At 43.1% G+C, this 71,769-nt stretch overlaps 1 protein-coding gene across 4 annotated transcripts; it reads left to right on the top strand.

The window, feature by feature from the left end:
- Window positions 1-17,605: 17,605 nt before the first annotated feature.
- Window positions 17,606-44,691, top strand: MAP3K8 (mitogen-activated protein kinase kinase kinase 8). 4 transcript variants are annotated; one of them, XM_077946158.1, is made up of 9 exons: window positions 17,812-18,351; window positions 18,610-18,721; window positions 22,970-23,328; window positions 31,162-31,329; window positions 32,933-33,194; window positions 34,323-34,429; window positions 40,943-41,095; window positions 42,106-42,352; window positions 43,522-44,691. In XM_077946158.1, the coding sequence occupies exons 3-9, from the start codon at window positions 22,993-22,995 to the stop codon at window positions 43,650-43,652; spliced, it is 1,404 nt and encodes a 467-aa protein (XP_077802284.1). In that variant the 5' UTR covers window positions 17,812-18,351; window positions 18,610-18,721; window positions 22,970-22,992; the 3' UTR covers window positions 43,653-44,691. The 4 variants fall into 4 exon arrangements, with proteins under 4 accessions (XP_015002206.1, XP_077802284.1, XP_015002205.1 ...); XM_077946159.1 differs by lacking the exons at window positions 17,812-18,351; window positions 18,610-18,721 and adding exons at window positions 21,288-21,464; window positions 21,627-21,680; XM_015146720.3 differs by lacking the exon at window positions 18,610-18,721 and having other exon boundaries at window positions 17,606-18,351.
- The last annotated feature ends 27,078 nt before the right edge of the window (window positions 44,692-71,769 follow it).

Below are 71,769 nucleotides of genomic sequence, written 5' to 3' on the forward strand. Positions count from 1 at the left end.
TTATAGGCATGATCCACCACGCCCACTCTTTGTATTTAATTTTCTGATAAGGATGTGGTTTTCTTTTTTCATTTTATTTCATGTATTATTTTATTTTTATAGAGACAAGGTCTACCTATGTTGCCCAGGCTGGTCTCAAACTCCTGGGCTCAAGGGACCCTTCTGCCTCAGCCTCCCAACGTGCTAAAATTACAAGTATGAGCCACAACACATAGCCCAGTGTTTTACCACATGAAAAACATCTCATCAAATCCAGTTATTGCTAGAGTTAAGCACTTTTCTCCATGCAGACCAAGCAAATGTTTTTTTTCTATGTTTGCTTCATATTAATTTTTGACTTAGACTACAGAGAGTTTTGTTAATTTACTTACATGTGATTTTCAACTGTGATCCCCTCTTTAATAATGAGTTCTATGAACTTAGACCGCAATAATTCCATGAGTTCAGATGCACAGTCACCTGTACAAGTACAGCATTACTCATTTCTATTCTTTGTTTTTTTGTTTTATTTTGTTTTGTTTTTTTGAGATGGGGTCTGGCTCTGTTGCCCAGGCTGGAGTGCAGGGCAGTCTGGAACTCCCAGGCTTAAGCGATCCCCTCATCTCAGCCTCCAGAGTAGTTGGCACTACAGGTGGGCGCCACCGTGCCCAGCTAATTTTATTTATTTATTTATTTATTTATTTATTTATTTATTTTTGTAGATACAGCATCTCCCTATGTTGCCCAGGCTGGTCTTGAACTCCTGGGCTCAAGCAATCCTCCCCTCTTGGCCTCTCAAAGTGCTGGGACTACAGGAGTGAGCCACCGCGCCTGGCCCACAATTCCTGCCACATTTGATACTAACTCATGTCTTCTTTTCTTCAAAATAAGAAAGGAAGAAAGAAAGTGTCATTGGAAGAGACAATAGAGGAGAGAGATTGCTGTCCCATGTTTCTTTCCTCTGCAGGCTGTTGTACCATGTCAGAGCCATCTGTCCCTGGCTCCCTTAGGAAGTGTTACTGCTGCCAGATTGTCTTGTGGGCAGAAGTGCCTGTACCTGCCAGTGGTTGCAAGGCAGAGGAAACGGCCTCTAGTTGGATGGGGACCAGCATCTGGGAAATACTCTGACTCCACTCCTGGGGATAGAACCCATGTTTTCTTCCTGGGTCAAGAGACTTCTCCTTGGTCTATGGCAATCCAGCTGGGTTAGGAAAAGAAAAGCCCGCCTGGGCAGCTGCATAGCTATAAGGCTCAGGACATTCAATACTAGGCTTGCTCTTCTTTGTCCCAGTGTATTAAAAAACAAACACTCCGTGTAATTCCCTGAGACACAAAAACAGGCCTTTAAACTGACCTTTCTTTTTTTTTTTTTTTTTTTTGAGACGAGTCTCGCTCTGCCGCCCAGGCTGGAGTGCAGTGGCCGGATCTCAGCTCACTGCAAGCTCCGCCTCCCGGGTTCACGCCATTCTCCTGCCTCAGCGTCCCGAGTAGTTGGGACTACAGGCGCCCGCCACCGCGCCCGGCTAGTTTTTTGTACAGTGGCTCACACCTGTAATCCCAGCACTTTGGGAGGCCGAGGCAGGCAGATACTAGAGGTCAGGAGTCCAAGACCAACCTGTTCAACGTGGTGAAACCCCATCTCTACTAAAAAAAAAAAAAAAATAGTGGGGCGTGGTGGCGGGTGCCTGTAATCCCAGCCACTTGGGAGCCTGAAGCAGGAGAATTGCTTGAACCCAGGAGGTACAGGTTGCAGTGAGCTGAGATCATGTCACTGCACTCCAGCCTGGGTGACAGAGCTAAACTCCATCTCAAAAAAAAAAAAAAAAAGAAAAAGGAAAGGAAAGGAAAGGAAGGAAGAAAGAAGGAAAGAAACTGTTGCCCAGGGAGGTGACTCACACCTGTAATCCCAGCACTTTGGGAGACCAAGGCTGGCAGATCACCTGAGGTAGGGAGTTTGAGATCAGCCTGACCAATATGGTGAAACCCTGTCTCTACTAAAAATACAAGAATTAGCCAGGCTGTGGTGCACACACCGGTAATTCCAGCTACTCAGGAGGCTGAGGTGGGAGAATCGCTTGAACCCTGGAGCCAGAGGTTGCAGTGACCCGAGGTCATGCCACTACACTCCAGCCTCGGTGACAGAGGGAGACCCTGTCTCAAAACAAAAAAAAAAAGAGCCTGTTAAGATCTCCCTAAAGTCTCTGCAAACTCTGTCAAACATTCAATTGTTCCTTAGTTGGGTATTTTCTTAAAATTTTCCTGTTTCTTATCAATGCTAGATATTTTTCCAAGAACTCAAGGGAGATTTGCAGTGGGATAATCCAGTTCACATGGTAAAAGTGAAACCACTACCACATAGCTTGTGATGCAATAAAGTAAGTGAAATAAAAGAGGCACAAAAGGAAACCGGAAGTTTCCATATCTTAAAAAGAAAAACCACAGTGATAAGGCTTCAACCTGCTGAGTCGGTTACCCAGGTTTCTCCAGGAACTGGAGAAACCTCCATGTGGGGTTTCTGCTACTAACAGAGCGCTATTGAGTTGAAAGAAAAATCCAACCACCACCCAGCGCTACTCTATTTCTCCAGCATCAAGGAGGTTAATTTTTTTCACTCTGTTTATGCCTTTTATTTTTTTCCCATAATCAAGGAAAGTAAAGCTCAAAGGGATTAAATAGCTTTTCTAAATCAACAGCTAGTATCAGGCCAAAAAAGAAAAAAATTGGCATCTGGATGTTATATAACACTAAAGCTCATGTTTTTTTCTTTTACCTCAGACTTTCCACCAGGGACTAAAACAGGTTCAAATACTGTGTAATTGATTATATTTGATTATGGCGTATTTATGGGGACTATGTAAAGCAACATTTCTTTACAATATTCTTTTCTTTTCCTTTTTTCTTGAGACCAAGTCTTGCTCTGTTGCCCAGGCTGAAATGCAGTGGCAAGATCTATCCATATCAATTAATAAGAAAATTGAAACATGGACTTAAGTGACAAATGTTTATTCACCCACAGTGACTTTTGACTTATACCAGGTTGCTATAATCTAGAGCATTATGTTTATGTGAGTGTCACAGTCTCAGAAATATTCTCCCTGACCTAAGTAAGTTCTAGTCCAAAAGTATGTCTCCCCATCCCGTTCACTTCCTTCACTTTGTTCATTTCCTTCTTGAAACGTGTCATAAATTGTGCACTTATGTGTGTTTATTTATTTGTCCAGTGTCTCTCTCTTTCTCTCCCTGACTAAACTCTAGACTCCACAAAGGCCATCGAGTTTTGTGCACTGCTGCTCCCCAGCACCTGTAACTGTGGCTGGCATATGCTACACACTCAAGTATTTGTTGAATGAACGGATGAAGTAGCAGAATTCTCTTTTAAATGATGTAGTGGTTATTCTTTTCTTCTCACTTGCAAAGCTGATTTTAGAAGCAGATACCAGAGATAAACGTTATAAAATCTTAATATCTGTGCTTTACAAAATCAGAACTATGTTCACTAAAATGTTGACGGCAATTATCGTTGATCTGAGTGTCGGGATTGGTGGGTAAATTTCATTATCCCTATTTTCTAGCAAGTCTTTAGTAAACAGGAATTGTTTTGAAATCAGATTTAAGCTTTTAAAAAGTATAAACTCTTGGTACGCTCTCTAATTTGCTGTTCTTCTGAGAGCAGTTAGAGCTCTAATCTGTGCATCAGGATGGGGAGCATCTGAAGTTTCCTCAAATGTAACTAACTAGAGCAGAGAAGATACATGTCAATATTCCAGTACCTCCTTCTGCCAGGAGGTCTCTGCACCCAGCCTTTGCTCTGTGAATCTTGGATCTGACGGATAAAACTGGGGGATCCGACTGGGCAGCAGTTTACTCAGCTAGAACCACTTATGGTGGTGGGTTTCAAGCAAACAAGGATGTGGGAGGCAACCTGGTGTCAACTCAGGGCTGCATGCAGAAGTGAGGAGGGCTGGCCAGTGGCTTCATGGGTGACAGCAGCCCATGAGTAATGTGGGCTGTATCTCCAGTACCTATAGCAATCCCTGGAGTCCACCGATATGCGTAAGTGTCTCTTGAATGAGTGGGTGACTCAGCACCTGCTAAGTCCAAGAATATAATAATCCAATGGCTATATAATTTTGAAGGCAATATATTTGAGTTAGAATTTTGGCCATGTGTATTATCTGAGTGATCTTGGACAAGTTACTAATCTCCAAATTTCAGATTCCTCAAATACAAAACAAGCCTTGTAACAGCAACTTTCAGGGTCACTGCATCAGGGATATTAACTGAGTAAATAAGTATGCTTTTCAAAAGCATTTTAGTACAGTATAAATACATGCAATACACGATTTCACTTTTCTCCTATGGTCAGAGCTATAGGTTAAGAGGTTTTGATATTATGAAAAGTAAAATGAAAACGAGATAACTTTTCTTTTTTCTGTTATATAATAAAGAAACCAAAGCTCTCCGAGTTTAAGTGACTTGCCTAAGGTCACATGGACAGAAAATGGGGAAGCAGAGATTTGAATTTAAAAAGTGTTCTTTTCACTTGGTGAGTATTTCCCAGGAACATTCCCCTCTTGCTTTCTGAAGTTCAGATTTGAGGGGCCTAAGCCTACCCCTACTGAATGAGAATTTCCTAGGTGATACTTATGAGGCAAATGGGAATCACTGATCCTAAAACCAAGCCATCATCAGCATGGAGTTAAGATTCTGAGTGAATGCGTCCCCTTCACTGCCCCCCGTGACAGGCTGGCCATGCCCATGAAGGGCTATCATAAGGCGACAGCCTGCCCCTCAGGACAGGTGACAGATAATCTCCTCTTCCCTTGATTATGTTGTTGGAATAAGGATGGAGCTACAGTAACGCCTCGACTAACGAATTGAGGCCACAGTCACCATTTATTGCCTGTGATTTTGCTACTCAGATAGAAGTAAGATAGACAGATGTGGTATTATACATTAGAAAAGGGCTAGGCGGCTGGGCACGGTGGCTCACGCCTGTAATCCCAGCACTTCTGGAGGACAAGGCGGGTGGATCACCTGAGGTCAGGAATAGGAGACCAGCCTGGCCAACATGGTGAAACTCCGTCCCTACTGAAAATACAAAAATTAACCAGGCGAGGTGGCTCATGCCTATAATCCCAGCACTTTGTGAGGCCGAGGTGGGTGGATCACGAGGTCAGGAGTTCGAGATCAGCCTGGCCAACATGGTGAAACCCCATCTCTACTAGAAAAAAAAAAATACAAAAATTAGCAGGGCATGGCAGCGGGAGCCTGTAATCCCAGCTACTTGGGATGCTGAGGCAGGAGAATTGCTTGAACCCAGGAGGCAGAGGTTGCAGCGAGCCAAGATTGTGCCACTACACTCCAGCCTGGGTGACAGAGCAAGACTCTGTCTCAAAAAATAAAATAAAATAAAATAAAATAAATAAACAAACATTAGCTGGATGTGGTGGCGGGCTCCTGTAATTCCAGCTACTTGGGAGGCTGAGGCAGGAGAATTGCTTGAACCCAGAAGGCGGAGGTTGCTGTGAGCCGAGATCATGCCTTTTCTTCTGTCTAAAAAAAAAAGCCACATTTTGGGAGACAGGAGGATCACTTGAGGCCAGGAATTTGAGACAAGACTGGGCAATGGAGTGAGATCCTCTTCTCTAAAAAAACAACTGTAAAAAAAAAAAAAAAAACAAACATTAGCGGGGCATGGTGGTACATGCCAGTAGTCCTAGCTGTTCAGGAGGTTGAAGACGGTGGATTGCTTAAGCCCAGGAGTTTGAGGCTGCAGTGAGCTGTGATCACCACTGCACTCCAGTCTGGGTGACAGAGTGAGGCCTTGTCTTAAATAAATAAATAAATATTAGAAAACCTAAAGTAGGTCAGAAGTACCAGAAAATACAAACTCTGCCCATTGGCAGTGGTGTGCTAGTAAATATTTAAGAATCAGCTTTCTGAAAGCCCTGCCCTGATGTGTAGTATTTGCTGGTCTCTGTGATGTAAATTCACCCACCACGACGTATTTCAAGTTACCAATGTGAGGCCACAGAATGTAATGTTGGAAAGAGAGGTACATCAGTATGCAGTGTTTCCACCACACAGATATGATAGACCTAAGTAACCCGGAGAGCCTCAAGAAGGGACAAATGTATCACAATTATCAGAAGTGGTGAGTTTTTGTATTTATTATCTTTGTCTTTAATATATACTTTACTTTCTTGGAATTTTTAAATTTTATTTTATTTATTTTTGAGACGGGTTCTTACTATGTTGCCCATGCTGGAGTGCAGTGGTGCGATCTCAGCTTACTGCAACCTCTGCCTCCTGGGCTTAAGCGATCCTTTTACCTTAGCCTTCCAAGTAGCTGGGACCACAGGCATGAACCACCACGCCTGGCTAATTTTTGTATTTTTTCTAAAGATGGGCTTTCACCATGTTGCCCAGGCTGGTCTCAAACTCCTGAGCTCAAGTGATCCCCCCGCCTTGGCCTCCCAAAGTGCACCCAGCCAGGAATTTCATTTTTGATAATGGCTATGTTTAACAACTCGTTCTCACAGATCCCTGAAAAGTTTAATGCTGGCTTTGGTTAAGGCCTTAACAAGGGATTGCAGCAGGCCACTGCCTTTAGGAGTCTCTGGGCAGGGAACCATTGTTGTAGGGAAAGTGTTGGCCTGAAGACTGGGATTTGTGCTAGAGCTGGCTGGGCAAATGGGGAGATGCCTCCGTCTCCCTCAAGCATTCTTGGGAATACTGTAGAAACAGGCCTGAAGCCCCAGCAATACCTCCTCCCACCTCCTATTGTCCCATCCAGAACTTCCTCAGCATCTCTGGGTGAGAGGAGGCAGCATGTCTCTGTGTTCCTGCAAACCTGGAGAAATTAAGGCAGGACTACTTTAAGGGTAAGCAAAACTAGTGTTCTATTTCGAAGGTGTCCTGAGCTCAGCCCTCTCTCACATCCTTAGTCCCAGGAAATAGCTGAAATTCCTTGACAGCCCCTTCCCTGAGTTAGAGATCAAAGATGAAAACATTAGATCTGCAAACTGCCTGAAATTCATTGACGTCTTCAGCCTGCAGCCTGCGTAGGAAAAGAAGCTGGGCTGGGAGAGCAGGCTGAGGCATTTCACAACCGGTGCATGGCAACCCTGTTATCCTCCAATGGGCAGCAACAAACACCAGCTGCATACAGAGTTGCCTTTGCTGCAGGAAGCAGAGCCCCTGCCTGTAGATGCAGGAAGTTGTTTATTTGAGTTCAGAGTCAGTCAGACATGGATTAGAATCGGGTTTCCCTGGACACTTAACCTCTTTAAACTCACGTAAATCCTACGGGTAAGTGGAGAGAATAGGACCCACCTCAGGACTGTCGTGACAGTCAAAGGAGATAATCCATTTACAGGGCTTAGCAGAGTCCCGGGAACATAGTACATGCTCAAAATGCAGCTGCTATTAATGTTTTTCCAAAAAATTTTATTTATTTATTTATTTTTTAGATGGAGTCTCGCTCTTGTTGACCAGGCTGAAGTGCAATGATGCAATCTCGGTTCACTATAACCTCTGCCTTCTGGGTTCAAGCTATTCTCTTGCCTCCGCCTCCTGAGTAGCTGGGATTACAGGCGCCCGCCACCACACACGGCTAACTTTCGTATTTTTAGTAGAGACGGGGTTTCACCATGTTAGCCAGGCTGGCCTCAAACTCTTGACCTCAGGGGATCCGCTCACCTCGGCCTCCCAAAGTGCTGGGATTACAGACATGAGCCACCATGTCCGGACTTAATAGCATCTCTAACACCGTCAGAGTGTATGATGATGCTTCATTATTATGAAATTGATCAATCAAAGCATCTAAGTATTAAGGAAAAAATCCTTCTGGGCTGGGTGCGGGGTGGCTCATGCCTGAAATCTCAGTATTTTGGGAGGCCAAGCAGGAGGACTGCCAGAGGCTGGGAGTTCCAGACCAGCCTAGCCAATATAGTGAGACCCCTGTCTTTAAAAAAATAAATAAATATTTAAAATATTGTTTTAAAAAGGAAAAAAGTTCTGATGGGCATTAATCCATAGATTTAATTAAGAAAGGCAAGCAATCTCCCCTGCCCACACTAAAGAAATTGAATTTGTTAGCAATTGCTTTTAGTACTGCAGCATAACTGCTATGGCTTGGATATGTCCCCTCCAAGATTCAGGTGTTGCCAATGTGATAGTGTTGCTGGAAAGAGGTCCCAGTCCAGACCCCAAAAGAGGGTTCTTGGATCTCATGTAAGAATGAGTTTGGGGCAAGTTCATAGAGTAAAGCGAAAGCAAGTTTATTAAGAAAAGAGGCAGTCGCGGTGGTTCACGTCTGTAATCCCAGCACTTTGGGAGGCCGAGGTGGACGGATCACCTGAGGTCAGGAGTTCAAGACCAGCCTGGCCAACAAGGTGAAACCTGTCTCTACTAAAAATACAAAAATTAGCTTGGCATGATGATGCACGCCTGTAATCCCAGTTACTCTGGAGGCTGAAGCAGGAGAATCGCTTGAACCTGGGAGGCAGAGGTTGCAGTGAATCGAGATCGTGTCACTGAACCTCAGCCTGGAGGATGAGACTCTGTCTCAAAAAAAAAAAAAAAAAAGTAAAGGAATAAAGAATGGCTACTCCATAGGCAGGGCAGGGGCTCTACTAAGGATACTTATAGTTATTTCTTGATTATATGGTAACAAAGGGTGGATTATTCATGAGTTTTCGGGGAAAGGGGTGGGCAATTCCATAACTGAGGGTTCCTCTGCCTTTTAGACCATATAGGGTAACTTCCTGCCATTGCCATGGCATCTGTAAACTGTCACGGTGCTCGTGGGAGGGTCTCTTAACATGTGAATGCATTGTAATTTGCATATAATAAGCGGTGAGGATGACTAGAGGTCACTTTTGTCACCATCTTGGTTTTGGTGGATTTTGGCTGGCTTCTTTATTGCAACCTATTTTATCAGCAAGGTCTTTGTGACCCATATCTTGTGCCGACCTCCTATCTCATCCTGGAACTTAGAATGCCTAACCTGTGAATGCAGCCCAGTAGGTCTCAGCATTATTTTACCCAGCTGTATTCAAGATGGATCGTTCTGGTTCAAAAGCTTCTGACAACAGGATTAAGAGGTGGCATCTTTAAGAGGTGATTAAGCCAAGAGGGCTCTTTCTTTGGGAATGGGATTAAAGCCCTTATAAAAGAGGCTTCAGGGAGCAGTGGCTCCATTGTCCTTTGACATTCCATCATGCAACAAGGCACCATCATGGAAGGGGAGAGCAGCCCTCACCAGACAACCAAATATGCCCCACCTACCAGTGCCCTGATCTTGTACTTCCCTGCCTCTAGAACTGTTCTTTATATATTCTCCTCATTATAAATTACCTAGTCTCAGGTATTTTGTTATAGCAGCACAAAAAGGGACTAAGAAAGGAAAAGCCAAGGAACAAAATGTGTTTAACTCAGCTTAAAACAAAGTCTCACATGAAGATAAGAATGCCACATCCTTTTAAATCCACTTCCCAAACCGTTGCATGGGAAAAACACCATTTCAAAAAGACAAATTATTTTTGAAGAGTATAATATTCTAGTTCTCTTTCATTCGTTTTTTTTTTTTTTTTGAGATGTGTCAAAAAAAAAATTCTGTCACCCAGACTGGAGTGCAGTGGTATAATCTTGGCTCACTACAACTTCTGCCTCCCAGGTTCAAGCAACTCTCCTGCCTCAGCCTCCCAAGCAGCTGGGATTACAGGCATGCGCCCCCACACCAAGCTAATTTTTATATTTTTAGTAGAGACAGGTTTTCACCGTGTTGGTCAGGCTGGTCTTGAACTCCTGACCTCAAGTGATCTGCCCGCCTTAGTCTCCCAAAGTGCTGGGATTACAGGCATGAAGGCATGAGCCACTGCACCTGGTCACGCATGTTTTTTGTTTATTTGTTTGTTTGTTTTTTAAGATAGGGTCCTGCTCTGTCACCCAAGCTGGAGTACAGTGGCCTGATCACAGCTTGCTGCAGTCTTGACCTCCTGGGCTCAATCGATCCTCTCACCTCAACCTCTTGATTATATGGGACTACAGGGACCCCCACCACATGGGCTAATTAAAAAAAAAAAAAAATCTTTTTTTTAGAGATGGGGTCTCTAAAAAAAGAGGCTGGGAGTTCCAGACCAGTCTAGCCAATATAGTGAGACCCCTGTCTTTAAAAAAAATAAATAACTATTTAAAATATTGTTTTAAAAAGGAAAAAAGTTCTGATGGGCTTTAATCCACAGATTTAATTAAGAAAGGCAAGCAATATCCCCTCCCCCACACTAAAGAAATTGAATTTGTTGGCAATTGCTTGTAGTACTATGCTGCCCAGGCTGGTCTCCTGGGCTCAGGTGATTTTCCCAGCTCAGCCTCTCAAACTGTGGGATTACAGGGTGAGCCACCATGCCCAGCCCTTTTTTTCTTTGTTTATGCATTTACACTTGCATGTACAGGATGGGGATCAGATTGTACATATATTTTTTTAACTAGTTCCTCCCCCTGCCCAAACAATATGTTGACAGCAGTTCCCTCCCATCACAGGCAGAGCCTTCGCTGTGCAGTATTTTCAGGCCCTGCATTGTACTGGGGGGAGAGAGGACTGTGAGGTTAATATGTAAAGGAGTGAGAGGAGGCGCTTAAGACGGCATATGGGAAATCTCCACCAACTCAACTGGGGCTACACTTTAGCATTTAGCCCTAGGCAGTTTAGAGAGACACGGAGTTGGAGGGAGCATGATTGCTGAGTCTTTCTCCCCCTTTAAAAGTTTAGCAAGTGAGGCAGGGTGCTGTGGCTCATGCCTGTAATCCCAGCACTTTGGGAGGCCGAGGCAGGTGGATCACTTGAGGACAGGAGTTCGAGACCAACCTGGCCAACCTGGTGAAACCCTATCTCTACTAAAAATACAAAAAATTAGCCAGGTGTGGTGGCACATGCCTGTAATCTCAGGTAATCGGGAGGCTGAGGCAGGAGAATGGCTTGAACCTTGTGGGGCAGAGGTTGCAGTGAGCTGAGATCACACCACTGCACTCCAGCCTGGATGACAGAGCAAGACTCTCTCTCCAAAAAAAAAAAAAAAAAAAAAAAAAAGGGTGGCAAGTGAAAGCTACTGCATGTGCATGAGGACAGAACCTTGCACAGTTCCTGGGTGCCAGCAGTCCTATGCCTTGTGGTCATTTCGGAAGGCCATGACCAAGAAACGCTGCACAAGGAGTTTCCATTTGGGAGGCGGAACAGAGGAGCACAGACCAATAGTTTCTGTTTTTAAAGTGCCACTCAAGAACCTCAAATTTGGGGAAGCCACAACACTAAGTAATACAATTCTTAACACTTAGCATACAGAATAGTGCTTTTTAGGCCCTTCGAGAGACCTACATTTTAGTTTTCCGCACATGAGAACAGATGGTCTTGGTTCATACACAGGCCCAGTTTACACCCAGCTTTCAAGATAAACAACAGCCACAGCTGAGTGATTTTAGGAACTCCCCTTCCCTTCCCAGGGTTACCGGGGACTTCTCTCCCCTTACCCCACGGGAGGACCTCATCTCTGCCTGGGGCCCCATTTCCCTTGCTCAGTTGCTGTTTTCACTTTACACAGTAAAGGCAAAAGCTGGTGTGCACAGAAATGCTCCCAAAGGGAAGGAGAAGGCAAAAGGAAGGAGGAGGATGGAGAAGACTGTCCCTTTCAACCTTGTCTGCATTCCTCCCCCATAGTCCTAAGGTGGATGGGAAGGGAAGAGGGTTGTAAGAGCTGAGGGCATAGCCTTGCCCATTGCTGTACCATGAATGCGTTATACATACTCATCTCTATTCTTTAAGGCAGGCAGGTGGGCCTGTGGCTCCAGGGCCTGGTGTCTTTGCAATCTCACCTGGGTTGTCTTAGAGGGTTGCTGGGGGCGGCAGAATCTAATGAAGCACCCTTGTGGTCCCCAGAGGTCTGATGGATGGCTCTGCTCCACCTCATGATGCTAAGTGAGGCTGAACAGGTTCTCATGACTGCGTGGTCATGAACAGAGGGCCCAGTCTGTGCTAGAGGAAGGAGTTTATGTTTTAGGTATTGGAGCAGATGGCCATAGTCCAAGGAGCAGTCAGTGGCAGGGATGGGGCATGGGGTGGAGCTATCGGTTCCCACAGTGGAAAAGGCAACCCTAAATCTCTGCCTCCATTGGATACTTCATTCTTTGGGCCGACGTGCCTTTTCAGTGGTATCCAAGCTAACTGCTCTAAGGATGCATGCATTTTCTGCATGTTACTTTGTCAATTTGAAAATCCCGCCCCTCCTTTTTTTTTTTTTTTTTTTGGTCACTTAAGCTGCAGCACAGTGACATGATCATAGCTCACTGCAGCCTCAACATCCTGGGCTCAAGCAATCCCCCTTCCTCTGTTGCAGGAAACTGAGGACCAGAGAGACCGATATGGAGAACAGGAGGATTGTTTATTTTAGGTACGCACCGGCTCAGTGGATTCACATCCAAAAAGCTGAGCATTGAACAAAGACTGAGCAGGGTTTTTATAAGCAAACTTACAAAAGCCAAACAAAAGCAATTAATCATACAGTGACAGGTCACGTAATCTACAGCACAACTGTTGACTTAGCATAACTTGTGGCATTGCATAGCAGGTGACCTTGTAGCTGCGTCAAAAGAAAAACAAGAAGTGGCTAAATACAGACTTTTGTAAAACATAATCATGCTTAAGAAACCAGGGAAAGGAGTAACAGTAAAATAATTTATCTTTTTCTTCTTTTTTTTTTTCCTTCAATCTTGCTCTGGAGGGGGGTGTTGTCTGGAGCCCATTCCCTTGGCCTTGGTTTTCTGGACAGCATTATCTTATAATTGTCCTTGAAGTGAGCTTGCTAGGCAGAGAAAAACTTAAAACTTGTTCTTTTCTTTTTAACCCTTGCCTTGTCTGTTACTTTTCTTATTTATTTATTTATTTATTTATTTATTTATTTATTTATTTTTCGAGACAGAGTCTCTATCTGTCGCCCAGGCTGGTGTGCAGTGGTGCAATCTCCACTCACCGCAACCTCTGCCTCCCGGGTTCACTCCATTCTCCTGCCGAGTCGCTGGGACTACAGGCGCCCGCCACAATGCCCGGCTAATACTTGTTACTTTTCTTACAGTGAATGAATGCATATTTATTTTTATGCCTCACCTCAGCCTCCCCAGTGGCTTGGACTACAGGTGCGTGCCACTGTGCCTGGCTAATTTATTTATTTATTTATTTTGTAGAGAGAGGATTTTGCCATGTTGCCCAACCTGGTCTTGAACTCCTGGGCTCAAGAAATCCTCCCCTGGCCTCCCAAAGTGCTGGGATTACAGGTGGGAGCCACCATGTCCCGCTTGAAACTCTTAATATGAAAAAATTCGCTGGGTGTGGTGGCTCACACCTGTAATCTCAGCACTTTGGGAGGCTGAGGTGGGTGGATCACTTAAGGTCAGGAGTTTGAGACCAGCCCAGCCAACACGCAAAACCCCATCTCTACTAAAAATACAAAAATTAGCCTGGCGTGGTGACATGTACCTGTAATCTCAGCTCCTCAGGAGGCTGAGGCAGAAGAATTGCTTGAACCTGGGAGGCGGATCTTGCAATGAGCCGAGATCGTGCCACTGCACTCCAGCCTGGGCGATAGAATAAGACTGTGTCTGGAAAAAAAAAAAAAGAAAGAAAGAAAGAAAGAAAAAGAGAAAGAAAAGAAAAGAAAAAACACCAGAAAAACTTTAATTATTTTTATTTTATTTTTTATTTTTGAGATGGAGTTTCACTCTTGTCCCCCAGGCTGAAGTGCAATGGTGTGATTTTAGCTCACTGCAACCTCTGCCTCCCAGGTTCAGGTGAGTCTCCTGCCTCAGCCTCCCAAGTAGCTGAGAGTACAGGAATGAGCCACCACACCCGGCTAATTTTTGGATTTTTAGTAGAGACGGGGTTTCACCATGTAGGTCAGGCTGGTCTGGAACTCCCAACCTCAGGTGATCCCACCTGCCTCGCTTCCCAAAGTGTTGGGATTACAGGCATGAGCCACCGTGCCTGGCCAGAAAAACTTCAATTATATCTGAAATCCACTCACATTATCATAAGAAACTTACACATATCAATGAAAAAAAAAAAAAAGAGTTACTGGATTTTTAAAATCCAATTTCAAGTTGTTTACAACTTAAGACAATAATAATGGTTGTAAATTTATTAGCTATGTGTCTGTACAGCTTCTCACCTGACGGTTATTATCAAAAGTATAAATAAGTTGTTATTGAAACATCTTAATTTGTATAGCTGTTTCAACATGAAACCATAAAGAAAAAGTTATGATCATGAAATCAGGCTCAAGTTCCTCTTAACTTTAAAAATATCTCATTTAAAGCTTTATTCAAATTATCTTCCTTCAATACTTTGTATTTTATTTTATTTTTTTTACAAAAAAACAACATATTTTCACCAAGCCACCTATAGCTATGCTCCCAATTTATTGCAGTTTATTTTATTCACAAAATTCCATATTTTACTAATATAAAAAACTGAGAAACAATGCCCCATATCATATTAATTAGTCTAGAGCACAATTGTGGTTACATCGGTTAACAGGCCAACAGGGTTACCTACCCATTGTTAATAATTTTGTTTCTGTGAGTAAAATAATTTGGATTTCCAAACCACAAATTACAAATCCATTAATGTCCCAACCTGTGAGTTGGAGCAAGCCTCTTCAGGTAAACTGCAATCGGTTACAACTTCATTTGCAAATGCATTTTGCTTGCTTCTAACAGCTTCTAGAGAGCTGTTTCATAACGTGCTTTAGGATCGTTTCCAGAATAACCCCCTAAGGTTGTGTGCACTCTGGCTCAAGGGACTTCTCATTGGTAGGTTTAAAACTCACTTAGCTTGCTCCTAAAAGCGCAGGATTGTTTTAGTAAGCCTGCATAAAAAACGAAAAGCCAGACCAAGAAAAATGCAAGGAGTCCAGGCACGGTGGCTCACGCCTGTAATCCCAGCACTTTGGGAGGCTGAGGCGGGCAGATCGCTTTAGCTCAGAAGTTTGAGACCAGCCTGGGCAACATGGCAAAACCCCGTCTCTAACCCTACCCAAAATACAAAAATTAGCCGGGTGTGGTGGCATGCACCTGTAGTTCCAGCTATCTGGGAGGCTGAGGTGGGAGGATCACTTGAGGAGGAAGGTGGAGGTTGCAGTGAGCTGAGATCGCCCCACTGCACTCCAGCCAGGGTGACAGATCCAGAACCTATCTCAAATACATATACATACATACATACATACATACATACATACATACATACAAGAAGTCCACAAACGTTTTATTTCTTTTCAGCTGTTCTCTCCCTTTTGGCCACCTTGTTAAAAACTTTACAAATATTTTCAAGTAAAACCTTCTAATTCACCCCAACAGATGAAACCTACTCTGGCTTAAGCCAGAAGCAAGAGAGAACCCTGCTAGACCAGCCATTTCACGAGCTCTCTAAAATGCAGCTCTATTTGGGAGACTTCTATGTAGGAAGTAAGGCTAATAAGGTCGTTCCCAGAAGATTAGGTGTGGTTTTAATGAGCTCACTCAAGGCGGGTGGGGAGGGGAGTGGTTCCATGGTTCTATTTTTAAAACTCTTGTAAAGATCATCCTTTGTTGTCTAAACACCGCAGAAGAGAAAGAGACGTCTCCCAGTTTCTCAGGTTACAATCAGAGGTAACAACCTGTGCTAACCCGGTTTCCAGCGAAAAGGCCAAAAGTGTACTAATAACTTCGGCTTCAGCTGAGACTGGGATAACCCGCTTGAGCCAATGCCAAATTCCACCCATCCGGCGCGCAGGCGAGCGGGGCTTCTCCTCCCCAACCCTGGCCCAGGCTGCTTCTGCCGGGTCAATGCTGCCGCGTTGGTGGAATTCCCTCGCTCCAAGATCAGAAAGGCGGAGGCTTCAGGAAGTGGTTCTCCTCTAGGTGCAAGGGACTGCCTGGATATTTGGAGGGAATGGCAAACGCCCTGCTTCATGAGGTGAATGAATATAAATTAAATCGCTCTCGTATTTAAAATAACTTCGGGGATGACAGTGTCCAGTCAATCGGCCCTCGATGTTGGATTAGCTACCTGGGCTTGTTGTCTGCGAGTTAAGGTCCTGCAAAAAGTCCCTAGTTTGTCACCTCAGCTAACCTACCTCCTCCGGCAATTCTCTCGGTACATCCTCGGGTTGGAATTGTAATTCATTTTCCATAGCAGAAATGGGGAGGGCTCTAGAGAAGGTCCAAGGCAAATCGTTTTAAAAATTTTTATTTTTGGCCAGGCGCGGGGGCTCACGCCTGTAATCTCAGCACTTTGGGAGGCTGAGGCGGGCGGGCGGGGGTTTGAGGCCAGCCTGACCGACATGGAGAAACCCATCTCTACGAAAAATACAAAATTAGCCGGGTGTGGTGGCGCATGCCTGTAATCCCAGCTACTCGGGAGGCTGAGGCAGGAGAATCGCTTGAACCCCGGAGGCGGAGGTTGCGGTGAGCCGAGATCGCCCCATTGTACCCCAGCCTGGGCAACAAGAGCGAAACTCAGTCTCAAAAAATTTTTTTGTTTTATTTTATTTTTTAAATTTGAGACAAGGCCTCGCTCTATCGCCCAGGCTGGAGTGCTGTGGCTCAATCATAGCTCACAGCAGACTCGAACTCCTGGGCTCAAGGGATCCTCCTACCTCAGCTTCCAAGTAGCTGGGATGACACGCGTGAGCCACCATGCCTGGCCAAGTTTTATTTTTATTTTTTGTAGAGACGGGGTAGCTATGTTGCCCAGGTGGTCTCCAACTCCTAACCTCCAGTGATCCTCCCGCTTCGGCCTCCAAAGCGCTGGGATTACAGGCGTGCGCCACTGCGCACGGCAATTTAGAAACTGCACCAGGAGCACGTACCTGGGCACTGTGAAGAAAAGGGCATGGACTTGAAGTGTGACCGCGTTTGAATCTGAGTTGTGCCTGGGACACCCCACCTCCTGGGCCGTAGGGCAGAGAAAGAGGATGTCCTCCTCACATGGTCCCTAGCTCTCCGCGCTCTAGCCGAATGCCTGGCTCCTAGTGGATGCTTGATACGTGGGAAATGTAGGGGGAGGGGGTGGCGGGGTATTGGGAATGTCCCGCGGAGTGGATTTCGGGAGAGTGGCGCTTTTCTCTAGAACTCTCTTCCGGTTACACCTGGAGTAAACGCTTGCCACTCAAGAAGGAAAACCCCAGATGAGCAGCTAGGACTGAGGGGGTGGGCGGGAGGGGGGAGATCAGTACAGGTACTCTTCCTAATGAGGCGGTGCTACAAAATAACCAATTTTAATAAAGACTGCAAAGAAGAAAACCAGGTTCTGCTGTCGGAGTGCACAGGCCCCCAGCCGAGCGCCCAACACCCAGGTTCCGGGCCCACCCTGAGGCAGCCTCTTGGAAATCTCTAAGCTGGAATGTGTGCGTGAGCCATTGCCCTCTTTGTGTGTGAACTTGAAGCGAAATCTGGGCGAGGCGGGGCCGTGCTGCTAGTAATCGGACCCACAGTGGCGGTTCAGAGAAGCCCCAAGCTTCCCCAGCCTCCCGCAGCACGGCGGGGAGGGCACGAGGCGCCTCTGTCCCCACCCCAGAGCACGGGGCGCGCGGCAAATGGCCTGGTGACCGCTCCGCACCCCCCCCCCTGCCCGCCCCCTGGGAGCTTGCTCTCCCGCCGGACCCTGGGACTCCAGAGAACTCGGAGGGCGCGAGTACACTAAGATATACGACCTTCCCTGGGGACCGGGAAAGGGCACAACTGCCTCTTGCAACTCCGCCACCAGGACGCCTTGGGTCACCAGGCCCGGGGGAAAACTCGTCCACATCCCAGGCTCCCGACTCGAGCCGCAGCTCACGTCCTGCGCCCCTCCCCGCGTGCCGCTCTGCTCCTCCCTAGTCCCGCCTCCAGCTCCGCCTGGGCGCCCAGAGGGTAAACGAGGGGCGGCGGGGACCGCGAGGAGGGGGGGGTGGACGCGGAATTTCCCAGCGCGGGGGCTCTGGCTTCCCCTGCAGCTAGGCAGTCTCTTTCTGTTTACGGAGAGAAAGGGGAAATGGAAAAGTCGGGGAGGCGGTGGCTGGCGTCCGCTGCGCCGCCCCTGGGCCGGCTCAGACGCCGTGAGTCAGGGGCAGAGCACGGCGGTCTGGACGTGCGGGCGACGCGGGGCTCACTAGTCCGCTCGGGTCTGGACTGCGCGCCACGCTCTGGGGTCCGGCGCCCTGGCTCCTGTTTCTGCCGCTGCTGCCGCCGGATCCCGGTGGCCCGGCGTGCCCGGCTCGCACGGGCCTGCAGCCAGCGTCGCACCGAACCTTCGGGGGTCCGCGGCTGGAGCGCTTGGCCGGCGTGGGAGCGCCAAAGCCGCAGGTAACCCAGGGTTGGGGGTCTCCGGCGTGTCTTTCGGGTCGCGTCCCGCCTGGGTGCCCCGGGGATTCCCATGCAGAAATGGAGGGTGACCCCAGCAGAGGGGAAAACTCTGGCGTGGGAAGAGGTGGGGGCGTGCCCACAGCTGCGCTCGCGGGTCGCCGGCCGCACCAGGCACAGCTGGAAAGCACCTTGCGCAAGGGTCTCACGGGGTGCAGACTCGCGACTCCTCCCCCTTCCTCCTCCTTCCCGGATCCGCAGGGCCCGGGCAGTGCTGGTCCGGGCAGTGCGCGGGGAAGCGGGGACCCGCTGTCACTGCGCCTCCCGCCGCCGACACCGCCTGGACGGCCGCGCTGTCCCTGCCCCAGACCCGGTGAGTGCAGCTCGGAGGTTGGAGGACCCGACCCTCCCAAATGCTGGGTGCTTTGATAATTTACAAGCTTTTTAGGCTCCCTTGACTTAGAGAACCAGGAGGAAGGGAGTGGGAGTGTGGGCTGGCGGAGCCCAGAGACTTGTGAATGGCTGGAACTAAATTCAAGTTTGTAACCTGGACTGTATCCCGTGACTAAAGGAGTCATAGCAGAACACGAAGGCTGGGCTTTTGGTCTAAGAAAGAATACTAGGAGAAAAAAAAAAGTTATTTTCACGGAAGTTGTTTTCGAGCGATAATGCATGATCAGGACTGACTGAAATTTTTCTAGCTCTAGGCGGAGAAGGACGCCCAGGGATAGTCCCCATAGTTAACAGGGGAAGCCACCCGCTGCCTTTAAGAGTGAAACGTTGCGATGCTTGTCTATTTCACTTTGGGGAAGACAAGATAAAATGCTGCTCTTGATAAAAACGGGGACAGAAAGGCTCTTGCAGTTGCTTTACATACTTGTAGCCTGAGTCGTGTGTGCCAAGGAACGTGTAATCCACTTCCAGCTGACGCCCCCAGCTCTCTCCGAAGGATTGAGGTTTGTGTGCAGGTCGTCTGGCAGATGGCCCATGAGGACTTTGTCGTGTAAAGAAAATGGGAACGTGGAGGCATCTAGAGGTTTTGAAGCAGAGTGGCGGTCCTTCCTTCTATACCCCTGAAACGCATAATTCCGGGGCTTTTTGAGAACAAAAACATAATCAGAGATGTGCCCTGAGGGAGAATATACTATTTTGGCAGGATCTATCTATCTATCTATCTATCTATCTATCTATCTATCTATCTATCTCTATCTATCTATCTATCTATCTATCTATCTATCTATCTATCTTAGTATAAATATATATACACAATTTTTTTTTTTTTTTTTTTGAGACGGAGTTTCACTCTTGTCGCCCAGGCTGGATTGCAATGGCGCGATCTCGGCGCACTGCAACCTCCACCTCCACCTTCAAGCGATTCTCTTGCCTCAGCCTCCTGAGTAGCTGGGATTACAGGCGCCCGCCGCCATACCCGGCTAATTTTTGTGGAGACAGGGTTTCACCATGCTGGCCAGGCTGGTCTTGAACTCCTGACCTCGAGTGATCCACCCTTCTTGGCCTCCCAAAGTGCTGAGATTACCAGCATGAGCCACTGCTCCCGGCCTAAAAAAAATAATTTTAAATGGGAAATAACACAAGGAATAGTCATTCTTTGTGAGGCAGAAGCATATGCTGGTACGTTGGCCATTTTCATTCACACTTGCCAGGAAACACTCACATTTTGTTTATGTATGTGGAGGCAGCCAAGAGTATTATGTTAATGTTTAGGAACAGAATTTCCTCGTGATTTTATTGCTGATTTCTGAAATAATTCAGTGTAACTAGTTTTGACTGTATTTGCACATCTCTCCAATTCCAAAAGCTGGCATAATTTTCTGTTTGGTTAGGAAGCAGGAATTTTATGAGGACTTTTATTGTAAATTGTGTCAAGGGAAAAATCATCTTATACTAAACGTCTTTATTGGCAAACTAGAATACCTTCACAATCTTAACTTTCTAGGTGGCTACAGATCATGAATAACTCAGAAACCATTAGCTTATTGTGTGCTTCTTTAAGGCTGGAAAGTGCTGAGGCTTTTTGCAGGAGCAGTTAGCAGGCGAACTGGTCAGCAGGGTTTCTGGGGAGCATAGATTTGTGTGACAGGGGCCCTGTGTTGCTAAGGAATTAATGCAGGCACTGAGAAAAGTCTCAGTGTCAGACACTCCTCCACCTCCCGGGTCCTGCTTCCCTCCCTCTCCCCTTTCCAGGCAACTCACAGTTTAGGGGTGTGGTTGTGTGTGTTTAAGCTCTTGGGTTTTACATATAAATGCTTGAGACTTTCTGCAGGATTTAAAAACCAAAACCTTGTATTACCGCTCTTTTAGGATTTGTCTTTTAGAATCTCCAGTCCTCACAGGAAAACCCCCCAATTAACAAAATAAAAGAATAAAAAGAATACTACTACTAATTTTTTTTTTTTTAAAACCTCTAAAATTTGTCTTCCCGGATCAGCAGAGTGAATTTGAACTGTGTGGACATTTTTCCTCTTTCTTTCTTGAGTCGTGTTAGTACTGAGAACTTTTTTTTTTTCTGTCAAGTCATCCATTTGATAAATAAGTCCAGGAGACTTGGATCCTTTCAACCCCTGAGGCCCCAAATTAGGCTGTTTTTGTTTTAACTTCTGTGTTTCCAGTAAATTCGACAAGCAGAAACTGCAACTAGATGGCTCAGTAAAACCGATGTCAAATGTTCCTCCATTAATCTAAGAAGTTCCTTTCCTAACTCAGTAGACTCCAAGAACCTGAATCACAATCTCCCTCAAAGATGTACAAGATCTCGGGAGGGGAAGCTGCCCCCTCACTCTAGATTTCACTGTGTTGATAACAGCCATCAAAGCATTTCATGGGTTTCTGCCTTTTTTTCTCTCTCTCTTTATGTCTTGTTTTAGATACAATCTTCTTACTGCGAAGAAGCCAGGGGAATAGGTAGCCACATCTCATTTGCAGATAAGAAAGGAAGCTAATTCAGTATCTGCAAAGCCAGGAGTCTGACTCAGTACTTTTCTCTCTCATGCATATAAAGCAGCTAAAAATGACACAGCTTATTTACCATGCCCCTGACACTGCACTGAGCACTTTATGAGCTTGAACTCTTTTAATCCTCACGACCACTTCATGAGGTAGGTGCTGTTATTACTTCCATTTTACAGATGGGGAAAATTGAGGTTGAGAGAGGTTAAGTTACTTGCTCAACGTCATGCAAGCAGTAAATGGGAGTGTGGTGGGGAGGTGATGTGATTTGACTCCAAGCAGTCTGAGACCAGAGCAATGTTGGATTGCAGGATGCTAGACCACTTTCCTCAGACGCAATTCATACGTCAGAAAACGACCATCAAGTAAGTGAATGATGACACTAAATTGCATGGTTCTTTTGTCAAATGAAATGCACTGAGAGGCAGATGGCTGGGTCATGCATGCAGGTGGCTCTGCAGTGGAGCATTTCCTGGAGCTTTGAAATGAAGCTCCAGGTTGATCAGAGATGCGTGGCTTTAGCCCTGAGTGTCCTGTGTGTTAAAGGCTTCTGCCTTTCAGAACTTGAAATACCTTTCAGAAAGAGGCTGTGCTTTTGGGAGTGCAAACGATGATTTAAGTAGACCAATGTGCCTTGAAATTCTCTTAGATCTCTTAGAGCTTTTGTCTTTTCTCCTTCAGAACAGAGTTGTTCTAAAATCCTGAGTAACAACATCAGTTTTTACTCTTGCTTTACTTTCTTTTTCTCATCTACAGATCTCCAAGTGTGGCAGCTGATTTGTATATAAGAGCTGAAATGCAATTTTGGTTAATATAGTCACTTGGCCTTGCTTATGATATATTTGACTTTCCTGGCTTCTTTCTACTATTCACAGCTTCTAGAGGGCTGTTTATCTAGATAGTAATCTTCTGGGACCCTCAAGATGTTTGCTTTGCACTATTAAAGAATTCTGGTCCTAAGGGAGGACAGCTGAATCATAGGTTAAATGCATCGTCATCTTTCTCATACTCATCGCTGGGAGAACAAGGTTCCCTGTCACCCTTCCAATTAGCTGTTTAACTCATTTGCATAAGAATCATTCCTGAAACTTGACCTATTGCCATCAAATTTGTTTAGATTGAAATCCATTTTTCCAGCTTCTGGCTTTCAGGGCCTGAGTTTTATTTGCCAAGTTAGCTCCTGCATTTTGTGAAGAGGTTATTTTTCTTTCAAGTCACCGGAGGCATAAAAAAGCCATAGCGATTTTTGCAGGGAGGGTGCCACTTTGGGGGAATAGCTGGGTTGTGTAAAGTTGGAAGCCCTAAAGAGCCGGAAGCCTGAGTTCTTCAAAGATTCCTGAGCTGCTCTTGATTGGTGTGTATGCGTAGTGCAAGTTTGTCTTCAGTGGCTGTAGCTGATACCACTGACTCCGTGAGTAACAGTAAGCTCTCTGGGTCTCAGGTTTCCCCTCTGCAAAGTGAGCCGGACTAAAGGTTATCTTAGGTCCCTTTCTGCACTGTCAACTTGAATTCACACACACAGTTGACACAAAACCCTCGTTTTCTGAACAAAGGCATATAAAATCCTGTTGCCAATCCTTGTATGTTAGTTTCCCATTGGTCTTGAATGCAGATACAAATATCGTAAACTAAGGATTTGTGTTTTCTTTCCTAGACTCTCTGGAAAGCGCAACAGTAATGGAGTACATGAGCACTGGAAGTGACAATAAAGAAGAGATTGATTTATTAATTAAACATTTAAATGTGTCCGATGTAATAGACATTATGGAAAATCTTTATGCAAGTGAAGAGCCAGCAGTTTATGAACCCAGTCTAATGACCATGTGTCAAGACAGCAATCAAAACGATGAGCGTTCTAAGTCTCTGCTGCTTAGTGGCCAAGAGGTACCATGGTTGTCATCAGTCAGATATGGAACCGTGGAGGATTTGCTGGCTTTTGCAAACCATATATCCAACACTGCAAAGCATTTTTATGGACAGCGACCACAAGAATCTGGAATTTTATTAAACATGGTATGTTTCTTTCCGATCAGTTGGGTGCTGTGTGCTCAGCTTTCCTACTGCAGCTTCATTTAATGCAGAGTGGTGTTTGAATTTGGTTTAGATGGGCTGCCAGGTATGATTTTAAAAGATGTAATCATCAGTAAGAAGTACCTCCATGTAAAAGATGCAAAAAAAAAGTCTTCATTAAAAGTTCTATTTAAAGACTCTTGATCATATTTTAGTAGTATTTCTACAAATAGGTCATTAAGAAGGATGTATTTTGGCTGGGCACAGTGGCTCACGCCTGTAATCCCCACACTTTGAGAGGCCGAGGTGGGTGGATCACTTGAGGTCAGGAGTTAGAGACCAGTCTGGCTAACATGGTGAAACCCCGTCTCTACTAAAAATACAAAATTAGCCTGGTGTGGTGGCAGGCGCCTGTAATTCCAGGTACCTGAGAGGCTGAGGCACGAGAATCCCTTGAACCTGGGAGGTGGAGGCTGTGGTGAGCTGAGACTGCACCACTGCACTCCAGCCTGGGCGACTAAGTGAGACTCTGTCTCAACAACAACAACAACAACAAAGAAGAATGTGTTTTAATTTAACAGTTCACTAAAAAGTTTATTCATCAGTTATGCAGAAAAGAAAGGCTTAATGAGACTTCTTTGTCTGAGAGGAGAATAAACACTTTGTCATTAATTAATCTTCTTGAAGGTTGAATTATTTGTTCTTTTCTTGTCACATCTTGAAATGTTATTAATTTATTTCTGCAAAAATGTAGTATGTAGGCAGTAAATAGCTATCCACAGATTCACTCTCTTTAATTGGCAAAGTATGAATGGCAAATGATATATTTGCTTAATCATCGCAAGTATGCAAATCATGCAAAATATTGTGGCAACATTTTGTTGCCCTAATAGTAGATCAGGTGATGTGTTTAGGTGTGCCTGGGATTCTGTCAGGCTTTTAGTATGGCAGAGGTGAACGTAGGTGCTGGCTAAAGGTAACCTAATATTTTTAAAAAGAATAATTTGCAAAGGAGTAGGTGGTAACTTACAAAACATGCTTATGGATGAAAGTGACGCCCTTTCTTTTGGTGTATCTAAATGGCAAAATGGCTAATGTAGGGGGAAAGTCAGTGCTGAGTGAGTATGGAGTCCAGACAAAGTACTTAATTATTTTGGTTTTTTTTTGCATACTACATTCATTTAATTAGAAACAACACAGTAATTTAGGTCAGGTATGTAGTGAATTGTTTTGTCAGAAGCCAGTCATATTCAACCATAGCTCACCATGGAGCAAGATCATATTTTGCACTGTTGTGTGACTGCTTTGGTCTGGATCTATCAAGCTCTATTTAATAGTCGACTAAGTACTTTACCTTCAGAATATTTCTTCCTTTTATAAATGAGAAGTAATCATTTGAACTAGAAGCCATATCTGATTTTCCCAACTAAAGGATAGTTGGAGAACTCGGGTTCAAAGTTATATATATGTCTATACCGAGAAATATAATTGTTTGTGTATTTCTCTCATTTTTAATGTATTTATTTGTTAAAGTGGGAATTAATTTTTTTAAATCCTGCTCCTTCTATAAAAATGAGTATTTTAAATGAAAATATGCAGAAAAAACCAAATTATTCTTGCTTGTAAACATGCAAAGACTTAGGTATGTTTGCCTATTCCCCTGGCCTATCTGGGAATGTACAGAAAGAAATTCAGGAAAATTAGAAGAAATACAAAAAAATAGCCTTCTGAAGTCTTTTAGGAGTGGGGCCAGAAAAGTTAATCCTAAAAAGGAGAGAGACTAAGACATTAAGAGGAGGGTAAAATTGTATCAGCAAAGGGTTTGAGTAAAATGTTGTCATTACCTGCCATGGGTCCTGTACTCTTTAAATGAACAAGTACATAATTAAGGAGAATTCTTTTTTTTTTTTTTTTTTTTTTGGACACAGAGTCTCGCTCTGTCACCCAGGCTGGAGTGCAGTGGCGCAATCTTGGCTCACTGCAACCTCCGCCTCATGAGTTCACGTGATTCTTCTGCCTCAGCCTCCTGAGTAGCTGGGATTACCGGCGCCTGCCACCACGCCCGGCTAATTTTTGTGTTTTTAGTAGAGACGGGGTTTCACCATGTTGGCCAGGCTGGTTTCAAACTCCTGACCTGAGGTGATCCACCCGCCTTGGCCTCTCAAAGTGCAGGGATTATAGGCGTGAGCCACTGCGCCTGGCCAGGAAAAATTTTAAGAGTAAACAAATACATAAGTAAAGGCAGGGATCTTGAAAAACTTGAAAAAGATTTTTATTTTAAAAATGATCAAGAATATAACATATAAAACAAGAAGACTGAAAAACAGAATAGAATAAGAGGAAGACCTTAAAATCCACTGGATCGTAGACATGGCCTCACTAGGCAAATCGACCCAGTGGTTGATGGCTCTGGGGGACTGCAGTTGACTTTCCTGCTACTCACATTAAAGATGGACTACATTGCTGTGCCTGCTAGGTAACCCATCAGAGCTCCATGATTCATAAATGATAGCCTAGGGATTGGGACTGTCATCTCTGAACATAGTCACTTCAAGACAGTAGTGAGGGAGGCAAGGCTTGCTTTCGGCTCCCTTTCATCCTCACATGGAACATTGGAACCACCCAATGTTCAAGATCTTTCTGTTCCCATCATCTTCCACCCACTACCCTATCAAAACTTTACTCATTGGGCTTCATTTGCTGCTCTCTAACTCTCAGCTTTAGGAAAATAGCAGCTGATTATCTATTACACGATTGGTTCCTAGGTAAAATCCATCTATATGGTGTATCTACATAGGGATGGGGAAACTTTCATTCAAGTATTTACCTATTCATTTGCTAGACGTAGCTTGGACATCTACAGTGCGTCAGGTGCTAGAGATAGTATGGAACAGTCTGTGCCTCTGGGAGCTTGCTGCCTGGTACATGCAGGATGCAGTTAAATAGGCAATTATAGTAGAATGTGCTGCTTCCCAGCATACCTGCACCCTGTTTCCTCTGGCAGTGCACGGGCAGGATACCTTACATAGCCATGAGTGTGGTAGAAGGAAGAAGAATGTCAGCACAGCCTTCCAAGAAGGATTGATGCCTAAGCCGAGGTCTGAAGCGTTGAATTGGAGTCAGCAGGATGAAGTAGAGAGGGTTCCAACAGCATGTGCAGAGACCCAGAGACATAGAGACCTGATGTGTTCAGGCAGCCAACAACCACAACACCATAGAGTTATTTAGACAGGGTGCAGAACCAGGAATTACAAAAGTATCCTGAAGCACAGTCATGTTCAGTGACTGTGTGTGTGTGTGTGATTTTACTAAAAATAATATTTGTTAAAGATCCCACCAACATCCAGCAAGACCTGGGGAAGAAGCTTTGGGAGACTAACCTGGGAATTGCTTTGGGTAAGAGTGCTGCATGTTATTTAGAATCTACGCTGATTCATAACCTGGTCTGGGAACAAATAATCTAAAATGGGTTCCAAACACTCAACTTTGTGGTGGTTTTATGGGGACTGAAGGACCCCATTCCTTCACTTTTTTACAACTTTATAAGTGTGAAATGCTGACGATGTTCCTTAGGGCTTAGTCATGGAGTTATGGCTTCTCAGAGTTGAAAAAGCATTTAAGATACTTGAGTCCAGCCCTCCGTCTAGTACTCAAATAACGCTGTTCATCATCTCCAATAATTGGTAGAACATTTTGGTCTATTCTTGAAAATCTACTGTGACAAGGAGCTTATTACACACTGGGACACAGTTTCCTATTTGTCCAGTCCTGACTGTAAGAAAGTTCCCTTCCTTATATAGAACCAAAATTCATCTCTGACCATTTAGTGCAAGCCCTACTTGTTGGCCATTAAAAAAAGTACATATCATGAGCAGTTTTGAAGATGATGGGCCCTGAATTAAAGTACCTGTGTTATGTAGTTCAGCTCTGAAACGGATTAGCTGTGTGACCCTGGGATGGTCATTTCACCCGTCCTTTCCTCAGTTTACTCATCTATAAAATGGATAACATCACGACACTCCATAGGGTTGATATTTGGAGCAATCAATGAATACACATGACCTAGTTACACATAGTGAGTGTTAAATGGACGCAAGGCCTTGTGGGAGTTGCTGTTGTATACAATTGTTACACCCCTTCCTTATGACAGTCCTTCCAAAATTTTTCAGATTGCATGTTCCCCAGATCTTCTCTCTTCTTTCACATGCATTTCCAACTGTGTCCATGACTTCTCATGAATTGTACTGTTAACTTTTCTCATCATCTGGGCAGGACGCTGTGAACTCAAGCTGGTATTGGTGTCTATCTTGGGGCCATATTTTGAATGTGAGGATCCATTCGTTGTGATCAGCAGAGTAGGACAGAGCTAGCTTGGCCTTTGTGCTAGATAATATGCCTGCATGACTAGAGATCAATACCATGTCTGTTTCATAGTAGCATATCACACAGGTCACTTGTGGAATTTATTCTTACTATAATACTTAAAAATTTTTCTCAATATGCTGCTTCTTGGCCTGGTGTTGTTTATTATAAATGATGGTGATCTGGATGAGGAAATAGAAAGTGTGCTTATAATGCCTGCCCTTAGAGATGATTTTGATAAGTTGAAGAATTGGCAGAGATAAGCAGCATAGCGTTCCCTAAGATGGTTTGATAGGGCTAGGTGTGGTGGCTTGTGCCTGTAATCCCAGCACTTTGGGAGACTGAGGCCACTTGAGCCCAAGAGTTTGAGACCAGCCTGGGCAACATAGTGAAACACCCATCTCCACAAAAAATAAAAAAGTCAGCCAGGTAAGGTGGCACACACCTGTAGTCCCAGCTACTTGGGAGGCCAAGGTGGGAGGATCGCTTGAGCCTGGGAGGTTGAAGCTTCAGTGAGCTGTGATGGGGCCACTGCACTCCAGCCTAGGTGACAGAGCAAGACCATGTCTTAAAAAAAAAAAATTATAAGGGCCCCTAGAAAGAAGAAAAACACCTATCTAAAATTTGAATACAGGGTTCGAGACCAGCCTGACCAACATGGAGAAACCCCATCTCTACCAAAAATATAAAATTAGCTGGGTGTGGTGGCGCATGCCTGTAATTCCAGCACCTTGGGAGGCTGAGACGGGAGCATCACTTGAACCCAGGAGGCGGAGGTTGTGATGAGCTGAGATCATGCCATTGCGCTCCAGCCTGGGCAACAAGAGCGAAACTCCGTTACAAAACAAAACAAAAAAAGAAAGTTAAATACAGGGGACCTGGGGCTAGGGGAAGAACCAGGCATTTGCAGAACTACAAACTGGTCAGGACTTGCACATTACACTAGAAATTCAGGGCCAGCCTAGGAGAACTCACTCCAGCCACTGCACTCAAGCCTGGGTGACAGGGCGAGACTCTGTCTCAAAACAAAAACAAACAAAAAAACCCAAATTGGGTTACAACAAATTTAGGTTGATAAAACTTTCACGAAAGTGAGTTAAACATAGAGATGGTTCACTGGAGGGTGCATTGAAATCAGGCCTGTAAATATTTAATGACAAGAAAGGGAAAATCAGCAAGTGCTCTTGAGTGTCTAAATGTCAAAAGGGACTAAATCCATCATGTTCTCAGCATGCTGCAAAAGAGGCTTCCAGCAACCAGAGGCGACATACTTCTTGAAAGGAAGTCATCTTTCAAACAAGGCAAGACCGCCATCTGCACTTATTCATGTTAGCCCTAGGGCCCTGCACAGGGTCTCACACAGCAGAAACGCTCAGTAAATAGTTTCTAAATTTAATGACTTCATATTTCTAAGCATTAGAGTTAGTCTCTGCTTTATTCCCTAATAGTGAACACATCTGTTTGTGGGATGTGTAGCTAAACTTAGCAGTGGTGGAGCTGACTGAATGGCCCTTACAGTTACTAGAACTATTTCTGTAGCCTTGTCCCAAGTGAGAAGTCCCACGCATCTGCAGATGAATCAGGAGTTCATTCTCTTCCCATGTCGTAGATTTGGGGATTTGTCACATTCCCTTCAGCTGCTGCTGCTGCTGCTTTTGAATTTTAAACAAAAACAATTCTTTTAAAAGAATCAGGAGTTCATTCTCTTCCCATGTGGTAGATTTGGGGATTTGTCACCTTCCCTTCAGCTGTTGCTGCTGCTGCTTTTAAATTTTAAACAAAATAGAAATGGGTTCTCAGTGTGTCACCCAGGCTGGTCTTGAACTCCTGGCCTCAAGCAGTCTTCCCACCTTAGCCTCCCAAAGTGCTGGGATTATAGGCGTGAGCCACCACACCTAGTTGTTCAGCTTCTTCTGTTACTTGAAATAAGTTAAGGTCCTTTAATAGTTTCACAATTCCTGAGCCAGGCGCCATGGCTCACACCTGTAATCCCAGAACTTTGGGAGGCTGAGGCAGGTGGATCACTTAAAGTCAGGAGTTAGAGACCAGCCTGGCCAACATGGTGAAACCCCGTCTCTACTAAAAATACAAAATTTAGCCGAGCGTGGTGGTGCACACCTGTAATCCCAGCTACTCAGGAGGCTGAGATGAGAGAATCCCTTGAACCTGGGAGGCAGAGGTTGCAGTGAGCCAAGATCATTCCATTGCACTCCAGCCTAGCCAACAGGGCAAGACTGCATCTCAAAAAAAAAAAGAAGAAGAAGAAGAAGTTTCATAATTCCTGAATTCCGAATCAGAAGCTGTAATATTACTGATTACATTGAGGAGAAACTGGTACTGAGGTGATTTATCCCTTGAAAGAACACTTTGGACATGTTACAGACAGGTATTCCAGATCGCATTTCCCATGAACTACCATATTATTTTGTTTTAATTTTGATTATAATTATTTTCTCTTCTAATTTTTTCCTCTTTAAAAATTGAAATATATTTTATATATAGCCAAATACACAGATGTTAAATGTCCAATTTTACGAGTTTTGACAAATGCATGTGCCTTTGAACCCACATTGCTATCAGAGTAGACCTCTTAATTTTTGTTTTATTATTTTAAAATTTATATTGTGTTTTTATTTCTTTCTGTAGAAATGAGGTCTCGCTATGTTGCCTAGGCTGCTCTTGCCTCAAGATAGCCTCCTGCCTCAGCCTCCCAGTGTGCTAGTATTACAGGCATTATCCACTGCTCCCAGCTGTCTCTCAATGTTTGAATCAACTAGTTTCAAAACTTCTAAGAGTCAGCTTGCTTGTGAACCCTGGGAGGTCAAGGATCAGCCATCTCTTGTTCATGGCTGCCTCCGCAGCGCCAAACACAGTGCCTAGCAACTTTTTTGCACACAATAGATACAATGCATGCAATAGATATTAAGTGAGTAAGTAGATGAGAAGTAATTCAGCCCTCACTTAATTTACATAGCATTGTCAACTCATAGCTCTGGCATACGCTGTGGTTTTCCAAAATCTTCCATGATCATCAGTTAATTTTGATGCTCTTTCTCTGTATGCATCATGTGTGAGTAATAGCTATGTGGACTAACAGGTTCGCACATTTTAATAGAAACAAGTCAACCTGCAGGCATGGTTTATATTTACGCAATCTTTATTTTCAACCTTCTGGTTGCCGTAGTCATGCTTTTTTAGATAAATAATTTTTAAAGTTCTATTTGGCAATTAATTACTCATGAGTAGGAAGAAATATGACCAGGTCTGACCAGGCACCTGTGTCTGTTACATGCTCTCTCTGACTTCCTCAAGCTCTAAATATAGGTCTGTACAGTTGGTAGGATTAAGCACGGTGACATTAATTTCATAACTGTGTATCAGAATGCTGCTAAAATAACCAGTTTCCTAATGGAAACTTAGAAAAAGTCAACTTGACTGAAGTCCTCACCCTCTCACATTTTTATTTTGCTGTAGGTCATCACTCCTCAAAATGGACGTTACCAAATAGACTCTGATGTTCTCCTGATCCCTTGGAAGCTGACTTACAGAAATATTGGTTCTGATTTTATTCCTCGGGGAGCCTTTGGAAAGGTATACTTGGCACAAGATATAAAGACGAAGAAAAGAATGGCGTGTAAACTGGTATGTGTTATGTAACTAGATAACCCACACTGTGTGTTTGGCATTCTGGCTTTTGTTTGTTTGTCCATTTGCATTAACCATTTTTATCCTTTGATTGGATCTTATCTAAGGGTGCACTGCCTCAAAGCATTTGTTTTTCTGAATTCATTGGCTACTTGGGGCCATTCAGCCCCAAAATCTCTGTTTAGGAGCATAGTTGATTTTAATCTAGATGATTACAAGGAAAGTGCTGGTTTTTAAAGCACTGATTTGGATAAATAACATCATCACTCTTGGAGAGAGGTAGAGAAGAGCCATCCTGCGAAGTAGAAGCAATTCTATGTGATTCTCCTTTCATTCAGCTGCGGAGGGGGCCAGGCAGAGGCAGATTGGGAAGGAGGTAGCCTTCTCAGGAAGGCAGATTTAAAAGGCTGAATTTAAATATATCAATGATTGAAAAGACCCTATCCCTTCTTTTTTTTTTTTTTTTTTTTTGAGACAGAGTCTTGCTCTGTTGTCCAGGCTGGAGTGCAGTGTCAGGGTCTTGGCTCACTGCAAACTCCACCTCCTGGGTTCAAACAATTCTCCTGCATCAGCCTCCCAAGTAACTGGGATTACAGGCACCCACCACCGTGCCCACCTAATTTTCATATTTTAGTAGAGATGGGGTTTTGCCATATTGGCCAGGCTTGTCTCGAACTCCTGACCTCAAGCCATCCACCTGCCTTGGTCTCCCACAGCACTGGAATTACAGGCGTGAGCTGCCGCACCTGGCCTGATGTGGTTTTTCATTTTGATTTAGATGGGGGTTACATTTGTACATTCAGTTGATAATTCATTGAGTTGGACTCATCATTTTTACACTTTTTTGTATGTCTGTTTTGCTTTAATTAATTTTTCAAAAAGTACAACAAAAAATACACTCACTTTTGATTTAACAAAAAATAAAATAAATAATTGCCAAATATTATGTCTTGGTCTCTCCTATTGTAATAAGAGAGTAGCTGGGATTACAGGCGTGCACAACCAATGCCTGGCTAATTTTTGTATTTTTTGTAGAAATGGGGTTTCGACATGTTGGCCAGGCTGGTCTTGAACTCCTGGCCTCAAGTGATCTACCCACATTGGCCTCCCAAAGTGTTGGGATTACAGGCATGAGCCACCGTGCCCATTTTCAGTGCTTATTTTAAATACGTTGCTATAATAGAGTATGAACTGTGGCAACAAACACTTCATACTATCTCACAATAAACTGAAATATTGAAAATACAACCTAAAATCTAGGTACCAAAGATACTGTTGTCTAATAGGTGGGAAATTATCTCTTTTTTGATTCATTCATAATTTGAAAACATTGGATGGATTTCTGACTTCTAAGTGAAAATAATAACTCATTATTTTGTTTTTTATTTTCTTGTTCTGAATTTTATACTGAAAGCTGACTAACATAGTTAAAGGCAGATCTGAGGCAAACAGTATTGTACCTGGGCAGTCCGTTTTCACACAGGGCAGAGTATTCTTGAGGACATTTATTTGCCTTTTGGTTTTTGCATTGACCTATATTATATATTTTTAAGATGACTTTGGGGTTGTTTAGAATCTCGCTCGTATTTTTGTGTTCCAGATCCCGGTAGATCAATTTAAGCCATCTGATGTGGAAATCCAGGCTTGCTTCCGGCACGAGAACATCGCAGAGCTGTATGGCGCAGTCCTGTGGGGTGAAACTGTCCATCTCTTTATGGAAGCAGGCGAGGGAGGGTCTGTTCTGGAGAAACTGGAGAGCTGTGGACCAATGAGAGAATTTGAAATTATTTGGGTGACAAAGCATGTTCTCAAGGGACTTGATTTTCTACACTCAAAGAAAGTAATCCATCATGATATTAAACGTAAGTATCTTTGGACATACACCTTTTTGGCTCAAAGAGACTAGTTATTCAGGAGACAAACAAGCTCCTTCCTGTAATCTGAAGACCCTCCATGAAGGATGGAAAGCTCCCTCAGAGCACCGTCCATCTTCCTTCTCCAGAGACATGTCTTAGAATCATGCGGGGTTACTAGAGCTTTCCAAGTCATACAGAAAGATTACTTTGAACAGTTGTTGAAAAGTTATAGCTACATACCTCTTAGGTACTGCTCTGTTAAAAAGGCTTTTAAAATTGCAGTTTAGGCTGGGCGTGATGGCTCATGCCTGTAATCTCAGCACTTTGGGATGCTGTGGCACGTGGATCACCTGAGGTCAGAAACTGGAGACCAGCCTGGCCAATGTGGTGAAACCCTGTCTCTACTAAAAATACAAAAAAAAAAAAAAAAAAAAAAAAATTAGCTGGGCGTGGTGTTGGGTGCTGGTAATCCCAGCTACTTGGGAGGCTGAGGCAGGAGAATCATTTGAATCTGGGAGGCGGAGGTTGCAGTGAGCTGACATGGCGCCATTGCACTCCAGCCTGGGTGACAACAGCAAAACTCCGTCCCCTCCCCACCAAAAAAAATGCGATTTACTTAAAAACATACAAACACAGAGACAAATATTTTTGAGAAACAAATACCTCTTTCATTTTGTATACCAATGTAATAATAATCCATTAAACACAACTTTGATAACTGTTTTCTAGGAGTCTGATATGATGAGGAAATAGGTAAACCTTTAATAGCCGGTACTAAATTAGAGTGGCATAACTTTTACTGGGGGAAAAAAATGGGTATTTTACTTTTCTGCTTTAGAAAAGTGGCTTGACAACAATATGCTTATGTCGTAGAGTTTGAAACTCAAGTTCTTGACCATTATTAATGGCTACAATCATTCATACCCACATTGGCTGAATTCCTGATGGATACAAAGTGATTTTCACCTAAAATCTGAGATGCATTCTCCCCTTTTGAATATAATACACCCATCTCACTAGAGGAAGCATTTCGGTCTTTTCTGATTTGAGATTCATTATTGTTTCAGATAATGTTTTCATTTGACTTATGAATATATAAAAAATTTTATCTTAAAAAATTTCCTCTCATTTTAGCTAGCAACATTGTTTTCATGTCCACAAAAGCTGTTTTGGTGGATTTTGGCCTAAGTGTTCAAATGACCGAAGATGTCTATTTTCCTAAGGACCTCCGGGGAACAGAGGTAATTATATTCACATGAAAAGGGTTACTATTTTATTAAGAATAAAAAAGGAAAAATTGTTCTATAATTATCGTGGGAATGAAGGACAAAGAAGGGAAAGAAATCCATTGCATTAAATCATTATTATCCTTGGAACACGTTTAATGAGCACTTGCTCTGTGTCAAGTACTAAGTTTAGCACTTGATTTTTTATTTTATTTTTTGCTATGTTATTTATAATACATAATAGTATTTGTAATATATACATGTTGATATATAGAACATTTCTATATATAGAACATATATAGAACATTTATAAACAATGTAATGACAAAATAGATCATATTTGCCCGGTGTGGTGGCTCATGCCTATAATCCCAGTGCTTTGGGAGGCTTAGGTGGGAGGATTAATTGAGCCCAGGACTTTGAGACAAGCTTAGGCATCATAGCAAGACCCCATCTCTATAAAAAAAATTCGTTCAGGCTGGGCACGGTGGCTCACACCTATAATCCCAGCACTTTGGGAGGCTGAGGTGGGCTGATCACCTGAGGTCGGGAGTTCGAGACAAGCCTGACCAACATGGCAAAACCCCATCTCTACTAAAAATACAAAATTTGCTGGGCATGGTGGTGGGCACCTGTAATCCCAGCTACTCGGGAGGCTGAGGAAGGAGAATCATTTGAACTCGGGAGGCAGAGGTTGAGGTGAGCCAAGATCGCGCCATTGCACTCCAGCCTGGGCAACAAGAGTGAAACTCCATCTCAAAAAAAAAAAAATTAGTTCAGTGTGGTGGTACACCCCTGTAGGCCCAGCTAGTTGGGAGGCTGAGGTAGGAGGATTGCTTGAGCCTAGGAGTTCAAGGCTGCAGTGAGCCATGGGCACTCCAGCCTGGAAGACAGAACAAGACCTTGTTTCAAACCCTCCCCTCCCCCACAAATAGATCATATCCACAGTTCAGCTTTATGTTGTGTGGTTTTGGTTTTGGTTTTGGTTTGTTTTGTTTTGAGACAGAGTCTTACTCTGTGGCATGATCTCAGCTCACTGCAATCTCCACCTCCTGGGTTCACACGCTTCTTAGCCTCCTGAGCAGTTGAGATTACAGGTGTGTGCCACCACATCCAGCTAATTTTTTGTTTATTTTGCTTTTTCAGTAGAAATGGGGATTTCACTATGTTGGCCAGGCTGGTCTTGAACTGTTGGCCTCAAGTGATCCTCCCGCCTCCCAAAGTGCTGGGACTATAGGTGTGAGCCCCCGTGTCTGGCCCACAGTTCAGCTTTCATAATAATTGTAGAATTATAGTTAACTTTATAATAAGTTTAGCCCTTAAAAAGCAGTATGTTATTTAATCCTTACAACAACCCAGTTGTTGTAAATACTATTATTGTAAGCAGATTCTATTGTTATTCTCATTTCACAATAAAGGAAATAAGTTTGCAGAGATTAAAATAAAGTGTCCAGAGTCACTCAGTGACAGACTCTGGACTTGAACCCAGTTCTTTCTAAGTCTAACCCTAAAGTCTAACTGCTACATAACTTTAAAAAAATATACTACTATATACATTATTAAAATATATTACTGATATAACTAATATCACTTTGTTTTGGCTCAATGACAGTCTTAATTATCATGATCATTAATATTTATGAGGACTTTGAAGGCCTCTCTTTGAGCCTAGGAATCCTATAATAAACCTCAAGTAGTGAGCATAAATGTATCTTATTTAAAGATGTAAAATAGCACTCATGTTTAACTCATCTGTGAAGCAAAAAACGACCCAGAAAAGCCTTTCTTTCCTGACTCTAAATGAGATTCTGAAAAATTCATTCGAGGGCTTCCAAATAATATATTTAACATTCACATCATTATGCTGGCTGGTTGATTCAATTAGCAAGTGTCCGCTGAGCATCTGCTATGTGGCAGGTTCTTGTGGGCACCAACAAGGAAGCATGAGACAAGGCAATGAGGAGCAAGCCTTAGTGGTACTCCAGCAATCCTCACTCTTTGGTAGGGGGACTTACTTTAAATTACCTGAATTATTAAAAGAGCAACTGTTTAGGGATGAGCATGGTGTTCCCACACCTGTAATCCCAACCCTTTGAAAGGCCAAGGAGGTGGGGGTGGTTTGCTTGAGCCTAGGGGTTCGAGACCAGCCTAGGCAATATAGTGAGACCTCATCTCTTTTGAAAAAAAAAAAGAAGGAAGAAAGGAAGGAAAATGGAGGAGGGAGGGAGGGAGAGAGAGAGAGTGGGAAGGAAGGAAGGAAGGGAGGGAGGGAGGGAGGGAGGGAGGAAGGGAGAGAAGAAAGAAAGAAAGAAAGGGAAGGAAGGAAGGAAGGAAAGGAAGGAAGGAAGGAATGATGGAAGGGAAGGAAGGAAGGAAGGGAAGAAAGGAAAGAAAGAGAAAGAAAAAAGAAAGAGAAAGAAAGAAAAAGAAAGAAAGAGAAAAGAAAGAGCACAACAGTTTAGTTCACAGTTGATTGTGATGGGCACAAGGTTGGGTGCAAGCAGGAAGGTAAATGGGTGTAAAATTGCCTCCTTGGCCCCTCACCACTACTGGGGGAAGCTTCACTGCCTGAGCCACTCAGCCCCATGCCCTTCTCTTTGCTGGAAGTGCCCATAGGAAATAGAGAGAGGGTCTTTGACTGCACCTCTATGTCAAGGTTACCAGGTCAGTCTTGGTGTTCAATCAGATGACAGCCCTTAGTCTAGTTTAGCTAGTATACGTGTTGCACTGAACTGGATTGCAGCAACAGAAAAATTATCTTCCTTTCAAACCAAGATTCTTCCAGCCTGGGCAACATTATGAGACCCCATCACTACAAAAAGTAAACAAACAAACAAAAACTTTACTTTTGTAAAAATGGCATGGTGGTGCATGTCTGTAGTCCCAGCTACTCAAGAGACTGAGGTGGGAGGATTGCTTGAGCCCAGGATGAGGCTGCAGTGAGCTGTGATTATGCCACTGCACCCATAGCCTGGACAGTAGAACAAGACCTTGTCCTAAAAAAAAAAAAAACAAGATTCTGTAAGTGCTTTCTCAACTCTCTCAAAGCCAAGACTCTCCGGGGCAACAGAAGAAATCCTTCTTTTGCAAATATTACCGAAGTTATTATTGAAAATACTCAAGCAGGGATTCTTGATAGTTTGAGCCAAACAATATTCAGAAGGGAAACTGTAGTTTGTTTGTTTGTTTGTTTTTAAGAATGCTTAGTCCCTAGATCTTAAAAATACTTTACCAAAATGTGAGATCTCATAAGACTTAATGCTTATGACATGTTTTCTTTGGAAAATGTTTCAGCATATTTGGCGTTAGTCAGGAGTTCAGATATGTAATATTCCACCACCCTTTTTCCTGGAACCAGTTTAAGAAACAAACTATTTATGGTATGAAAGATGGAAAATACTTTTCTCTTCCTGGCAGTGTGGTGAAGTCGAACATTTTGCAACATTGGAGAAAGAAGTGTTCTTTCTGGGGCTGTCTAGCAGAATGCATGAATGTGAGATAATAACATATTTTACTCCTGAGTAGTATTTGGATCAGGTTATTTTTGGCAAATGCAAATTGCTTTTTGTGAGGTGCAAAACTGAGCCTCGGTGTTTATAAATATAAACCCTCTTCTAATCAGCCTGCATTTACTATCTGCCTAATACACACGAGTTGAAGTTTGGTAATGAACAAAGTTGTGAAGTCACCAATGAAACCTTTCAACAAGCTTGCTTTTGCTCTTCCTACTTAAAGAGCTAGGAGATCAAATTAGTCAGTCAACTGTGCAGATTGGCTGATGTTAGAATTTGATCATGTGGCTACTGCACAGTCATAGACAATTTCTGATTTCTGCAGTATAGCTCCCAAATGCAAATCCTGCTTACCCCTGTTTGATTTCTCTCTCTAAGCATCGGTATTCAGAACATTCTACTGTAACCATGTAATACACATACAGGGTTAATCTGGTGTGTACAGAATCAACTGTTTTTGAGTTACATGGTACAGAGAAAGAATACATTGTGAATGTGAATAACAAATCAGAATTACTTTTAGAACTTGGTCCTTTTTGAAAAGTCCTTCTAAGTCTGCTAGGTTTTACTTTTGTAAGTTAACTATATAATCATCACACGCACATATACGCACACATACGGTCTCTTTCCCTTTCTAATAAACATATTGAGAGGTGAAGGGTTTGATCACTGACATCAAGGTTTTCTCTTGCTCCGGTGCCCAGCCCCAAGGGTGCAGAACTCTCAGAGAGCCCTGTCTTGGCCCCACCAGGGATGTTTCATGCCTTCTAATCAGCCAGAGTGCTTGAATATCATGCTCTGCTGCTCCGTGATCTATCTGGTAGTTGGTAGAGCTTGAAGAACAAGAGCCCTGAGCCAGGGTTTCTGCCTGAGGGGCAGCACCCAGGCCACCAGGCTTACAGATGCTCCATCTCCCCAGGCTGCCTAGGCGTGCAGTCACGTAGAACCTGCAGAGCCACCTCTGCACAACCCCTGTTGCCTACACCAGCAGTGAGCACTCGGCCCAATCCTTGCTGTATTGGCGGGGAGGAGGGGGTACAGGAGAGAAGGTAGGCATCCTCTATGGACAGTTAATAATACCCATTGCATTTCCTTTTCTTTTTTTATTTGATTGTGTTAATAACACTTAGCATGAACTCTACCCTCTCAACAAATTTTTAAGTATACAATACACTATTGTTGACTATAGGTACAATGTTGTGCATTAATTTTTTAACTTTGTGATCTATTTAGTAGCAAAGTCCTTCTGGAAATTCCTTTGGCTTTGCTGCAGGGAAAGCTTGAGAACAGGAGCTCAGTTTGACCTGTTTGCTGAGAGCAAAAGGAAGCTGGCCCGGAAGTGGCTTGTAGGAAGGAGTTGAGCAGGGTTAGGGTGGGGAGACTGGGCAGTTTCTTCGGTTTTTGTAAGCTAGTTCTCTACTTACTTACCCTGAAATGTATTCCGGGAACACTGACCTCCGTTCTCTTATTCACGTGGCAGACAGTGTACAAGCTGTTTCAAGCGAAATATTGATAATTAGGATATTAACTACTATATGTCTGCACCAGCCATGAATACAAATAACTGGTCACCAGTGTTTACTGTATTCCTTTTTAAAAAAATGTTTAATTAAATTAGGTAACTAACTAATTTGTAAAGATGGGGGGTCTCCATCTTGTCCAGACTGGTCTCAAACTCCTAGGCTCAAGCAATCTTCCTGCCTCGGCCTTCCAAAGTGCTGAGATTCGGTGGCTCACGCCTGTAATCCCCGCACTTTGGGAGGCTGAGGCAGGTGGATCATGAGGTTAGGAGTTTGAGACCAGCCTGGCCAACATGGTGAAACCCCCTCTCTACTAAAAATACAAAATTAGCCAGGCATGGTGACACACGCTTGTAATCCCAGCTAGTTGGGAGGCCGAGGCAAGAGAATAGCTTGAACCCGGGAGGCAGAGGTTGCAGTGAGCCAAGATCGCGCCATTGCATTGCATTCCAGCCTGGGTGACAGACGGAGACCCCGTCTCAAACAAAACCAAAAATAAACAAAAAAACCCAAAGTGCTGAGATTATAGACATGAGCCACCATGCCCCACCTCTCTTTGTTTCTTTCTTAAGTTTAGAAATAAATGCTTCTTAGAGAAACTATTTATAAAACCAACCCTGTTTATTCAGCATGGACTCATGAAACCAAAAATAACTTATACAATGTTAATATGGCTGCATTTAATATTTAGTCACTGGGCTACATGGTAGGTAAAAATAACAGATAGTTTGTAAAAATGACTCTTTAGAATCACTTTCACAACATTACACTTTATTTTTTAAGTTTTTCCCTTTCAAGACATTTGTGTTAATACCCTATAGACTTATATCGCCTTTTATCATTGCAGATATTTAGAGGGTTAGCAATGTAACAACAAACAGATCAAGAAGTCTATTTGTAGTTCATTTAAATATAAAAGGAATTGGCTGTCAGTAGAAAACTTAGCTGCACCTGATCAGTGTACTGCAGAACTTTGATGAGTGGCAGTCCCGGATAGATTCCTGGTTCTAGTCTCTTTGCTGCCAGATCAACCAGAAAAGGGTATTTTTTTGTTTTGTTTTGTTTTGAGACGGAATCTCACTCTGTCTCCCAGGCTGGAGTGCAGTGGTGCGATCTTGGCTCACAGCAGCCTCCACCTCCCAAGCTCAAGCAATTCTCCTTGCCTCAGCCTCCCAAATAGATGGGATTACAGGTGCCCACCACCATGCCCAGCTAATTTTTGTATTTTTAGTAGAGACCAGGCTGGCTTTGAACTCCTGACCTCAACTGATCTGCCCACCTCGGCTGGGATTACAGGTGTGAGCCACTGCGCCCAGCCAGGTGTTCTTTATCGGACTGCAGGGACACCTCCAGCAAGAGCTGCATGGTTCCTGGGGAATGCCTGCATTATTCTCCTAGTTTAAGGCGCATGAGTCAATTTCCTAAACTGGAGTAGGGAAATGGAACCCCACACAAAGGAGGGGAATGAAGCTGAATGTTTGCCACTTCTTTTTCAGATTTACATGAGCCCAGAGGTCATCCTATGCAGGGGCCATTCAACCAAAGCAGACATCTACAGCCTGGGAGCCACGCTCATCCACATGCAGACGGGCACCCCGCCCTGGGTGAAGCGCTACCCTCGCTCAGCCTATCCCTCCTACCTGTACATAGTAAGTACATAGTAAGTGGGGTTCAACCAGGCCTGGGGCGGGGTAGGGGCTGAGTTATGCATCCCGCAGGCTGGGAGGGACTGCTCTGCCTTCTATACCACCGCCATCTGAATGAGGGAATGGTGAAATGACAGGTAGCTACAAGTTCTTCCCATGTAGAAGCAAGCTCCATTCTTGCAAAGAAAACATAGCTATTTTATTGGGAGCTTACTAAAATGTGCATTGGGCATAATTATGCTATTCCATTTTATGTGTAATAATGCAATACTACTAGCATCAGAGTAGCGTAAGTGTATCAGCCACTGAAGTTGTATATGTTCTTTGAACACTTAAAACATTTTTTATTATTAATGTTCACACCAGGGTGGCTGGTAGTGGAACATGCAATTCCCATTTTACTGTTGATAAATTCAGGAGCAGACACTTCCCTGTTACTACATAGTGACTTTTGGGCCACTGATTTGAAGCTGTCACTGACATTCAAACCTAGCACTTATCTTTTGTAACATTAAACCAGAAGATGGGTTTAACCTGGTATCCTTTAGAAATTAAACGGTGGCTCACGCCTGTAATCTCAGCACCTTAGAAAGCCAAGGCAAAAGGATCTCTTGAGCCCAGAAGTTCAAGACCAGCCTGGGCAGCAAAGCAAGACCCCATCTCTACAAAAAATAAAAAAAAAAATTAGCTAGGTGTGGTAGTGTATGGCCTGTGGTCCCAGCTGCGTGGGAGGCTGAGGTGAGAGGATCACTTGAGCCCAGGAGTTCGAGGCTACAGTGAGTTGTGTTCATGCCACTGCTCTCCAGTCTGGACAACAGAGCAGAGACCCTGTGTCAAAGGGAAAAGAAAAAATAAATTAAAGGGAAACTTGCTTGCTTAAGGGCACGAACTGCATTTGTTGCAGGGCATGTGGTGGGAAACGGATTACTTTCTAGGTCCTGTTACTACCGTGCGTTTGCTGTTGAGGGTGTATCTCCATACCTTTGATGCTAAGAGAGCTGGTTTGTTCATAGATCCACAAGCAAGCACCTCCACTAGAAGACATTGCAGATGACTGCAGTCCAGGGATGAGAGAGCTGATAGAAGCTGCGCTGGAGAGAAACCCCAATCACCGCCCAAGAGCCGCAGACCTACTAAAACATGAGGCCCTGAACCCGCCCAGAGAGGATCAGCCACGCTGTCAGAGTCTGGACTCTGCCCTCTTTGAGCGCAAGAGGCTGCTGAGTAGGAAGGAGCTGGAACTTCCTGAGAACATTGCTGGTAAGGACACGCTGCTGTGTGCCGTACCCTTGCTTCCCTTCTGTTTCTGTCCACATCCAGCCTCTAATGTAGTTCATGAAAGCACTTGGAAAAAAGGGAAATAACTTCTTGAGTACCATACCTTGCTTGAGAAATTTCAGCAAGATTAACAGAAGCAGGTTTTTTTTTTTTTTTTAATTGGCTAATTTAGCACCAAATTATAATAGATTTTCAGTGCAAGTGTAGGTAGCACAGTCACTGGAAAATGCTTCTGACTTGCTTTTCTACAACTTGCTTTTTTGCAACGTTTGTCTTAACTCACCTTTTTGTTGTTGTTGTTGTTGTTGTTGTTTGAGATGGAGTCTTGCTTAGTTGCCCAGACTGGAGTGCAGTGGCATGATCTTGGGTCACTGCAACCTCTGCCTCCTGGGTTCAAGTGATTCTCATGCCTCAGCCTCCTGAGTAGCTGGGATTGCATGTGCCCACCACCATGTCTGGCTAATTTTTGTATTTTTAGTGGAGACAGGGTTTTACCATGTTGGCCAGGCTGGTCTCTTAACTCCTGACCTCAGGCAATCCACCTGCCTCCCAAAGAGCTGGGATTACAGGTGTGAGCCACCGTGCCCAGCCTAACTCATTTATATTAAGCCACCCCAGTCCTTGGTGGGGGAACATCATGGCACTGCCCTGCACAGATAAAATACTGAGTTTGAAGTCAACTTGCATTTCCATCTTCCTTGGCTTAAAATCTTGCCAGTTGTAAATTTTTCCCACTTAAGAAAGTCTGTATGCATTCCAGGAGCATTCAATATGCACAGACAAGGGTTTCCATTTTTATTAAAAATCTGTGGCATTCTTAATCCATTTAGGTCCAAACCCAGATGTCAAACCTGGCGCACTTATTTATATTTCTTTGCTGCTTGTCTGACTTTTGTGTATTTAAAGAGAACGATCTGGCTGTTGGAAAAATATGCCAGGATTTCTAACTAATTTCTTGTCTCCATTGACTCCTGTTTGAACTTTTTGTTCTATGTCCTATTATGTGAACTTATCCATAATGTTCCAAGACCCATCTTTCACACTTAAGACACTGTTTTATTAGGCCCCAAAGGATTTATTTCACTGCAGAAGGAACAGGTATTATTTGACAGGTTTTCTTGTAACTTACTTTTTAATGTTTTCCTTTTCAGATTCTTCATGCACAGGAAGCACTGAGGAATCTGAGATGCTCAAGAGACAACGCTCTCTCTACATAGACCTCGGCGCTCTGGCTGGCTACTTCAATCTTGTTCGGGGACCACCAACACTTGAATATGGCTGAAGTGGCATGTTTTGGCATGCCACTTCAAAAAACATGTCATGTTTGCTCTAAATTAAGATAGCGTTGATCTCCTTGGGGGCTGGTTCTGCTGCCTTGACACAGGGGCCCTGGACAGTGAATGGTGCCAGTTTTGAAGGAGCAGTGTGACCTCCCGTGACCCATGAATGTGCCTCCAAGTGGCTCCTGTGTGTTTGACTTGTGAAGCTATCTGATAACGCACCAGGTCTCAAGGTTCTCATTTCTCAGGTGATGTGATTCTAAGGAAGGAATTTGAGAGTTCACAGAAGGATCGTGTCCGCTGACTGTTCCATTCACTGTGCACTTTGCTCAAAATTTTAAAAATACCCATCACGAGGATAACAGCGTAGCCTAAAATTACTATTCTTGGTTCTTATTTAATTATGGAATCTTCATTTTACTCAGAATAGTTGTTTTGTGTATATTGGTGTATATTATATAACTCTTTGAGCCTTTATTGGTAAATTCTGGTATACATTGAATTCATTATAATTTAGGTGAATAGAACAACTTGAATATCGTAGCAATAAGCTGGACTAGTGTCTTAAAAATGGCTAACTGATGAATTAGAAGCCATCTGACAGCAGGCCACTAGTGACGGTTTCTTTTGTGTTCCTATGGAAACATTTTGTACTGTACATGCTATGCTTAAGACATTCAAAACATGATGTTTTGAATGTGGATACAACTGTGTAAACCACATAATTTTTGTACATCCCAAAGGATGAGAATGAGAAGAAAAATGAACACTTTTGTAAATTATTGATGATGCTCCTTTTGTAATTCTTATGACTCAATTTTCTTTTAAGCATTTGTATATTAAAATAGCATACTGTGTATGTATTATATCAAATGCCTTCATAAATCTTTCATATATGTGTGTATATATATGTATTTGTAACATTGTAAAGTATGTGAGTAGTCTTAAGTAAAGTGTGTTTTACATTATGCAAATAAAACCCAACACTTTTGTCCAATGTGACTGGTCAAATCAACTGAATAAATTCAGTATTTTGCCTTAGTTGTCGTGAAGCCTGTGATTCTCAACTGGGACTGAGGATGGGCTATAGGAGTTGAGATATAGACTGGAAGGGAATGTGTATCATAAGAAGGCAAAAAATACCAGGAGCTTTGCAAATTGTATTAACACACTCCTTTTCTATTGCTCTTGTATGAAGCTATTGTCAATTGGAATGGTTTGCATCCCCCTGGTACACTGAGGTAGAAAAAGTAACTGTGGTTGTGCCTGTAATCCCAACACTTTGGAAGGTTGAAGTGGGAAATCTGCTTGAGCCCAGGAGTTCGAGACCAGCCTGGCCAACATGGTGAAATCCTGTGTCTACAAAAAATACAAAAATTTGCCAGGTGTGATGGTGCACGCCTGTAGTCCCAGCTACTCAGGAGGCTGAGGTGGGAGGATCACTGAAGCCTGGAAGGTGAAGGTTGCAGTGAGCCAAGATCATGCCACTGCACTCCAATCTGGATAACAGAGGGAGGCCTTGTCCCCCTGCAAAATAAAATAATAATTGTGAGCCACTGGTTTAGGGTTATGTGGTTCTATTTTGCATCCTATTTTTATACATTTATACTATCCTTGAATACACGCTTGCATACTCTTTGTCCATTGTTACGTGGCAAGCTAATAACTAGCCATTGTAGAAGGTGGCTTTAACTCACATACATACATCAAATCTAGTGAAAGCTGTTGAATGGAAGTCTATCATCTACATAGCTAATAGTATTAAACACTTTTACATGTGTTATGTAAAACATGCCATCCCTTGTAATCCATGTAAATACACATGACATATGCATTGCTACCTCTTTTTTCTCAGAGAAGGAAATTGAGGCATAGCGAGGGTAAGTAACATTCCTCAAGACCACAAAGCAAGTGAAGAAACAGCTGGTATTTGAACCCAGGCCTTTCTGACTCCAATACACATGTTCTCCCTCATACGTTGCTGCTTGTAAGTGAGAGATCAACACTGCAGAGGAAACAATTTCCTTTTCTGCCCCTCTGGTAAGGGCAGAGGCAGATTGACCATGAAGCTAATGAAGCTTCAGCCTCAGGGCTCCTTACTTGCATGGGCGCCTCCATAGTCCTGTACCTAATTTTTTTAAATGTATTTTTTATTTCAATGACTTTCGGAGTATAAGTGGTTTTTGGTTACATGAATGAATTATATAGTGGTGAATTATAAGACTTTAATGGACCCATCACCTGAGTAGTGTATGTTACACTCAATATGTAGTTTTTCATCCCACACCCCTCCCCTTTTTATTTTATTTTATTTATTTATTTATTTTGAGATGGAGTCTCACTCTGTTGCCCAGGCTAGAGTGCAGTGGCACAATCATGGCTCACTGCAACCTCCGTCTCCCGGGTTCAAGCAATTCTCCTGCTTCAGCCTCCATAATCCCAGTAGCTGGGATTACAGGCATGCACCACCATGCCCAACTAATTTTTGTATTTTTAGTAGAGATGGGTTTTTGCCATGTTGGCCAGGCTGGTCTGGAACTCCTGACCTCAAATGATCTGCCCACCTTGGCCTCCCAAAGTGCTGGGATTACATGCTTGCTAGAGGTCACACAACCAGTGCTAGTGTCTTATCTTCTGATTGTCACCGCCCCCTTTGTATTTTCCTTGAGGTCTGTAAAATATTCAGAAGCAGGTGATGGAGACTGTACCAGGAATTTACTGGACCTGATGGGAATTTGCATAGCCTTGGAGAGATGCTTCTCATCTGGGGATCAGCCAGTGTCCGCGGTGCTAAATTTCTACCGATGACTGCCGTGTAACTGAGAACCACGGTGGGACCTGGAAGGGATTCTGTCAGTCCCCTGGGCTCCTTGCTGACCCATGCTCCTTGTCTGGCAGACACAAGCAATTTTGTCTTTTATTGACAGCAAGTTATGAAAATCAGTGTTTTCTGGAGGGCCTGGGGGATATTTTTCATAGGCCTGTAACGTGACTAGGAGTAAGGATTGCTTGATGCCATGCCCCATGCGCACGCAGGAGGGAATGTGCCCAGCAGGAGAGCAGGCCTATTAATGGAGAGTTGAAGTCTCATAAGGACCAACTCTGGGTAAGGAACTGTGCTGGGCCCTGAAGGGGACACAAGTGAGAGAAGATTCTGGCCCCTCTAACTTATCCACTCTCTGCTGAAAGGAAGCATGTTCCATTTTGGAATTGTTAGGAGGTTCTTTGATTTAATGTATATCCCCATCTGCCTCCAAAAAGGCTTTTTTCATCAAGTATTTACTTGAAATTTTACCTTTTGCCTGTGAGCTGGCTTTCTAAATGTCCATTGAATCGCCAATGCATAAGAAGATGATGACTAAAAGAACATGGTTTAGGCAATCAGCATCAGGTTTCAAAAGCTTGCTTTGGGCCGGGCGCAGTGGCTCACACCTGTAATCCCAGCAGTTTGGGAGGCCAAGGCAGGCGAATCACCTGAGGTCAGGGGTTCAAGACCAGCCTGGCCAACATGGTGAAACCACGTCTCTACTAAAAATACAAAAAATTAGCCAGGCATGGTGGTGCATGCTTGTAATCTCAGCTACTTGGGAGGCTGAGGCATGAGAATCGCTAGAACCTGGGAGGTGGAGGTTGCAGTAAGACGAGATTGCGCCGCTGCAGTCACTGAAGCCTGGGCAACAAGAGCAAAACTCTGTCTCAAAAAAAAAAAAAAAAAAGTTTGTTTTGGGCCAGAGAGAGGACAAATGCAAAGTAGTCATTTACTAAGCTTTTTTTTTGTTTTTGTTGTTTTTTATTTTTATTATACTTTTTTAAAATATATTCAGAAACTTTATTTTTTTTCTTTTTAATTATACTTAAATGTGGCACATATACACCATGGAATACTATGCAGCCATAAAAAAGGATGAGTTTGTGTCCTTTGTAGGGACATGGATGCAGCTGGAAACCATCATTCTCAGCAAACTATAGCAAGAACAGAAAACCAAACACCGCATGTTCTCACTCATAGGTGGGAACTGAACAATGAGATCACTTGGACTTGGGAAGGGGAACATCACACACTGGGGCCTATCACGGGGAGGGGGGAGGGGGGAGGGATTGCATTGGGAGTTATACCTGATGTAAATGACGAGTTGATGAATGCTGACGAGTTGATGGGTGCAGCACACCAACATGGCACAGGTATACATATGTAACAAACCTGCACGTTATTTTTATTATACTTTAAGTTCTAGGGTACATGTGCACAACGTGCAGGTTTGGTACATATGTATACATGTGCCATGTTGGTGTGCTGCACCCATTAACTCGTCATTTACATTAGGTATATCTCCTAATGCTATCCCTCCCCCTCCCCCCACCCCACGACATGCCCCAGTGTGTGATGTTCCCCTTACTTACACTTGTGTCCAAGTGTTCTCATTGTTCAGTTCCCACCTATGAGTGAGAACATGTGGTGTTTGGCTTTTGTCCTTGCAATAGTTTGCTGAGAATGATGGTTTCCAGCTTCATCCATGTCCCTGCAAAGGACATGAACTCATCCTTTTCATGGCTTCATAGTATTCCATGGTGTATATGTGCCACATTTTCTTAATTCAGTCTGTCACTGATGGACATTTGGGTTGGTTCCAAGTCTTTGCTATTGTGAATAGTGCCACAATAAACATACGTGTGCATGTGTCTTTATAGCAGCATGATTTATAAACATTTGGGTATATACCCAGTAATGGGATGGCTGGATCAAACGATATTTCTGGTTCTAGATCCTTGAGGAATCACCACACTGTCTTCCACAATGGTTGAACTAGTGTACAGTTCCACCAACAGTGTAAAAGTGTTCCTATTTCTCCACATTTATGTTTTTGTTATATGTTACATGTTTTCTTTTTTAATGTTTTTGTCGATTTTGTCTAAGATCAGTTGGCTATAGATGTATAGCTTTGTTTCTGGGTTCTCTATTCTGGGTTCCATTAATCTATGCAATTGTTTTTATACCAGTACCATGCTGTTTTGTTTACTACAGCCTTGTAATATTATTTAGGGTCCAGTAATGTGATGCCTTCAGCTTTGTTCTTTTTCCTTAGGATTGCTTTGGCTATTTGGTGGTTTCATATGAATATTAGGGGTTTTTTAAAATTCTGTGACAATGACATTGGCGTTTTGAATTACACTGAATCGGTAGATTGTAGATCACTTTGGGCAGAATCATCATTTTAACAATATTAATTCTTCCAATCCATTAGCATGGAATATTTGTTCATTTGTTTGTGTCATCTCTGATTTCTTTCAGGAGTGTCTTGTAGTTTTCCTTACAGAGATCTTTTACCTCCTTGGTTAAATATATGCCTAGGTATTTTTTTTTTTTAGTAGCTATTATAAATGAGATTGTTTTCTTACTTTGGTTCTCAGTTTGATTGTTACTGATACAAAGAAATGGTATTGATTTTTGTATGTTTATTTTGTATCCTGAAACTTTCCTGAATTCATTTATCAAATGTAGGATTTTTTTTTCCTTTAGGGTTTTCTAGGTATAAGATCTTATCATCAAGCATTTTTGTACTCATCTGTGAAACACCCTCATCCGGATTTGTGCTCAGCTCTCTCTAGGCAGGGTGTGCAGATACAAGTGTGGATGGGAGGGAGAATCATGTCTCTGTTCTGTTGGGCAATGGTCCTCAGCTCTGGGAGCAACAGCTGCATTTTCAACAACTGGAACTTGGAGTACAGATTTCTTCCCACATTGCCTATGTTTAACCTCCATGTGGGAAATCTGTTTTGTCACACTTCAGAATCACAGTGAGAGATGACCACTCAGAGCCAGCACACATAAGCATGCGCTGCGTTTATTTTCAGGGTTGGGATAAATTCTGAGCACTTAACCAATTTCGAGATATCTACTTCACCACATATTACAGAACCAAAGGTGATAATAACTGGCTGTTTGGCTGCCTGGAGCATAATCGCTGATTGAACAACATCTTGTTCATCCTGGTGACTGTACAAGGAGGTCAACTGGAAATACAAATCAATGCACAATCAGCTAAGAGCATAGCGGTCTCTCATTATGGCTCTACACCAAGGTACCCTGAGTTGGCCTAGCAATTGTATCATTACATGAATAACATTAAAGATTAGAGGATATATGGAATTTCCCTACAAATATTGGCATTATTATTGTTTTAATTCATTAATGCTAAATGTTCTCCTACGAAGCTTAATGAAATTCCACTTTATCTTTCCCATATGTATGTAGAATTTCAGACAGCATTTTATTGGAGCATATCTTCATACTGGTCCGTTTATAAATCTGAATAGACTTGACTCTTTTCAGCCTAATTAACTTTCTTCCAAGGCATCAAGAGAGATGAGAAGGAAGAAGAATATTTTCAACAAAAAGAGAGGTAATAGGCACTACTGAAGGAAGGCTTGGAGCTTGTAGTGGAGTTAACTTTTAAGCCCACGGGACTGATACTAATGGAAAGAGGGCTGAGAATGGTGGCTCGTGCCTATAACCCCAGCACTTTGGTAGGCTCAGGCAGGAGGATCGCTTGAAGCAAAGAGTTCAAGACCAGACTGGGCAGCAGAAAGAGACCCTGTCTCTACAAAAAATGAAATAAAAAATTAGCCAGGCATGGTGGCATGCGCCTGTAGTCCGAGCTACTTGGGAGGCTGAGGCAGGAGTTTTCACCACAGAAGTTCAAGGCTGCAGTGAGACATGCTCATGCCACCGCACTCCAGCCTGGGCAACACAGCAAGACCCTGTCACACACAAAAAAGATAATAGAGAGAGGCTATAGGATGACAACAGCTGGCACTAAGACAGTCTTCTGTCAATGTCTGGGCTTGTGGGAAAAGGAAATGGTGTCAACCTCGCATATACACACAACTCATCTCTTGCTCCCTATATCTCTCTTCTGATTGGAAATTTGCATCTTGCTCAAGTTTTGCTCCCAAAAAGACAGAGGGCTAGGAGCTGATTCCAAGCCTAGGAGGCTCCCAGAATCTCTCACAGTTTCCCTGTGTGGACTAATTTGTGAGCCCTTGCCAGGACCAGCGAGCAAGAAAGCACCAATTGTTTCTATCTTAATTAAGTTACTTAGGGAAGAAAGAGAAAGAACAAAGGAATTAATTCAGATTTTCTCACTGAAACTGAAAGGTCCTTTTTTGGTCTGGCCAGCAAGCAAGAGGGAACAGAAAGATTTGGCTTGTGCCTTCCTCATTTGCCTCTTCAGTTTGTCGCTCTTCCTCTATACACTTCCCTACATTCTACATTCCCCAATTCTGTTCTCCAGAAGCAATTGCTTCTAGCAAAGATAGTCTATGCATACACAAACATATGTGATGATATAATGATTATATAATACTCTTCTTTATAAGCAACAACAAAGGTGCACATGGTAGCATACTTTATACATAGCTCTCTACGTTCTTGTTTGTTTTATTTTGTTTTTTGAGATGGAGTTTCACTCTTTTTGCCCTGGCTGGAGTGCAATGGCGCGATCTCGGCTCACTGCAACCTCTGCCTCCCAGGTTAAGTGATTCTCCTGCCTCAGCCTCCCAAGTAGCTGGGATTACAGGCGCATGCCACCTCGCCTAGCTAATTTTGTATTTTTTAGTAGAGACAAGGTTTCACTGTATCGGCCAGGCTGATCTTGAACTCCCGACTTCATGATCCACCTGCCTCAGCCTTCCAAAGTGCTGGGATTACAGGTATGAGCCACCTCATCCAGCCCATCTGTTTTTTTGACAGACTATTTCCCAAAAATTACGAGGAAGTATGTAATTCAATTAGATGAATTCATTAATTAATTGTTTTTTCTTTTTTCTTTGAGACAGAGTACCACTCTGTCACCCAGGCTGGGGTGCAGTGGCGAGATCTCGGCTCACTGCAACCTCTGCCTCCTGGATTCAACCAATTCTCCTACCTCACCCTCCCAAGTAGCTGGGATTACAGGCATGCACCATCATGCCCAGTTAATTTTTGTAATTTTGGTAGAGACGAAGTTTCACTGTGTTGGCCAGGTTGGTCTCGAACTCCTGACCTCAAGTAATCCGCCCGCCTCGGCCTCCCAAAGTGCTGGAATTACAGGTGCGAGCCACCACGCCTGGCCCAATCTATTTTTTGAGACAGGGTCTCACTCTGTTCCACAGGTTGGAGTGCAGTGTTGCAATCACGGCTCACTGCAGCCTCAAACTCCTGGGCTCAAGTGATCCTCCTGCCTCAGCTTCCTGAGTAGCTGGGACTACCAGCACGCACAACCATACTCAGTTAACTGCTAATTGTTTTGTAAAGACAGGATCAGCTGGGCACGGTGGCTCACACCTGTAATCCCAGCAGTTTGGGAGGCCAAGGCAGGCTAATAATGAGGCTAGGAGTTCGAGACCAGCCTGGCCAATATGGTGAAGCCTCATCTCTACTAAAAATGCAAAAATTAGCTGGGTGTGGTAGCATGCACCTGTAGGCTGAGGCAGAAGAATCGCTTGAACCCGGGAGGCAGAGGTTGCAGTGAGCCAATATTGCACCACTGCACTCCAGCCTGGGCAACAGAGCGAGACTTCTTCTCAAAAAATAAACAAATAAATATAAAAAAATTAAAATAAAATAAAATAAAGAAGAGACTCTACCATGAATGCAAAATCAAGGTGATACTAAAGGAGAGGAATCAATGAGATTTGGTGCAAGAAAATAAAGTCACGAGCCGCTCATTAAGGTGAACAATGACACAGAATGTTGCCATACCTGCAATGGGCTCAAGAATTGTGGGATGCAGCCGGACGTGGTGGCTCACGCCTGTAATCCCAGCACTTTGGGAGGCCAAGATAGGTGGATCACTTTAGGTCAGGAGTTTGAGACCAGCCTGACCAATACGGTGAAACCCTGTCTCTACTAAAAATACAAAAATTAGCTGCGTGTGGTGGCACGTGCCTGTAATCTCAGCTACTCAGGAGGCTGAGGCAGGAGAATCGCTTGAACCTGGGAGGCAGAGGCTTCAGTGAGCCGAGATCGTGCCATTGCACTCCAGCCTGGGCGACAGAGCGAGACCTTGTATCAAAAAAAAAAAAAAAAAAAGAGAGAATTACGGGATGTGGTTATGGGTAGATACAGTGAACTAACTCTATGGCACTCAAACTCTTCTTTTTTTTTGAGGTGGAGTCTCACTCTGTCACACAGGCTGGAGTGCAATGGCACGACCTCGGCCTCCCAGGTTAAAGCGATTCTCCCGCCTCAGTCACCTGAATAGCTGGGATTACAGGTGCCTGCCACCACGTGCAGCTAATTTTTGTATTTTCAGTGGAGACAGGGTTTCACCATGTTGGTCAGGCTGGTCTTGAACTCCTGACCTAGTGATCCACCAACCTCAGCCTTTCAAAGTACTGGGATTACAGGCGTGAGCCACCATGCCCGGCCTCAGGGAAACTCCGTTTTTTTTTTTTTTTTGATACGGAGTTTTGCTACTTTTGCCTAGGCTGGAGTGCAATGGCTAAATCTTGGCTCACTGCAACCTCTGCCTCCTAGGTTCAAGTGATTCTCCTGCCTCAACCTATCAAGTAGCTGGGATTACAGGCACGTGCCACCATGCCTGGCTAATTTTTGTATTTTTAGTAGAGATGGGGTTTCACCATGTTGGCCAGGCTGGTCTCGAACTCCCGACCTCAGGTGATCCACCAACCTCAGCCTCCCAAAGTGCTAGGATTACAGGCATCTGCCACTGTGCCTGGCTCAAACTCCTTTTAAAAAAATTTTTATTTATTTATTTTTCTGAGACAAGGTCTCTCTCCATTGTCCAGGCTGGAGTGCAGTAGCATAATAATGGCTCACTGCTGCCTCGATCTCCTGTAATCAAGGGATCCTCCCACCTCAGTCTCTCAAGTAACTAGGACTACAGATGTGCACCACCACAACTTGCTAGTTTAAAAAAAATGGTAAAGATGGGGTCTTGCGATGTTGCCCAGGCCAGTCTTGAACTCCCGGGCCCAAGTGATTGTCCTGCCTCAGTTTCCCAAGGTGTTGGGATTACAGGTGTGAGCCACTATGGCTGGCCTCAAGCTTCTTTAATTAAATTAAATTAATTAATTGTTATTCATTTATTTATTTTTTGCTAGTTAAGAGTCTTTCTTGGACCAGGCTTCCTAGAAAAGTGAGCATCAGACAAAGCTTAATGAACTGCTAACATGTCATGGGAGGCCCAATTCCAGGTTAGTGAGAGTAAGGAAAGAGGGAAGTGGGAAGTGGGAAGAGGGAATCGCCTCAGAAGGGGAGGGGAAGCAAATAAAAGGAGCCACGTTCCAGAACTGGTCATGGCTTCAGGAAAACACACAGCTAGTTGCTTAGTCACACGGGTTGTCTTCACAGAAGCCATAGAGAACACAGTGTCCCAGTACAGCCCATTGAAGGGGAAAAGGGAGAGGAATCTATTTTCTCTCTCTCTCCTCTCTCCTGTCTCCCACTGGTCAGGGTTCTCCCATGAGTGTTCACTCTCCCGTCTTTCTGGATTGTGTCTCCAGACACTTTCGCGCAGCTGCTGGGAAAGCCAGTTTCCACAGGCTACACATCAGCACTTCCTCCAAATCCATCAGTGAAAGAAAAGACTAGAGCCTTCTAGGTCTGGTCACGCCTGGGCATCAGAGCTGCTGCAACTCCCATCAGAGTGGGAGCAATGGGGGCTGTGTTGGAGCTCGGCATCCCCCTGGGTGGAGGCTTGGGGGCTGTCAGTCCAGCGGATGATGTGGCACTGAGAGGAGTGATGGCTGGTGGTGGGGGTCTCCATGAGTGAGCAACCAAGGGCACGGGAGACAGCTGGGACCAGGGGAACCTGAGGAGGTGTGTAAACTGTATCTGATACAGAGTTCCAAAAGAAAAGAGATAAGACATTCAAATTAAGGTAATGTTAGAAAAATCTATTCATAAAGGCACTCTTTCTAGAGATAGCAGTCTAAGGGAAGCATGAGGGATAATTTGATAGCTCTGGGCTGGTAGTAGCAGAGCTTTTACCAAGTCCAGGCTGGAGGGATTTAGGGAAGAGTATAATTACTGGAATCAGGACATTCATGTAGAAGAGGCCACCTTGAAGGGAACAATGACCTTTGGTCAAGGGACACCACCAATCCCAGGGCAATCTCACAAAGTAGGAGTTAGGGCTGGTGCAGTGGTTCATGCCTGATATCCCTGCACTCTGGGAGACCAAAATGGGAGGATCACTTGAGCCCAGGGGTTCAAGACCAGCCTGGGCAATAGAGTGAGACCCCATCTCTGGAAAAAAATGAAAAATTAGCCAGGCATGGTGGCTTGTGCCTGTGGTCCCAGCTACTCAGGAGGCTGAGGCAGGAGGATCTCTTGAGTCTGAGAGGTACAGGCTGCAGTGAGCCATGATCACACCACTGCACTCCAGCCTGGACAACAGAGAGAGACCCTGTCTCAAAAAAATGAAATAAAACAACAAAATCCTCACAAAGTTTGAGGGTAAGAGTTCCAACCAGAAGCCAGAGAGTAACAGACTACTGGGGTAGTTTCTACAGGTCAGCCTCCTGGGGCTCAGAGCTGGGTGGGGAGGTGAGGAGAGTGGATCTAGGGGGCGTATGGAGCATTTAGTCTAGGTCTTTCTCACTCCTGCCATTTTTTTTTTTTAATTAAATGAGAGCTGACATAGCTGTTTGCAGGGTGAGTAAGGTGAGTAGGGTGGCTGGGCGAGGGAAGAGTGTCCTAGGCAAGAGAAGAAAGGTGAGCAAATGCCCAGGAGCAGGAACAAGCAAGGCAAGTTCAGGGAACATTGGCAGGGGGTGGGGAGTTGTCCTATCCACTGGAAGTTGAAGAATTAGAAGAATTACTGGTAAGTGGGTGGGGTTGTACTTTGAAGAGCCTGGAAATAAAGCAGGTCAATTTCCCTTTGGTGTGGCAGGAAAAAGACTGCTATTAAGGTTTTGAGATGAAAGCAGAATTAAATATCAGCGTAGGCAAAAAAATTAACTTTATTTTATTTTAATCAATTTATTTATTTTTTGAGATACAGTCTTGCTCTGTCACCCAGGCTGGAGTGCAGTGGCGCCATCTCACTCACTGCAACCTCTGCCTGCCGGGTTCAAGCGATTCTCCTGTCTCAGCCTCTTGAGTAGCTGGGACTACGGGCGCTCACAACCACACCCGGCTAATGTTTGTATTTTTAGTAGATATGGGGTTTCACTATGTTGGCCAGGCTGGTCTTGAACTCCTGACCTCAAGTGATCTGCGCACCTCAGCCTCCCAAAGTGCTGGGATTACAGGGGTGAGGTTCCACGCCCCACCACTGTTGGGTTTTAATAATGTATTTAAGGTTCAAGTTAGTACATTTCAGTTACTTATCCTTAATTAATTTATTTATTTAGTAGAGACAGTGTCTTGCTCTGTCACCGAGGCTAGAGTTCAGTGATGCAATCAGAGCTCACTGCAGCCTCGAACCAGGCTCAAGCAATCCTCCCGCCTCGGCCTCTCATAGCACTGGGTTTCAGGCATGAGCCACCGTGCCTGGTCACTTACCCATTAATAAACATTGTATGGTAAAGGTAACTAATTTGGGAAGCTAGTTATAAAGTTATCCCAACTCAGCCACATGTATTAGTTTCAAGAGTGAGTTCTGGATGTCATGTAACTGTTGAAGTTTACTCAGGGAGGTTGGTGTCTGCACTCCTCTGTGGTCTTACACATCCCTATGTTTGAAACGGATTAGCCAAGTAGTTTTAAAGATGACACAGAACTTGTGTCACTTCAATTCTGTCATTCAGTGTGGAATTTTTGTGTTTAAAATTTAAAACTGTGAAACAAAGAACAAACTGTGAGGTAAATTTTTCTTTTTGGTCTGGTAAATGCAAACTTTCATACATGAAGTATTTTAAATCTGAACATCTTTAAAATTAAGATGTATTTTTCTAATTTTAATTAATAATTGTTGGTTTAAAACTGATAAATTAGTCAAGAAAATAACTGGTTTTCTTTTTGTGCGTGTGTGCGCGCCAATATTAGCAGTATATGACTTGAGCAACAACCTGGTAAAGAGGGAAAATGAGTCTCTCACAATAAAGAACACTTTTTCAGCCAGCACAGTGGCTCACACCTGTAATTCCAGCACTTTGGGGGGGCCAAGGTGGGCAGATCACATGAGGTCAGGAGTTCGAGACCAGCCTGGCCAACATGGTGGAACTCTGTCTTTATTAAAAATACAAAAATTAGCTGGGTGTGGTGGCACGTGCTTGTAATCCCAGCTGCTTGGGAGGCTGAGGCAGGAGAATTGCTTGAACCCAGCAGGTGGAGGTTGCAGTGAGCTGAGATGGGGCCACTGCACTTCAGCCTGGGCAAAAGAACAAGACTCTGTCTCAGAAAGAAAGAGAGAAAGAGAGAGAGAGAAAGAAAGAGAGAGAGAGAAAAAAAGAGAGAGAGAGAGAGGAAGGAAGGAGGAAGGAAGGAAGGAAGGAAGGAAGGAAGGAAGGAAGGAAGAAAGGAAGAGCTTTTTCTACCGTTCACAATAAGAGAGAAAAGAACACAATAGGCTGGGCACCATGGCTTACGCCTGTAATCTAAGCACTTTGGGAGGCTGAGGTGGGTGGATCACTTGAGGTCAGAAGTTCAAGAACAGCCTGGCCAATATGGTGAAACCCCATCGCTACTAAAAACGCAGAAATTAGCTGCGTGTGGTGGCGCATGCCTGTAATTCCAGCTACTCAGGAGGATGAGGCAGGTGAATCACTTGAATCCAGGAGGTGGAGGTTGCAGTGAGCCAAGATTTTGCTGTTGTATTCCAGCCTGGGCAACAGAGTGAGATTCTGCTAAGGGAGGAGACCACCCCTCATATTGTCTTATGCCCAATTTCTGCCACCAAAGAAAGAAGAAGTAAAAACTAAAAGGAAGAAATGAAATCCATAGGCAGACAGCCCAGTGCTGTGCCCTGGGCCTGGTAGTTAAAGATCGATCCCTGACCTAACCGGTTATGTTATCTGTAGATTCCAGACATTGTATGGAAAAGCATTGTAAAAATCCCTGTCCTGTTCTGTTCTGATCTGATTACTGGTGCATGCAGCCCCCAGTCACACACCCCCTGCTTGCTCAATCAATCATGACCCTCTCATGCGCACCCCCTTAAAGTTGTGAGCCCTTAAAAGGAGCAGGAATCGCTCACTCGAGGAGCTCAGCTCCTGAGACAGGAGTCTTGTGATGCTCCCAGCCAAATAAACCCCTTCCTTCTTTAACTCGGTGTCTGAGGAATTTTTTCTGTGGTTCATCCTGCTATATTTCTCGGTTCCTTGACCGGGAAGCGAGGTGACTGGTGGATGGTCAAGGCAGCCCCTTAGGGGGCTTAAGCATGTCCTGTGGAACATTCCTGTGGGGGACTCCGACCAGCCCGAGTGACACGGATCCTGAGAGCGCTCCCGGGTAGGCATTTGCCCCAGTGGGTCGCCTCTCCAGAGCAGTGTGTGCCGGGCCCCCATGGAGGATCAATGCAGTGGCTGAACACCGGGAAGGAACTGGTACTTGGAGTCTGGACATCTGAAACTTGGTAAGACTGGTCTTGAGAACTTGCCCACTCCATTTGAGTGGAAGCGTGGCCTGATCACACACAGCATGCCTTTATTGGCACTTTGGTTTGGTTTTGGTTTTGGTTTTGACTTGGTTTGAATTGCTTGACAGGACTGGTCTTGGGAACTTGCCTACTCCATTTGAGTAGAAGTGTGGCCTAATCACCCATGGTGGGCCTGTACCGACGCTTTGGTTTTTGTTTTTGACTTGACTTGGATTGCTTGATACTTTGGTTTTGGTTTTGACCTGGCTTGGATTTCTGGATACTCTGATTTTGGTTTTGATTTTGGTTTGGTGTAAACTGCAAAAGTATGTGTGTGCCCTTTTTACCCGTTCTTTTGTTTTGTGGTTTGCGTGTGGTGTGAGCGTGGTGTTTTGTCTTGAAGAAGCATGGGTCAGGCACAAATAAGCCCACCCTACTAGAAACTATGTTGAAAATTTTCAAAAAAGAATGATTTAACATTAACCACTGAAAATTCCCTTAACCCAGCAGGTTTCCTAACAGGGGATCTAAATCTTAATTACCATACCAAGGTCCAACCAGACCTAGCAGGAACTCCCTTGAGGACAGGACTATGGATAGTTCCTACCGGGTAATTGAAGGAAAAAAAAAAAGCCGTCTATACCAATTCTAAGTTAATTTGGACAAAACAAGTTTTTATTAATTGCAAAGGATAATTAAAATCCCAAACTTACAAGGTTTTCAACAAAAGTAAAGTTTGCTAAAAGTTAATGGTGTAACATGTATTATACCCGCTTCTATTCTTGTGGCCTTAGACAGTCTAGTCTACAGACATAAAAGAAGTTTGCTTTGGAAAACAATGGTTATCATCTTCAACAAAAAAAAGGAAGAAAAGGGGGGGCAGAATTTATGTAAAAAGAGTATTATATGGTAAATTCTTGTCCTGAAATAAATTAACTGGTTGTTTAAAGAAAGAAATATTTGTAATAAGTCAGAAAGTTGAGGCATGTCGAAGAATTGTCTGCAAAAGTCGTGAAAGAGAAAAATGTTATAAAAATAAAAAAGAATTTATGCAAGAAGTGTTGTATAATATAAAAGTAACTAGGCCTCCCGAATGTAAAACTATTAAATAAAAAAGTTTATGTACAAGGTGTATAAGGAAAGTAAAATATACCTTTAGTAAAAGGATTATAAGGAAGCATAAGAATGTAAATTTTACCTACATTAAAAAGTTTTAAAAATGTGTATTTTGTTTTAAAGATTTAATCAAGTTTTAAAATGTTAATTGGAAAGAAAATTCTGTGTGTAAACATTGGCTAAAATTAAAGAGGTTTCATCCAGCTTTTCTGTAAACTGGACATTAAAATAAAAGCATAGCAGGTTTTTCTTAAAGCACCAACCTGCTCTTTAGCAAAAATTATGAAAGGTTAAAAAGAGTCTATAAAATATTAGCTTATGGTCAAACATTAAACATTGGATAAATATGTCTACAAGGTTTTATTAAAATTAGGTTTAACATTAATAACACACTAATATAAAGGTATAATTTAGCTTATCTGTTATAAAAATCATACAAAAAGCATTGTTAAATGTAAAATGGTATTTGGCTTTCTTTGGTTTAAAAACTAATAAAAATAGGTGCTTAAGGAAATTTCTCAGTAAAATGGCACTGAGGATTATAAAGTCCACTGCCAAGGTCCCCACATTTAAAACAAAAGGTCAATTTCTTAAAAATTATATACTTGATTTATCTTCCACTTTCCTTTCTCTCAAAAACTAAAAATCTTTAACACATGTACCACCCCTAGAATTTTTCTGGTAAACCAGCACCAACCTGAAGATCACGCTCTCATCAAAGGGTGGAAAGAAGAAAAACTCGAGCCAGCCTGGGAAGGACCCTACCTTGTGTTGCTAACCCCCAAGACTGCTGTTCATACAGCAAAAAAGGATGGACTCATCACACCCGAGTCAAGAAAGCACCACCCCCTCCAGAGTCGTGGGCCATAGTCCCAGGGGAAAACTCTACCAAACTAAAGCTAAGAAAAATTTAACTCTTTTCATCTATTCTATTACTCTTTCTTCTTTCCTCGTTCTATTGCTAACCATCTAGTTATTAACATAACAAAGTCAATTTTGCCTCAAATTATTGCTTTTAATGTTTGCCTTGTTATACCCTGTGGAGGCTTGCCAAGTCAAAGACAGCTCTCTACTTCAGAAAAGTACTTCTGTCCCTCCTGACTCTCCTCAGACTTGGCATTAGTAAACTAGGACCATTTAATCTGGGGAGATTTTGATAAAGACCCCAGTGACAACCAGGAGTCTTGCCCCCCAATGTACAGCTTTTGTTTGTTTGTTTGTTTTTGTTTTTGTTTTTTTTTCTTTGCAATACATATGCAACAAGTTAGATTGCATGGACAAGTTGAGCTTCAGTTTATATATAGACACTCTGGAACATTTTATTATAAAGTAATAGTGCTGGGAAGCCTCTTACAGGGGTAACTGCATGAGTAACTGTGAGAAGGAGATATATGATTTTTTTATTTTGGAATGAAATAAGCACTTTATTTGTATTTAGGCAATACTCTCGCCTTTTCAATTCACAGCATGAGTTCTTTAATCTGGACTGGTAGCTCCTGATAGAGATCAAAAGTAGGTAACAAACTTGGATCTAACATACTTTAGACACTACAGCAAAAAAAAAAAAAAAATAGATTTGAATAAATCATGATCACAGTAAATTCGTAACATGACATTCTAATGAATTCAAGACATAAATTGAAAATGCACAGTAATATTTTTCCTTAAGAATCTGTTGGTTTGTGGTTAGCTCCCCAACAAGGTCTGGGAGGGCTTGCCCATTCTATACTTCTTCTTTTTTTTTTTTTTTTTTTATACTTTAAGTTCTAGGGTACTTGTGCACAACATGCAGGTTTGTTACATATGTATACATGTGCCATGTTGGTGTGCTGCACCCATTAACTTATCATTTACATTAGGTATATCTCCTAATGCTATCCCTTCTCTGCTCCACAATAGGACCCGGTGTGTGATGTTCCCCTTCCTGTGTCCAAGTGATCTCATTGTTCAATTCCCACCTATGAGTGAAAACACGCGGTATTTGGTTTTCTGTTCTTGCGATAGTTTGCTGAGAATGATGGTTTCCAGCTGCATCCATGTCCCTACAAAGGACACGAACTCATCCTTTTTTATGACTGCATAGTATTCCATGGTGTATATGTGCCACATTTTCTTAATCCGGTCTGTCACTGATGGACATTTGGATTGATTCCAAGTCTTTGCTATTGTGAATAGTGCTGCAATAAACATACGTGTGCATCTGTCTTTATAGCAGCATGACTTATAATCCTTTGGGTATATCCCCAGTAATGGGATGGCTGGGTCAAATGGTATTTCTAGTTCTAGATCCTTGAGGAATCGCCATACTGTTTTCCACAATGCTTGAACTAGTTTACAGTCCCACCAACCGTGTAAAAGTGTTCCTATTTCTCCACATCCTCTCTAGCACCTGTTGTTTCCTGATTTTGTAATGATTGCCATTCTAACTGGTATGAGATGGTATCTCATTGTGGTTTTGATTTGCATTTCTCTGATGGCGAGTGATGATGAGCATTTTTTCATGTGTCTGTTGGCTGTATGAATGTCTTCTTTTGAGAAGTGTCTGTTCATATCCTTTGCCCACTTTTTGATGGGGTTGTTTTTTTCTTGTAAATTCGATTGAGTTCTTTATAGGTTCTGGATATTAGCCATTTGTCAGATGAGTAGATTGCAAAAATTTTCTCCCATTCTGTAGGTTGCCTGTTCACTCTGATGGTAGTTTCTTTTGTTGTGCAGAAGCTCTTTAGTTTAATTAGATCCATTTTTCAGTTTTGGCTTTTGTTGCCATTGCTTTTGGTGTTTTAGACATGAAGTCCTTGCCCATGCCTATGTACTGAATGGTATTACCTAGGTTTTCTTCTAGGGTTTTTATAGGTTTAGGTCTAACATTTAAGTCTCTAATCCATCTTGAATTAATTTTCGTATAAGGAGTAAGGAAAGGATCCAGTTTCATTTTTCTACTTATGGCTAGCCAATTTTCCCAGCACCATTTATTAAATAGGGAATCCTTTCCCCATTTCTTGTTTTTGTCAGGTTTGTCAAAGATCAGATGGCTGTAGATGTGTGGTATTATTTCTGAGGGCTGTGTTCTGTTCCATTGGTCTATATCTCTATTTTGGTACCAGTACCATCCTATTTTGGTTACTGTAGCCTTGTAGTATAGTTTGAAGTCAGGTAGTGTGGTGCCTCCAGCTTTGTTCTTTTGGCTTAGGATTATCTTGGCAATGTGGGCTCTTTTTTGGTTCCATATGAACTTTAAAGCAGTTTTTTCCAATTCTGTGAAGAAAGTCATTGGTAGCTTAATGGGGATGGCATTGAATCTATAAATTACCTTGGGCAGTATGGCCATTTCCACAATATTGATTCTTCCTATCCATGAGCATGATATGTTCTTCCATTTGTTTGTGTCCTCTTTTATTTCACTGAGCAGTGGTTTGTAGTTCTCCTTGAGGAGGTTCTTTACATCCCTTATAAGTTGGATTCCTAGGTATTTTATTCTCTTTGAAGCTATTGTGAATGGGAGTTCATTCATGATTTGGCTCTCTCTTTGTCTGTTACTGGTATATAAGAATGCTTGTGATTTTTGCACATTGATTTTGTATCCTGAGACTTTGCTGAAGTTGCTTATCAGCTTCAGGAGATTTGGGGCTGAGACAATGGGGTTTTCTAAATATACAATCATGTCATCTGCAAACAGGGAGAATTTGACTTCTTCTTTTCCTAATTGAATACCCTTTATTTCTTTCTCTTGCCTGATAGCCCTAGCCAGAACTTCCAGCACTATGTTGAATAGGAGGGGTGAGAGAGGGCATCCCTCTCTTGTGCCAGTCTTCAAAGGGAATGCTTCCAGTTTTTGCCCATTCAGTATGATATTGGCTGTGGGTTTGTCATAAATAGCTCTTATTATTTTGAGATACATTCCATCAATACCAAATTTATTGATAATTTTTAGCATGAAGGGCTGTTGAATTTTGTCGAAGGCCTTTTCTGCATCTATTGAGATAATCATGTGGTTTTTGTCTTTGGTTCTGTTTACACACTGGATTATGTTTATTGATTTGCATATGTTGAACTAGCCTTACATCCCAGGGATGAAGCCCACTTGATCATGGTGGATAAGCTTTTTGATGTGCTGCTGGATTCAGTTTGCCAGTATTTTATTGAGGATTTTTGCATCAATATTCATCAAGGATATTGGTCTAAAATTCTCCTTTTTTGTTGTATCTCTATCAGGCTTTGGTATCAGGATGATGTTGGCCTCATAAAATGAGTTAGGGAGGATTCCCTCTTTTTCTACTGTTTGGAATAGTTTCAGAAGGAATGGTACCAGCTCCTCCTTGTACCTCTGGTGGAATTCAGCTGTGAATCTGTCTGGTCCTGGAATTTTTCTGCTTGGTAGGCTATTAATTATTGCCTCAATTTCAGAGCCTGTTATTGGTCTATTCAGAGATTCAACTTCTTCTTGGTTTAGTCCTGGGAGAGTGTAAGTGTCCAGGAAATTATCCATTTCTTCTAGGTTTTCTAGTTTATTTGCGTAGAGGTGTTTATAGTATTCTCTGATGGTAGTTTGTATTTCTGTGGGGTCAGTGGTGATATCCCCTTTATCATTTTTTATTGCATCTATTTGATTCTTCTCTCTTTTCTTCTTTATTAGTCTTGCTAGCAGTCTATCAATTTTGTTGATCTTTTCAAAAAACCAGCTCCTGGATTCATTGATTTTTTGGAGGGTTTTTTGTGTCTCTATCTCCTTCAGTTCTGCTCTTATCTTAGTTATTTCTTGCCTTCTGTTAGCTTTTGAATATATTTGCTCTTGCTTCTCTAGTTCTTTTAATTGTGATATTAGGGTGTCCATTTTAGATCTTTCCTGCTTTCTCTTGTGGGCATTTAGTGCTATAAATTTCCCTCTACACACTGCTTTAAATGTGTCCCAGAGATTCTGGTATGTTGTATCTTTGTTCTCATTGGTTTCAAAGAACATCTTTATTTCTGCCTTCATTTCGTTATGTACCCAGTAGTCATTCAGGAGCAGGTTGTTCAGTTTCCATGTAGTTGAGCAGTTTCGATTGAGTTTCTTAGTCCTGAATTCTAGTTTGATTGCACTGTGGTCTGAGAGACAGTTTGTTATAATTTCTGTTCTTTTACATTTGCTGAGGAGTGCTTTACTTCCAACTTTGTGGTCAGTTTTGGAATAAGTGTGATGTGGTGCTGAGAAGAATGTATATTCTGTTGATTTGGGGCGGAGAATTCTGTAGATGTCTATTAGGTCTGCTTGGTGCAGAGCTGAGTTCAATTCCTGGTTATCCTTGTTAACTTTCTGTCTCTTTGATCTGTCTAATGTTGACAGTCGGGTGTTAAAGTCTCCCATTATTATTGTATGGGAGTCTAAGTCTCTCTGTAAGTATCTAAGGACTTGCTTGATGAATCTGGGTGCTCCTGTATTGGGTGCATATATATTTAGGATAGTTAGCTCTTCCTGATGAATTGATCCCTTTACCATTATGTAATGGCCTTCTTTGCCCCTTTGATCTTTGTTGGTTTAAAGTCTGTTTTATCAGAGACTAGGATTGCAACCCCTGCTTTTTTTTTTTTTTTTTTTTTTCCATTTGCTTGGTAGATCTTCCTCCATCCCTTTTTTTGAGCCTATGTATGTCTCTGCATGTGAGATGGGTCTCCTGAATACAGCAAACTGATGGGTCTTGACTCTTTATCCAATTTGCCAGTCTGTGTCTTTTAATTGGACCATTTAGTCCATTTACATTTAAGGTTAATATTGTTATGTGTGAACTTGATCCTGTCATTATGATATTAGCTGGTTATTTTGCTCGTTAGTTGATGCAGTTTCTTCTTAGCATCAATGGACTATACATTTTGACATGTTTTTGCAATGGCTAGTACCTGTTCTTCCTTTCCATGTTTAGTGCTTCCTTCAGGATCTCTTGTAGGGCAGGCTGTGATGACAAAATCTCTAAGCATTTGCTTGTCTGTAAAGGATTTTATTTCTCCTTCACTTATGAAACTTAGTTTGGCTGGATATGAAATTCTGGGTTGAAAATTCTTTTCTTTAATAATGTTGAATATTGGCCCCCACTCTCTTCTGGCTTGGAGAGTTTCTGCTGAGAGATCTGCTGTTAGTCTGATGGGCTTTCCTTTGTGTGTAACCCAACCTTTCTCTCTGGCTGCCCTTAACGTTTTTTCCTTCATTTCAACTTTGGTGAATCTGACAATTATGTGTCTTGGAGTTGCTCTTCTCGAGGAGTATCTTTGTGGTGTTCTGTGTATTTCCTGAATTTGAATGTTGGCCTGACTTACTAGGTTGGGGAATTCTCCTGGATGATATCCTGTAGAGTGTTTTCCAACTTGGTTCCATTTTCCCCATCACTTTCGGGCACACCAATCAGACATAGATTTGGTCTTTTCACATAATCCCATATTTCTTGGAGGCTTTGTTCATTTCTTTTTGCTCTTTTTTCTCTACACTTCTCTTCTCACTTCATTTCATTCATTTGATCTTCAATCGCTGATACTCTTCCAGTTGATCGAGTCAGTTACTGAAGCTTGTGCATTTGTCACGTAGTTCTTGTGTTATGGTTTTCATCTCTATCAGTTCTTTTCAGGTCTTCTCTGCATTAAGTATTCTAGTTATCCATTCATTCATTCTTTTTTCAAAGTTTTTAGTTTCTTTGCACTGGTTACGTAGTTCCGCCTTTGGCTCTGAGAAGCTTAATCGACTGAAGCCTTCTTCTGTCAACTCGTCAAAGTCATTTTCTGTCCAGCTTTGTTCCACTGCTGGCAATGAGCTGTGTTCCTTTGGAGGGGGAGATGCGCTCTTATTTTTTGAATTTCCAACTTTTCTGCCCTGCTTTTTCCCCATCTTTGTGGTTTTGTCTGTCTTTGGTCTTTGATGATGGTGACATACTGATGGGGTTTTGGTGTGGGTGTCGTTTCTGTTTGTTAGTTTTCCTTCTAACAGTCAGGACCCTCAGTTGTAGATCTGTTGGAGTTTGCTTGAGGTCCACTTCAGACCCTGTTTGCCTGGGTATCAGTAGCAGAGGCTGCAGAAGATAGAATATTGCTGAACAGCGAGTGTTGCTGTCTGATTCTTGCTCTGGAAGCTTCGTCTCAGGGGTATACCCTGCTGTGTGAGGTGTGAGGTGTCGGTCTGCACCTAGTGGGGGATGTCTCCCAGTTAGGCTACTCAGGGGTCAGGGACCCACTTGAGCAGGCAGTCTGTCCGTTCTCAGATCTCAACCTCCATGCTGGGAGATCCACTGCTCTCTTCAAAGCTATCAGACAGGCGCAGTTACCTCTGCTGAGGTTTCTGCTGCTTTTTGTTTAGCTATGCCCTGTCCCCAGAGGAGGAGTCTATAGAGGCAGGCCGGCCTCCTTGAGCTGTGGTGAGCTCCACCCAATTCGAGCTTCCCAGCAGCTTTCTTTACCTACTTAAGCCTCAGCAATGGTGGGTGCCCCTCCCCCAGCCTTGCTGCCACCTTGCAGTTAGATCTCAGACTGCTGTCCTAGCAATGAGGGAGGCTCCATGGGCATGGGACCCTCTGGGTCAGGTGTGGGATATAATCTCCTGGTGTGCCATTTGCTAAGACCCTTGGTAAAGCACAGTATTAGAGTGGGAGTTACCCAATTTTCCAGGTGCTGTGTGTCTCAATTTCCTTTGGCTAGGAAAAGGAATTCCCTTCCCCCTTGCACTTCCCAGGTGAGGCGATGCCTCGCCCTGCTTCAGCTCTCGCTGGTCGGGCTGCACCCGCAGACCAGTGCCAACTGTCCGACACGCCCCAGTGAGATGAACCTGATACCTCAGTTGAAAATGCAGAAATCACCCATCTTCTGTGTTGCTCATGCTGGGACCTGGAGGCTGGAGCTGTTCCTATTCAGCCATCTTGGGTGCGCCCCCCAATGTAGAGCTTTTATGCTGTAATTGATCCAACATTCTGTGGAGCACTAAAGAGCAAGGATGGACTGCCCCAACCAGTTTTTGTAATTTCCTAAAATCATACATTCATTTTGCCAGAGGATCATAGAAGTTAAAGACTTAAAACAAACTTTAGCAATTAAGACAGGATATCAAGATGCAAATGCCTAGTTAAAGTGGATCAAATATTCCATCTGCATGTTAAACAAAACCAATTGTTATATTTGTGCTTATGGCAGACCAGAGGCCCAGACTGTCTCCCTTCCACTCAGGTGGCCCTCCAGTCAACCAGCCATAGGCTGCATGGTAGCTCTTTTCCAGGATTCTACAGCCTGGAGTAATAAGTCATGCCAAGCTCTCTCTGCTATATCCCGAAGTCTGGCACTCTGCGGGTCAGCCCCTGAGGGCCATCCAGCTTTTATCTCCCAAAACTAAGTTCACTTTGTGTCTCTCACAACAGGGAGGAAACAGCATTCCTTGGAGACCTGAAAGGATGCGATGAACTTAAGAATTTTCAAGAGCTTATCAATCAGTCAGCTGTTGTTCATCCCTGAGCAGAGTGTGGTGGTATTGTGGTGGACCTTTACTGGGCACTCTGCCGAATAACTGGAGTGGCACTTGTGCTTTAGTCCATTTGGCTATCCCTTTCACCCTGGCATTTCATCAACCAGAAGGAAAAAAAAAAATAAGACATTGTAAAGCAAGAGAAGCCCCTTATGGGTCTTTCAACTCTCACATCTATTTAGATGCAATTGGAGACCCACAAGGAATACCAGATCAATTTAAAGCTTAAAATCAAATAACTACAGGATTTAAGTCAATATTTTAGTAGGTGACAGTTAATAAAAATGTAGATTAGATGAACTACATCTATTACTACCAACAGCAACAAGCTTTTCATGAGTTAAAAAAAAAAACAAAAAAACTCATGTCAGCCCCAGCCCTGGGGCTACCTGACCTGAGAAAACCCTTTATACCCTATGTGTCAGAAATAGAAAAAATGGCAGTTGGAGTTTTAACCCAGACTGTGGGTCTCTGGCCAAGGCCAGTGGCCTATCTCTCAAACAACTAGATGGGGTTTCCAACGGCTGGCCCCCCCCCATGTCTAAGGGCCCTGGTAGCAATGGCCCTGTTAGCACAAGAAGTAGGTAAATTAACCCTTAGGCAAAACCTGAATATAAAGGCCTTCCATGCTGTGGTAACCTTAATGACTACCAAAGGACATCATTGGTTAACAAATGCTAGATTAACCAGGTACAAAAGTTTGCTATGTGAAAATCCCCGCATAACCATTGATATTTGCAACACCCTAAACCCCACCACCTTGCTCCTGGTATCAGAGAGCCCACTTGAACATAACCGTGTAGAGGTATTGGACTCAGTTTATTTTAGCAGGCCCAACTTCCAAGACCATCCTTGAATATCAGTAGACTGGGAGCTGTACGTGGACGGGAGCAGCGTCACCAGCCCCTGCAAAGTGACTCTGAAGAAGATGACAAGCCCTGCTGCAGTCACACCTGGAAGCTGACTGGTCCACGCACGGCCAAAGCATGAGAAAACTCATCGCGGGACTCATTTTCCTTAAAATTTGGATTTGTACAGTAATGACTTCAACTGACCTTCCTCAGTCTGAGGCCTGTTCCCAGTGTATACATCAAGTCACTGAGGTAGGACAAAAGGTTGCTACGGTCATATTATTTTACAGTTATTATAAATGTGCTGGAACTCTAAAAACAAACTTGCTTGTATAATGTTATTCTACACAAGGTATGTAGCCCAGGAAATAACCAACCTGATGCATGTTATGACCCATCTGAGCCTCCCATGACCACAGTTTTAAAAATAAGATTAAGAACTGAAGACTGGTGGGTGCTCATAAACAATACGAGTAAAATGTTAGCCAAAACAAAACAAAACAAAAAGAGGTGCTCAAACAAGTCACCTTGAAATTTGATGCCTGTGCTGTCATTAATAGTAATAAGTTAGAAATAGGATGTGGTTCTCTTAATTTAAAAAGAGGCTATATGGCAGAAAATAAGTATATTTGTGATAAATTAGGACTGTATAAAAATAAATGTGGATACTGATCTTGTGTCATTTAGACTACTTGGATAAAAAATGAAAAAATCCTGTCCACTTTAGAAAAGGAAAAGTGGCCCTTCCTGTACCAGTGGTCAGTGTAACCCATTAGAACTAGGAATAATCAACCCCTTTAATCTTCTCTAGGAAAAAGAGGAACACGTAACCCTAAAAATTGATGGGACTGGACTGGATCTTCAAGTAAATATTGTGGTTAGAGGAGAAGTTTATAAACGCTCTTCTGAGCCAGTATTTCAAACCTTCTATGATAAACTGAATGTGCCAGTACCAGAAATTCCAGGAAAAATAAGAAATTTGTTTTTGCAATTAGCCGAGCATATAGCCCAGTCTCTCAATGTCACCTCATGTTATGTATGTAGAGGAACTGTAGTAGGAGATCAGTGGCTATAGGAAACCTGAGAATTAGTACCTACAGACCCATTTCCTGATGAATTCCTGGCTCAAAAAAATCACCCTGATAACTTCTGGGTCCTAAAAGCCTCAATCATTAGACAGTACTGTACAGCAAGAGTAGGGAAGGACTTCACCCTTCTTGTGGGAAGACTCAGCTGCCTTAAGCAAAAACTGTGTAATAGCACTACAAAAATAGCCACCTGTAGAGTTCACAAGTGTACTACATGAATCACTATCGATCTGTCATGCAGGAAGACATAGGTAGTGAAAATGAAGGTGAAAACTCCCACTAATAAAATAAGTGAGAGTCTCAAAGAGGGGAAATAAAGGAGGAGACCACCCCTCATATTGTCTTATGCCCAATTTCTGCCTCCAAAGAAAGAAGAAGTAAAAACTAAAAGGCAGAAATGAAATCCACAGGCAGACAGCCCAGCGCTGTGCCCTGGGCCTGGTAGTTAAAGATCGATCCCTGACCTAACTGGTTATGTTATCTATAGATTCCAGACATTGTATGGAAAAGCATTGTAAAAATCCCTGTCCTATTCTGTTCTGATCTGATTACTGGTACATGCAGCCCCCAGTCACATACCCCCTGCTTGCTCAATCAATCATGACCCTCTCACGCACACCCCTTTAGAACTGTGAGCCCTTAAAGGGGGCAGGAATTGCTCACTTGGGGAGCTTGGCTCTTGAGACAGGAGTCTTGCTGATGCTCCTGGCCAAATAAACCCCTTCCTTCTTTATCTCGGTGTCTGAGGAGTTTTTTCTGTGGCTCGTCCTGCTACACTGTCTCAAAATGAAACAAAACAAAACAAACAAAAAAAAACCACAATAGTGCCTTATTTGGTAACTTCATGGCTTCATAAATGTCTTCTAAATACCCCCCCCAAAACACCTGCAAAGAGCATAGATGACTTATTTATTTTATTTTATTAGTTTATTTTTTTTTTTTTGAGACAGAGTCTCACTCTGTAACCTGAGTGCAGTGGTGAGATCTTGGCTCACTGCAACCTCTGCTTCCCTGGCTCAGGTGATCCTCCTACGTCAGCCTCCCAAATAGCTGGAACTACAGGCATGCACCACCACACCTGGCTAATTTTCAGTAGAGATGGGGTTTCACCACATTGGTCAGGCTGGTCTTGATCTCCTGGCCTCAAGTGATCTGCCCTCCTTGTCCTCCCAAAGTGTTGAAATTACAGGCATGAGCCACCATACCTGGTAGATGGCTCATTTTAAAAGGTTAATTTTTTGTACTGTTTTTGTTGGAGACTGCTTGCTGGTAAGATTTTAAAAACGGAACATGCTAGCCATGTAAGAATGGCCTGATTAAAAAACAAAAAAATGGAACATGCAACTTGATAACTGGCATTCAAATTTGATAGAAATTAAATCTTAAAGTTTCTGAACCATGAGATTGCTGAATCACATCTCTTCTGCTTAGAAAAATGGGAAACGTTGGCAGTGGAATGTAAACTCCTAAACACTATTGATAAAATCTATTACGTCAAAATACATTAAAAACAAAAAATAGTGAGAAAGTTTATATCATCATTTGGACTTAATTGTGTTCCTAGCCAAACAAAACTTTTCTATCTGCGGTTATAAAGAAGATATACCATCAGCAAACAAAAGAAATATTTTGATGCTAGTAGAAATAGACCTAAGTTGCAATCCAGTTTTGAAGGGTAATTTTGTAAAAATTAAACATCTTCCTTTGGAACAGAGGTCCCCAACCCCCAGACCACGGACCAGTACCGTCCGTGGCCTGTTAGGAACAGGGCCATACAGCACGAGGTGCGCGGTGGGCAAGCCAGTGAAGTTTCATCTGTATTTACAGCCACTCCCATTACTCGCTTTACCACCTGAGCTCCGCCTCCTGTCAGATCACTGGCGGCATTAGATTCTTACAGGAGCACGAACCCTATCGTAAACTGCACATGCAAGGGATCTAGGTTTCCTACTCCTCATGAGAATCTAATGCCTGACCATCTGTCACTGTCTCCCAGCACCCCGACATGGGACCGTCTAGTTGCAGGAAAACAAGCTCAGGGATCCCACTTATTCTACATTACGGTGAGTTGT

The sequence above is a fragment of the Macaca mulatta genome, chromosome 9 (genome assembly GCF_049350105.2).
Source record: "Macaca mulatta isolate MMU2019108-1 chromosome 9, T2T-MMU8v2.0, whole genome shotgun sequence".
NCBI lineage: Eukaryota > Metazoa > Chordata > Mammalia > Primates > Cercopithecidae > Macaca > Macaca mulatta.

Excerpts from the sequence above, each read along its gene's own strand:
- MAP3K8 (XM_015146720.3), top strand. The coding sequence starts at position 22,993 with ATGGAGTACATGAGCACTGGAAGTGACAATAAAGAAGAGATTGATTTA. Across the intron at positions 31,330-32,932 it reads AAAGAATGGCGTGTAAACTG|ATCCCGGTAGATCAATTTAA; the intron begins GTATGTGTTATG and ends TTTGTGTTCCAG. Across the intron at positions 42,353-43,521 it reads ACTTCCTGAGAACATTGCTG|ATTCTTCATGCACAGGAAGC; the intron begins GTAAGGACACGC and ends TTTCCTTTTCAG.